The sequence below is a fragment of the Calypte anna genome, chromosome Z, assembly GCF_003957555.1.
Source record: "Calypte anna isolate BGI_N300 chromosome Z, bCalAnn1_v1.p, whole genome shotgun sequence".
Lineage (NCBI taxonomy): Eukaryota > Metazoa > Chordata > Aves > Apodiformes > Trochilidae > Calypte > Calypte anna.
This window is the reverse complement of record NC_044274.1, coordinates 64,658,598-64,728,039: the sequence shown is the minus strand read 5'-3', so window position 1 is coordinate 64,728,039 and position 69,442 is coordinate 64,658,598. Positions and strand designations below refer to the sequence as shown.

The 69,442-nt window shown below is 39.7% G+C and overlaps 1 protein-coding gene across 1 annotated transcript; it reads left to right on the top strand.

The window, feature by feature from the left end:
• Positions 1-9,033: 9,033 nt before the first annotated feature.
• Positions 9,034-43,897, top strand: SUSD1 (sushi domain containing 1). The gene is made up of 15 exons (XM_030467987.1): positions 9,034-9,273; positions 11,121-11,252; positions 12,725-12,880; positions 13,509-13,661; positions 14,981-15,157; positions 17,062-17,241; positions 23,472-23,566; positions 25,086-25,275; positions 26,130-26,224; positions 27,364-27,550; positions 32,588-32,681; positions 33,746-34,001; positions 37,575-37,614; positions 39,556-39,649; positions 42,699-43,897. The coding sequence occupies exons 1-15, from the start codon at positions 9,195-9,197 to the stop codon at positions 42,832-42,834; spliced, it is 2,064 nt and encodes a 687-aa protein (XP_030323847.1). The 5' UTR covers positions 9,034-9,194; the 3' UTR covers positions 42,835-43,897.
• Positions 43,898-69,442: the final 25,545 nt, after the last annotated feature.

Sequence of the window (69,442 nt, the reverse complement as noted above, 5' to 3'; positions counted from 1 at the left end):
AGCATAATGCTGCAGGCTTGCTGTTCTGTGGTGGAATGCAATTTCTGTTTCTGCCCTGCTGTGGTGGTACCCAGCACTCACCCAGAGAATGTGCTTGAAAACCCTGTTTTATCAGGGTTTCATAAGCATCACTGCCTGTGAAAATGAAAAAGAAGTATGTTTTTAAAAAAATTAACACAAAAAAGTCAGATGAGGCTCTCTCAAAAGCTAAAGAAATTAGGCTAAATTCTGTTCAATACTATAAATTCTGTTGATGATCTGATGTTATGGTTTGAGGGTGCCCAATCTAATGTTATGGTACTACTCATATGGTAGTATGAGTCCTGAACACTCTGAGAGGTCTGGGGGGCAGAATAGTGAGAGGTCAGTATTCACTCTCATTTCCTGCCATACCTGATAAAAGCCAGGAGAACAGGAAGTCATCCCCTTTCTTGTCCCATTCTTCCTTGCTGTTTTGCTGCTTTTGGAGGCCTTGGAGTGGCATTCTGGCTCTGTGTTCAGCTCACTACATGCTCTGCAGGATCTGAATCCATCAGGTGCTGTGAAGAGCCATGTACCCTTTTTCTGGTCTGTCACAAGGGATCCTGGGACCCCTATATCAGTGATCAAATCGTTCAGGTTTTGTATGAATTTATATAGTTGTTCCTCATCCCACATGTTATAATTCCTTCTTTGTTCCAGTAAGCCTCTTACAGTTTTACCTTCCAAACTTTAAGTCTCTCTTTATTCCCCATTTGGAGGGTGGAAGGGACTAACAGAGAACAATTCTGTCCTCTGGCTTTTGGTTCACCCTGACCACTAGAACTTAGACATCTGGGAAGAACTGTACTGGGAACATCTGTAACTCTATAAACTATTTTAGTCGCTGCAGTGTGGGTGGGTGCTTGGAAGGAGAATTTTAGATTCTTTTCTATTTGAAAACTGTTTTCGATCAACAACATTTGACGAAACTTTGAAATTGTTAGATTTAGTTCTAATCAAAGACCATGGCAATGTCACTCGCTGATTTTTCAGCATTTCTAACCTGTTCTTTCATTACCTCCCCTCTTATTTTCAGTTCTCTCCTGGGGTCATATTGGCCAAAAGCAGTGTGACATTTAACGGCAGCAGTACACTGTGTTCAGCAAAATATCATTCCTGCATATACTGTTTGACTTCTATGCTCAGCAGGTCTGGAAACATATCATGAATTGTGTGAATGAACTTTCCATTTCACAGAACCATTAAAGTAGTTTTGCTGTTTAAGAGCTCAGTAAGTTTCTGAAAAAGTTTTGCTACCTAGGTGCTCTCTTCTGTCACACCTCTTAACTGGAAGTTGTTTCTATGCCTTCCTTCATTTGTGAAGTTTGTTGTGTTGCATACCCCTTTCATGTGTGAATGGATAGCCTTCAGATTTTCTTTTGCAGAGGCTTTCAATATCCTGCAGAAGCATAAAAACTTAAACAAACTGCAGGGTCCTGCTCCTGGGTTGGAGCAACCCACGCTTACCAGTATAGGCTTCAGGATGAGGTTTTAGAAAGCAGCCCTGCAGAAGAGGACTTGGAGGTACTGATGGATGAAAAGCTGGACATGAGCCAACAGGATGTGTTTGCAGCCCAGAAGGCCAATTGTATCCTGGGCTGCATCAAAAGAAGCATGGCCAGCAGATCATGAGTGGTCACTTTGCTTTGGTAAGTCCCCACCTGGAGTATTGTATCCAGCTCTGGAACCCTCAATATAGGAAGGATATGGATCTGATGGAGCAAGTCCAGAGGAGGGCCATGAAAATGATCAGGGAGCTGGAATACCTTTCCTACAAAGACAGACTGAGAGAGCTGGGGCTGTTCAGCCTGGAGAAAAGAAGGCTTTGGGGAGATTTAATAGCAACCTTCCAGTTAATTAAGGCCTTTGAAAAATATTTTCACAGTCATTATTGCCACCCATCAGCAGAAAAATAGATAAGGAAAAAATTATTTCTGGCACAACTAGATGTTCACAACAACATCCTGTCTTGCCTGGGATATCTTGCTCACTTACTGTCCCATGTAATCTAACAGAAAAAATTGCTGATAACATTTCAGAACAAATGCATAGAAACATGGAGTGTGATTGACGTTCTGGATGCAAGCTGGGTAATCATGCTGACTAATCTTGATTTCTTTTGTCCCTTCTAAAGTCTAGCATCCAATCTAAAAAACTACACTGCTAAACTGAAATATATGTCTCCTCACTTACTCTCCCAGTACCTTCAGCCTGGAAGGAAGCATTAAATCATGTATCTGGATCTTAATGTTGTGTTAATGCACAATGTGGTCTTATTAAAATGGTTATAAATTGAGGCATTTAATTTATGTAGCTGTATAATGTCACTGATGAAAGAGTTGTACTTCAAATAGTCATTGAATAGAAAATTCTGTAATTGCAATTAGACAACAAGTTGATGTAGTCCAAGTGCAAGGAACTGTCTCAACATGGGGCCAGTGTCCCCTTCCGTGTCCCCTCCATGGGTCTCCATGTCACCTCTATGGAGCTATTTGCCTCCTCATGAGTCCTGCTGTTTCCCTTGTGGTGACCCCCTAATCAACCATGTCCCCCAGTCCTTCAGGGACCTATCTCACCTCCCGCTGCTTGTGGAGTTGATAGTACAGGAGGGGCAGCAGCTGAAGGTCACCTCTGACTCTGGCACTGGTTTTTATTCCATTGACATCAACCTGGGCAACATCTAGAACAGCTACATCCCTGACTACTTGAGGTGCAATACAAGGGAGACACTGGAACATGCACCAGAGGGACATGGGTGGTACAACACTCAGGAGGATGTGCGTGGTAGTGTGTTCCTCAGTGTAGGTCTAGATACTCAGCCAATATTGTCATAGGGATGTGAGATGATGATATTTGATCTGGTGCAACCACTAAGTTCCAGTCCATGTGGTGTAGGACCCAGAGGAGAGCATATGGAGGTGGTGGCAACCTCAACAAGAATCCAGATACTCATTTAACATTGGGGCAGGGATGCAAGGCAGCAACACTAGAGATGTTGTCACTCACATGGGGACAATCAGGTGTGATAGGAAATGACAAGGCCACCATCTTGTCCCCAGGTCCAGAGCTAGGTGATCCATATCAAGGCTAGTAATAATTTCTTACTAATGGTTATCCCAATATGCATTTGGTTTTTGTTGATCAAATAATGCAATTTGGTTTCTACATCCCTTCACTGGTGTTACTCTTCAGTTCACTGTGTGGTTTTTTTTCTCTACTTTTAAATAATGACATTTGCAGATTGAATGTTTTCAGATTACAAATTTCAATTTGCAGATTACAGGATTGAAATTAGGATGCCTTCTAGAGAAATATTTCCTTCTCTCATTTGTTGGTTAAGGCTGTTTACGCAGGTTTACAGAACTCAAAATTTGTAAATGTCATCAAAAATTGAGAGGTTTAGATCAATACTCAGGAAATTTGTATTCTAGCTGGTGAAGGTAGTTACCTGAAGTCCTCCTCTCTTCTCTTGGCTGTTTTGATGAGGAAGGAGTTGTGGTTCAGATGTTGGACAAAAAGCATTGCAGCAAAGTGGTTTCACATGGCTATGTTACTTGTGCTGATGCAATATATACAGACAACACATTTCCAGAAACAACTGCTACAGTTATGTGGCTATCTAGCAAGTCCAGAAGGCCTGTTGGGGTTGAACTCTCCCTTCTGGGAGCATTCAGTCACTGTTTTCACACAGTCCTTTTTAAATACTGTTACAGCACTTGGTCACATTATGTGTATGTATTTATATTACTATGCATACACATTGCCTTTTGTATATTTGTATATAAGACAGACCCAGGGAGAGTGTGATTTTTTGAGTTGTTAGTATCTTATTGCCAAGAGGAAAGCCTTTTGTCTTCTGTAAACTCACAAATACCAGTTTTCTGAAAAGCTTTTTTTTTAAATTTTATTTTTTAATTAAGAGAAGGAAACATTGCAGGCTCTGAATGGTCATTCATCTTCAGGATTCTGATTGGTGGGATATTTGCAGGGTAGTTGAATATTCTAGAACAGGTGACAGTGAGAATATCTTTCTGTCTGAACTCCAAGTGCTTAACCCTGGGCCTTTACTTCCATGGTGGAACAGGAAAAAAACCCCAAACAATGTGATGGTTTGGCTTTTTTTTTTTCTTTTTCAAGGCACAGATTTTTGCCACATGATCACAGAAACAGCAGTTCAGGAAGGGGTTGCCTGTAAAATACATATGAAGAAGAACCATGGGGCTCCAAAAAAGCAAGGAACACATCAAGAACCGAGAGGGGAGAGGTGAGATTTCCAGTGTGCTTTTGCACATGCAGTTTTGCATCATCACTCAGCTCTCTCAAGATGTTTGAGCTATATCAGCCAATACTAACATGTGGACAAGTACATCTGGATTTCTTCTACTTCATTTCTTCTAGCTAGTTTGAGAGAAAAGATCAGACTATGAGAACATATACTCTAATTCTGTACATTATGGTTTTCTGATAATACAGTCTGGCAAGTTGCCATGTTTCCCATCTAATGATTATAACACTTCTAGGCTGATCTTATTAATTATTATAATTAATTATTACAATTAATAATTGTTATAATTAATCACTACAATGATTAATTGTCATTAACTGCTACCTTAGGTATAAGCAACTGAGTTTCATGGACCTGCAACAGTAAGGCCAGGACCTCTGTGGATGAGCTTGGTAGAAAAGTTAGCATTAAGATTTTTGCCCAGTCCTTTCTCCTCTGATTTTAGCAGGTATTCTAGGATCAGAAAAGAAAATATGCCTCTTCATTCATTTGGAGCTTAGAAAAGAATAATACTAGTTTTCAAGGGTTTTTTTGTCATATATGAATGGGCTGCTGTTAGTCCCCCGTCCCCCCCCTCCCCCCCCTTTTACTATTCCTTTGTGACTCTCTGCCTCTCTCAGATATTGCAGTCAGCATTACCTTCAAATAAAAACACAGCTTGTAACAGCGTGGAACAGAGGTCATGACCAGTCAGCAGCCTTCCTGCATGGTATTTCAAGATGAGCAACATTAGGATGCTGCCCTGTAAGCTGATTGATGCTGTCCTTGTGGTTTAAAAACCGGGGCAGACTGTAGTGACATCAAAGCTTCTACCAGAGAAGTTTATATTGCATCATTCCATACCTGCTTTTATGGCATTAAGCCCCAGCACACCTATGTAGCAATATTATTCCAGTTTCACAAATACGTGGGGGGGAGAAGCACAGAAAGGCAGAAAGAGATTATCTTATCACAGACAACAGTGGGTTTGTGGCAATTTGCAGTTTGGGCTCCTGCTAAAACCCACAGAGAGCCACCCTTCTGCCCTGTAGAGCTGCTTTTCTGATTAGCAGCAACTGTCAGAACACTTTATCAGCTACCATCCTCTTGCTTCAAGATGCATATGGTGTTCTCCTACTTCTGTTTCATACAAGGCCTGTCCTCCAGGGAAATTGTATGGAGGATCCAATATTTAAGGTTTAAATCCAGGTATCTCTCATTCTAATTCCTTAGCAGAAATCCTTTTTTTTTTCATACTGACTTCATTTTTCAGGAGTTAGTGACTAGCATAGGAGTACAGAGAGCAACACTGCAAACAACTTGAGTTATAGTATTTCCTTTACAGCAAAATTAATTACAAGGCAATTTTTTTTCTGCACAATATTTACTGAAGCATTTTTATTAGAAAATTAAGAGGGTCAGACATTTTTCAGTTGTTCCTGCTTTGATGATTCCTGTTGTTTATTCTAGGTATTAAATGGGTAACCACATTAACCTGATTCTTCTTAAATAGTCAAGAGAGGCAAAATTTAGATAGAAGGACTCTTCCATGAAGTTGCATTTACTCTTTCCACTGCCAGCTAGAAAGAGCTGTTTGATAGCAAGCTGTCCAGGAATGCAATTATGTTATGAACAGCTGAACAATCTGTTAACATGGGTGAATTACGTTTACTCAGTGTGGCTGAAGATGGTTTCTGCATTCTTAAAAAAGTTTGCTGAGAGGACCATTACTATGAAATATGTTGTCTTTATATGACAGAACAACTAGTGTAATCTATACCAAACATCCTCATGAAAGGAATGTGATTTAGATGACATAGTGACATTCACTGTCTGAAAAGGAAATGACAAATAGAGATGGCTGAAGAGATGTTTAATCCTGGTTGCCTGGTTGCTCATTATGTCCCTCTAGACAGCTGCAAGGAAAACTGCACAGGAAACTTCAAGTGTCTCTTGGTGAATTAAGTTACTTGACCATCCTAACTATTTTCTTATAACAAAAAAAAAAAGAAGTGTAAGTCAGTACTGGTACAGATGCTCCCTGGGTAATGGGATTTAATGCGTTTAGGGACAAAGGAAACATTGTAATCACGAACTCCTTTAAGTCTGTCAGTGAAAAGGTTAAAACCTATCCAAGACAGAAAAGGTGTAGGCCCCTGAATTTCATTAGACATATTTTTGTATGATATAAGATAAACTTGCCTAAGCTGTAAAAATCAGTCTGTTAGGACATTGTTTTACTCTCCTAAGTCTTTGATTGTCTTTCTAAATTAATCAGCTCAGGACTTGGGCAAGTGACCTCAGAGCAAAAGTGATCTAAAACTCATTTCAATGGCTGATTCAAACCTGGCTCCAGATCATGATGGGTGTTGGGAATTTGCTGCGAGCTGAAAAGTGCAGCTTAACTAAAAGGTAAGTTGAACCTTAGATGACCATTTTCACATCACAGACAGTGAAATACTGGAAAATATTGCTTGGACATGCTGGGAATTCTACACCACTCTTACTATAAAGAGCATGACAAGTATGTCAGGAATCATCTATGTAGAGTTGATCCTGTGGTAGAGCAGAAAAACATAACACAGCCTCTCAGCTTCCTTTTGACAGTTTTTAAAACACTGCTTTGAACTCAGATACACAAACAACATATATGTAATTTAAAGTAACCTTTCTTTATAGTTTTATTATGCAGTACTGAAATATTTCTTAAACAGCAACTAACCAGCTCTTCTTTCTCCCCTTACAAAATAAGGAGGTTTGTTCCAGTCTTGGTCCTGTACTTACTTAGTCTCATTGAATCATGGAATTCAAAACTGGAAGGGACCTCAAAGATCATCTGATCCAATATTTCTTGACAAAAGCATGGTCTAAATGAGATGGCCCAGACAAATCTTTCTTATAGTGTCCAAAACTGGGGAATAGAGCACTTCCCTGGGGAGATTATTTCAATGGCTGATTGTTCTTCTGGAAAATCTTCCTCTTGTATCCAACTGGAATGTCTCCAGGAGTAACCTGTATCCATTCCCCCTCTTTTCCATGTGACCCTTGTAAAAAGGAAGTCTCTGTAATATCCAACTGGTATGCTTGCTTGTTACCTTTAAAGAATGTTTGTATAACAGCTTTAAATTTTTCTCTTTATATTTTTTCATGCTTGCTGCCAAAAATATTTTCTTGCTTGCTATGTGAGATTTTAATAAACAGTTGCTGCCACTGCTTCTTCTGAAATAGTAAAAATTGCAGTGATTAGTGTGCCTGTAACCTGGTGGGCTGCTAGGCCAAAGAAAAACTGTAAATTCAAAATAATTTTTAGTAATTTTAACGACTCATCACCACTGAGAATACATGCCTCTAATTTCATTAAGCTAGGACAGAAATGGGTTGTAGTCAGAAACTTGTGATGTCATTGGCTACTGCTTGAAGGATCAGGACACTTTGTGTCCTGTCCAGGAGGAAAAGGGTATCAGAAGCTGGTTAAAAATGTATGGATGTTTAAACAGGCAGAACAGTAATTAAAAGATACTGAAACAGACCAACTTGCAGAAATAAATCCCTAAATCTAATAGTTTTATGAAACTGAGTTTTATTTCTTAAGCAATCAGACACAAACTGTTTTGGTCTTTGCACACAACAGACACAGCAGTATCTTTTTGATCAAGTTATGTCACTTCAATGCAGTTAGGATGGAGGACTTCACTGTGTTAGCATTAAAGGACATTAATGTAAAGCCAACACTACACATGAATCACTTTCTTCAGAAAACTTTGATCACATGAAAGATGCCCAAATCAACCTTCATGTCAGACTTCCCCCATAATGTAATTTATGTGCTAACTGAGCAACTACATGTATAGGTAAATAGAGGTTTATACATCATTCTAAAATTCAGGCTGGCAAACCTGAGGGAAGGCCATGAACTTTGGGAGGATTACTACTCTTCCACAGCTGAAAAGCCTTCAGGCAGTGCTGCTGTTACTGTGAAAACCACTTTGGGATTCACCTGTATTGCGGCAAAGGCCAACAAGGGCTACTCTGTTTCTGGTGCTAAGGGCTGGAGATGCACAGCTACACATTGCAGAACTTAGGTGCCAGCTTCAGGCAAACTTGAGGATGGGTCCAGCAGAGCTGTTGAGCATTCTCCTCTTCTGTGCAGAGGGACACCAGCATTGCCTCTGTGGGCCCTGGGACCTGCCTGTGGCCAGCTGTTCTCAAAAGCAACAGCCGGGAGGTGCTGCCTGGCCCTAACACCACCGACCTAGACAGGGGTGACCCTCAGCCCAAGAACACCAACACAGCGATCCCTTCCCGTCCCAGCACCACCGACCCAGAGCTGCTGCTCAGTCCCATTTGCTAAGGGGGCAGAAGGACCCCGCTGCGGGCGAGCCGGGACCAGTACATCTGGCAGGTACCACTAGGTGTGACGCCTTTCCCAGGAACCATAAATAACTCTTCCTTCCACTTCTCTCCCCGGCCCCCACGCCCCGGGGTGAGGGACGGCTGCCACCGGCAGCAACAGCCCTTATCAGCTCTGCCACTTGCATGGCCGGGGCAGAGGCGGCGTCCAGGGTAAGGAAAGAGTCGTGCCAGGGAAAGGAGAAAAAAAGGAAAAGATCAGAAAAAAAAAAAAGAAAAAAAAAAAAAAAAAAAAAAAAAAAAAAAAAAAAAAGAGAAAAAAGAAAAAAGGAAGAAGGGTTTGCGGGCAAAGGAGGAAAGGGGCCTCGCTGAGGGGAAAGCCGGGCGGGGGGGGGGAGCCCCGAGGGCGCGGCGGCGGCGATAAGAGAAGGGCCGCCCATGGCTCAGGGGCCGCGGCCTTTTGCCCTCCCCTCGGGCTGCCCTCCCACCCTGCGGGGAGAATGCGCGGGCACCGGGGCCACGCAGCACCCAGGAGCGAGGAGACGGCGGTGGAGAGGACATGAGGCCGGGGGACGGTCGGGCCCTGGGGCCGCTCCTGCTGCTGCTGGTGCTGCTACACTGCGCGGAGCGGCGCCGAGGTAAGTGCGGAGCTTCCGCGGGCCCGCCGGACCCCCTGCGCGGGCCTGGGGCGGTGCCCGTCAGCTGAGGCGGGAAGGCGCGGAGGGGACGGAGGCCACGGGACGAGGGGAGCGGCAGCAGGAGGGTTGTGGGCTGGCCGCGGGCCCCTGACCCAGCCGGGCGTCGAGGGCGGCGGTGAGGGCGGCCTCGTGTGGCGTTGGGCGGGAGGGCCCGGGCGGGAGCTGCGGCGGAGGGAGCGTCGGGCCGGGCCGGACCGGACCGGGTACCGTGAGGTGACTGCAGTGCCGGGGGGAAAAGCGGTGTTACTGAGGAAAAATGGGTGAGAAAGCGTCACCCGCAGCGGGATGGGAGGGAAACAAACCGCTTTTTATCTCCCGGAGCAGCAATCTGAGGAGGACACTCCCGTGTCTTATCAGAAGATGACGATATCGCGAGAAAGTTCTTGATGGCGATGTTTTAAAACTAAATTTTAAAAATTTTTCAATTGAAACTTTAATTATTTTTTATTATTATTACTTTTTTGTGTGACCTGCGTTGGCTGCCATTGTACACTTAGAGTTTTCTTAGAGTCTTTGATACACTTATAGAGAGTGTATCAAAGCACTGAGAATTGGGAGCAGGGATTTCCCTCGGTGCTTCCCACGGGAAGCATCCCCTGGGCAACACGGGGATGCACTATCAGCAAAACTGAAGCCTTGTGTCTGTGGACAGGCAGTTTAATCACACTGGCAAATTTTGTGCACAAAAATAACCGGCCAGAGTGTGCAGCTGCTTTCTCCCTCCAAGTACAGTTATGTGTTTAGACACCATGTAAAGGCAAGAAATATTTTGTCAGAGCTGACATATGCACAGTAAAAGGTTTGTATTCTGCAAGCACCACACCATCCCTATCGATCTTTGCTGTTTTATAGAAATGAAAAAAAATAATCCATACTGTTCTGTCCAGCATCGTCAGACACCATCAGCTTGTGCATTATTTCTTTAAAAATATGAAAAGGATGCAAGCACAAATATGCTTTGTCTATGTTCAGATTGTCCATGCTGGAGTTTATTATTTGTGAAGCCAGTGCATGTGTGAAAGTAACAAAGAGCTTACAAAAAAAATGGAGAGAAATGCACAGTCCACTTAAAACATGAGGGAAGATACAACGGAATAAGTTTATATTTTATGCTAGTTTCATGTATCCTTGTAACCCTATCAAATTACAATAAAATAGGTTTTCTGTCACATGCTGCTAAACTACTTCTAATATAAATTAATTTCTAAAATTACTGTAAGTTTTTTTCCTCCTGGCAGCATTCTTAGTATTGTTTTTATGAATAGCATATATAACATATACATTCTGATGATATAAAATACAAATAAAAAACAAAATACAACCAAATGCCTATGTGTAAAGAATGGAAAAAATTTTAAAAATAGGTGATGAAACAAAAATCAAGATAAAAGGGAAAGAAAATTAATGTGGAGAAAAAAATAGGACTATTGGCTAAAGATTTTTATTACATGTAACTTAAGCCTTGCTAACTGCTATAAAGCTGTTTTGTTTACTGTCAAAGTTTCGTTGACAGAGAAAGCTGATCACTGTAGATGTTTTGTTTAATCCTCTCTTTATCTTTTTTATCTTTATCCTCTGAGTACTACAGCTGTGGTTTTGCTGCAAGTTTGAAAATGAGGTGGGAGCAGATGGGATTCCATGCTACGCTTTTAAATCTGGATTTTATCTCCACTTTAAATTCTGTGCCCATTGTCCATACCAGACCACCTTTATGGTTCTCTCTCTCTCTCTTTCTCTCTTTATTTATTTTTATTTTATTTTAAAATAATTTTTTTCTATTTTTAAAGCTATTGTGAACAGATCAGTTTCAGATGTCTGTGCAACTTGCCACATTCATGCTACATGTCATCAAATTGAAGGAAAAAGTGTCTGCATCTGTAATTATGGATTTGTAGGAAACGGAAGAACCCATTGTCAAGGTAGGATACCTGTTCATTCAATGGAGAGAAACTATATGCTCCAAAAATGTTCTTTCTCAAGTAATATTACTGAATTCTTAAAAACACAGTGAGAGCTTTTATCATTTCCTGGCAGTTTCCAAAACCCGGGCTGTGGATGAATTGATATTCCTTTTTTTTTTTTTTTTTTTTTTTTTTTTTTTTTTTCTTCTTCTTTTTTTTTTCTTTTTTTTTCTTTTTTTTCTTCTTCTTTTTTTTTCTTTTTTTTTCTTTTTTTTTTCTTTTTTTTTCTTTTTTCTTCTTTTTTTTTCTTTTTTTTTCTTTTTTTTTTCTTTTTTTTCCTTTTTTTCTTTTTTTTCTTTTTTTTCTTTTTTTTCTTTTTTTCTTTTTTTCTTTTTTCTTTTTTTTCTTTTTTTCTTTTTTTTCTTTTTCTTTTTTTTCTTTTTTTTCCTTTTTTTTTTCTTTTTTTTCTTTTTTTTCTTTTTTTTCTTTTTTTAGTGGTTAACAATGAGCTGTACTTGTACTTGATTTAAGTATTCTTTTCTACTTAGTTGCTTAACTGCTTTATTCAGTTTCTGCTATATAATGAAGGATTAAAATTAACTTTGTATTGGAAAATATAGGTTTTCATCAAACATTTACTTCTAAAAATAGAACTGGATTTGGTTCATTTAATATTTTGTATCCTAGATTCAGAAAAAAAAAATTAAATATGGTGGGCTTTACTTTCTTACTCTTTTCAACCTATGCATTACTGAACTGGAAACTAGAAAATAAAGCCAATTGGAATTTGTGCTCTTTTCCTGACTTTTCCAGTCATCTCAGTTTTCTGGTTAACTAAAAATTACTTTCATAAGTCATCTGTCTTAGTGTGCAATTGTCTGCTACATGAGAAGTATTGTTCAGCCTTGTTTTTATTATTGTCTCCTTTCAGTACTATCTCTACATGACAAATCAATTCTTGAAACAAAGAATGATGTCTTCAAATGCTATGACAGTATATGTAATAGTTTACTACTGCTTAAAGGGGAAGGTTCTCCACTTCTGATCCCTTCCACTCCCATTTTTTCCCCATCCCTTACAAGCACTGGCATCTGCTGGGCCCTTTACAGGGCTCAGTTATCTCATTGTGGTGGAGATGAGTTGTATATTTTGCCATGTTAACTCTCTGCCAGTTGAGTGAGTTGGGTAAGATCAGCACAAGTTCCATCAAGTTCTGCTGCCAGAATTCACTGCAAGAAGGAGTAGGAAGGGTAAGCAGAGCTCCTTGGTATCAACAGCCCTCAAATCAGCTCAGGCTGTGTCATGAAGCTTCATTCACAGTTCCATCCTGGGGCAGCAACCTCTGATGGTCTCAGCATTCCAGCTAATGAGCAATGTTTACGTCCCAAATAACTTGGAAAGCAGGCAGGGGAAATGTGGTCAAACAGGAATGAGTGAGGATGAAGGAAACTTTACTGAATCTTTCTGACGTGTTTTATATGTGCTGACAGATAAAGATGAATGCCAGATTGGAGCCAGCAAGATCTGTGGAAATTTCACACTGTGTCATAACACACATGGAAGTTTTTATTGTGTTTGCCTTGATGGATACCGAGCTTCCAACAACAACAAGACATTTATTCCCAATGATGGCACAAACTGTACAGGTACATATCAATTTAGAACTTTTATCAGTTTAGAACCTTTATAAATTGTAAATCTTTATCAGGGCAGCTTCTGCTGTGGATGCAAACAATTTGACATTTAGGTTCCAGCAGCTATGAATTAGATCACTTTTGTATTCTTTGCCATGTTACAAAACTCTGTTTCACATAGTCTTTGCAGAAAAAGAAGATAGCTTAACAAGACTAAGATGATACCTATCTTTCCCACAGAATCTCATGCTTGTGTTTAGTGTATACTATTACCTAACTCTTGTTACAGTATTGAACTGTTGTGACTGATGAAGGTATTTGCAGGTATGGGATTTTTCTGGGACCATTGGTAGCAGGAGGTAACAATAGAAACTATTTAGCAGGTAAAACAGAAACAATTTAAAAGATAGTTGGTGGCAAAAGTGAGAGTCTCCTCCTTCCAGATGCTTAAGTATCAGGCAATTATAAGCTTCTTTGTTTCACAGAAGACCCATTAGAAGCTACATAGAACTCCTCATGGAATTCTGGTTTTGTTGGGGTTTTTTGGTTGTTTTTTATTTTTTTTTTTAAGATTTGATCTTATGTTAATTAATTAAACATAAGCTACCATGAAGCGCATATGTTTTTCTCTGAATTTTAGATATAGATGAATGTGAGGAGTCTGGCCTGTGTGGTCACAATGCAAGATGTGTGAATACTGAAGGAAGCTACAAGTGTTACTGCAATGATGGTTATAAATTAGAGAATGGAGAGCGTTCTTTTCATGCAGATGGGAACATGGTTTCATGCAAAGGTGAGACTGCAGGGCAGGGCAATGGAGTCTGCTCTTTCCCGCCCCCCCCTCCCCCCTGCATGCTTTTCTTCTTCTCTCTTCTTGTTTTCAGCTTGCTACTGTGATGTCTGAATGGTAGAGTCAAAACCAAATATGATTTGTACAGGCTCTCCACACAGTGGTTCAGGTGTGCCAGGTCAGAGAAGCTTAGTAATGCCATTAATGTCATGTGTTTAGTTTCTGAATAGGAAGGAAGTGTGGTATAATGCACTTACATAGTCACACTACATGAAGAGGAAGAGAAAAGAGCTGGTAAGGGGAGGTCAGATGAGTGAAACAAGCCTAGGGGAGAGAAGTAATAAAACAATAGTTTAGCTATTTATACCATACTGTGCCACCTGCATAAATAAGCCTTTTTCTGTTTATCTTGCCATGGAAAAAACCAAACAAACAAACAAAAAAAAAAAACAAACCACCAAAAAACAAGCAAACAAACAAAACCCTCAATTTGGAAGCATTTCTCCTTTCCTCTGTCGTGTAGGTTTTCACAGATGCAAAGTGCTAGCAGCCTAACCTGTAGCCATCAGAATATGGAAAGGACCCAACTGTCCCAGGTTGAGGAAGGAACCGAGGAAGGAACTGCCTCAGTTCTGTCCAGCTTTCATTTCTGATTTAATGCAAGAACTCTCAGTAGAGGTCACCGCCTGTAGTTTGGCCGTCTTTTCCATCTGGAGTGCCCTGCTTCTTTTTGCCAGAATTGCTGATAACTCCTTCTTATCTTACCAGCTCCACCCTCCAGGTGCTGTGGCAGTGTGCCTGCACTGGCTGTGTTGGTGGTGGAGTCAGGCAGGGGAGCCTTCTCAAGCAGCTGTGCTGAAGGAGTGCAGGTTTTGTAGGCAGGCTGGCTCAGTGAGAGGAAGGAACTGTGGGGCAGAGCATTTCATTCTTTTCATTTCATTTCATTCCAGTGCTTCACCTTTCCCTTGCTCAGGCAAATAATTTCAGGCCTCAATGCACAACTTTTTCCTCTGATGTTGAAGGATCGTTCACAGACACTGCTGTGATGAGATGGGCACACAAAAAGCATCATCCTACTGTGCTATCTCCTCTCTGGTGTTGTGAGTGGTACCAGGTGTATGTCAGTAGTATAACTCAATACCTGGATCTTCTAGTTGTGGCCAGTGCAACTCTTCAATTCTCATCTTCTACCCTTTGCAGCCCCTCAGATTCATCAAATTGAGTGTATTTTAAGAAGTGACTGGTGCATTTCAGCTCATTTTAATGTGGTTGTGCATTGTGATTTTTGTACTGCAAGATCTTTTAAACAAATCTCTTTGCAGAAATTGGATGTGGTTCCCCTCCTGAAATGAGGCATGGCTACATTGTGGGGAACTACAGCTTGCTTCCAGGAAGTGCAGTTCATTATGAATGTGAAGAAGGATTTTACACCAACAACGGAAAGTTTTCATATTGCACTGCAAATGAAACTTGGGAACCTGCTGCTTTAAGCTGTAAAGGTGAAAAAAAGTCTTAGATTCTTCATTATGGGAGTTTAAGCATGGCAAAATGTTTGCTAAAGACAGAAGCTTGTTTCCTCAATCCAGAGGATAGTTATTCAAGATCTGTCTATTTGCAAAGCAGAGTAGAAAAGAACAGGTTTTAGAATTTTGCCACCTCTTCTTGTTAGTATTATGACATTTTTGAAAATTCTTGATACTGGTCCAAGTAAATACCTTCACATTTCTGAAGTGTGAAGCCTCCCATGAACATCTTTAAAACTTTCGATTGTTTGGGTGTTCTAATGGCCTATTCTTTTGAAGTATTGCTGCTTACAATTGCAGGATTTTTTTTCCTGTCAGACATTAGAAAGTCTGTATATTAGTAAAATGACACTTGAAGTGGTAGCTACAGGAAGCTATACTATGTATAACAATTCTACCATGCAAGTAGGAATAGAAAAGCCCTCCTGGTTCCTAGTTCTTACACATTTTGTTGTTTGGTTGGTTTGTATTGATATTTTCTCCTTTTCTTTGAGAGTGGTTAGAAATGTAATGTTTGCATGCATGTCTATGGAAAGTAAATCAGCTAGAATAAGGATGCTAAACTGTTGTGGCTGGTAAAAGTTAAATACTGAATATCTCTAGGAAAGCTGTGAGGAGGGAAAGACAAAACAATTTAATATAAAATTATATAAAACTAAAACAACTAATAGAATGTTTTTTCCCCAAATAAATAAAGGACAATGAATTAGAAAGCAAAGCGCCCAAAGTCCCAAAAGGTCCCTAAGGGAAGCTTGTGGAATGTAGTCCCTGTGAATTGTTGGATCATTTATTTTTATTACAGTTTTTCAGTGACTGCTTTTTCAAATTTGATTTTTCATACTTCCTCTTTGTACTGCAAGCTCTTTTCCTGACCTTCAGTTACAATTAACTCTTCTCTCTCTCTCTCTCTCTCTCTCTCTCTCTCTCTTTCTCTTTTTTTTAATATTAGTAAAGGCACCTTTTAGTTAGTATTCATATTCTGAGGGCTTCCCTGATAAGTCTTTATTGATACTTTTAGATTTTCTCCTGACCAGTTGTAATGTCTTCTGGTTCAGGAAAAACAGTAAGTTTCTTTCTAGTCCTTCTTATGATAATTTAGAAGTTTATTTTATACAGTCATGATGAAACTAGTCATTGAAGGTAGGCCAGACTTGGTAAGACAAGTCATCTTACACCAGGGTACTTAAAGTGGAATAGATCCTCTTTTTAATTTAAATATATGCAAGTAATGTGTCTTTGAAAAGTATATCTTCTCTTGAATATTAATTAAAGAAATGTCTTGAGATGAAAAGTTGTATAATTTAATGGGAAGATGGGATATATGTGAAAAAGTTTAGTTAAACTGTCGAGTGTTGTGTCATGGTAACACAAAAGCCGTAGCAGGAAGCTTTTGTGTTGTATGTTGTAACCTTTGCTATGTTTTTTTTATTTCTCTAGTCCTTGTAGAGTTTAAAAAATTTGCTTCCTAAATGCAGTTTCTCATCATCTGTGTCCCTCTGACTGTTGTTTATTGCAATGGTATAGAACCAGCTTGCTACCTGTAATCAGGTTTTTAAAAACACGACAATCTTGAAGATGAAAAAGAAACAAACACCAAATACCTTCTGTATACTAACAGCTAGGCTGAGGAAGGAGTTGCAGATTTAGCAAGCCATAAATGAGGGGAGGAGAGAGAGAAATAATTTGGAAGCAGCTCTGGAGTATCTGGAGCACTCACTCACAGTGATGATGTTGCAGAAGGGAACATGAGGAACTTTTGGATTACCACAGGAGAAGATGGCTAGTTGATAATGATGAAATAAATACTCATGAGAGTGCAGCTGGCATTACTTCTGCAGCTTGACTAATTACTTTGTCATCATCTTTTCTCCTCTCCCTAGGTGTGGACTGTGGGGTTCCCCCTTCTGTTTTAAATGCCCATCCAGCATCTATAAGTGGGACTACATATGGAAGTAAAGTAACTTACAATTGTGTCCATGGCTACTTTATTGCCAGTGGCAACCAGACTGCTGTCTGCAATGCCAAAGGACAGTGGGATGGCACTGATTTGGTGTGCAAAGGTAGGTCATACCTGCCTTCAGATTTGTTTGGCATAGGTACTGTTTCAGCCACAGTGATCAAATAGAGGCACCTTTGGGGCATTCAATTTATGCAGTGAAGTTCAGTCAGAAAGTAAAAGCCATTTATTAAACAGGACTTTTTATTTATTCTGTCTTGCTAATGAAGTTAAAATCAGTTGTTCAAAGGTAACATTCTACAGACAAAATTGCCACACCATGCACTGGATTTCCATGAGAGGAAAATTCAGCTGAAATTGTTCTTTTCTAGCTCAATACCCACTCTGTGGTTGCAGCCACTACTCAGAAATTCAACCAATTAGCAGTATCCCCTTAATATTCCCACATTCAGCCAGCTTCCAGTTGCAAACTATATTTGTTCAAATATACTATTGTTATTTTACATGATTCATCAATCCCTTTTGTTACTATGATTTGGAATAATAGATTCTTAAGTTCCTTGATAAGAAAAAACCAGACAGGTACATTTAAAACAAAAACCCAAACCCCCAACCTTAATAATTAATGTGATCATAGTGTAATTAAAGTCTTCAGTAAGTTTTTACAATGCTTTCCCTTCAGTAGGTGGCTAGTATCTTTTAATTTTGACCCAGCAGTGTCAAGTCTTTTTTTCATTGCCATCAAATGTTGATGTGTACTGATTATTCTAAAACTTCTTCCAGTGATTTATAATAGACTTACACATTCATACACATCAGGATATAAAAAGGAAGATAGTCATATTGGCAGACTGTCTATTGTAATATATATATTTAGAGACTGTACAGATCACGGTTCCATACACTTTGTTTTTTACTTCTTTATTTATCTTTTTTCTTAAGTAGAAATTTAGAATTATTTAAGATTATTTATGGAACAGTTTTATTGAACACAATTTTAAAAACAAGTGTTTTCTACATGTAAATTTTAATGAAGATAAAATTTTAATTCTTATATATGAAGTGGTGTATAATCCTTTATTGGTGTGTAAAGTCTGTTATGGATTTGAAATGGAATTTTAATGCTATACAATATTTTCCCATTGATTTAATGTTTGTACCTTATTCTTTTTAGTTCTTAATTTTATTATGAAGCCCCTGAAAATAACTAAGGCTCTGAAAACAACTAAGCAAATTAATTTAAAAGTGCTTTACTCAAGCTTTCTATTTATCTCTAAAGTGGCTTAAATAGTCCATCAATTTTTTCCCCAGAAGTGCTCTTTCTGATTGTCTGTTGCAGCTTCTCCTTTTTTCAAAGTTTGAATTAAAGCCACTGTCAAAGGAACATAATCTTCTTGATGTTGTTCTCCTGTGTCAGTCCTTGGACATGATTGTTATAAGAAAAAAGTGATTTGTATCTCTTTTATCTACCTGAGATTCTTGTTCCTAAGTCTGCACTTGCAATGTATATCCTAAGCCTTTACTTGTTCCATAAAAAATGCCAGGAGGTATTTTTGCCCCTATATTTTGCTCCTATATTTTGCACTTCCTATTATCTCATGGGCCCGACTTCTTGTAAAAGCCTGCTTTGATATGTTAAATGCAGACATCTGATAATTTCTTCAGTTGCCTAAAAAATGGAGGTGGAATCTGTATTATGAGAGGGGCTACTTCTTACATCAAAATGATGCAACACAGTGTGGCTTTTTGCAGGGCTATTTATTTGTTTGTTTGAATTAGTAATTACTCAGTTTGTGATGGCAAATAGAAGTCTTCAGTCTCAGGAACCTCTTTCAGCTGGGAAATAAATCATGTGCATTTCTATTCTCAGCCCTTCTAATCCCATCTAGTCTGACCCTTGACTGATTCATCTTTCCTTTGTAAGCTCACAATTGCATCTCTTAAATTTTTGTCAGGATGGTTCAATACATGAATAACTCAGCTCCTGACTGTCTCCTGGTAATATTTTTTGGACTAATGGGAGTGGTGAATCATTAGCTATCTGCTCTTTCCTATATGACTGTCTCTGCCCATCACTTTGGTCTTTTTTCATGGATTTTGATGTAAAGTTTCGGGCTGAAGATGAAAATGTGCTGAAATTTTGCGATCCTAGATAAACTGCAAGCAAGTATGTCACACAAACTGTGAAAAACCTTGTAAAAATGTATTATTCTGCCCCCAGAAGTATAACTCCTGAAGATATGTTGTTGTAAAATGAACTCCATATATATTTGTGAAAGTTGCTGTGTACCAGAGGAGTTTGCCTCTATTCTGTTGAACAGTGCCTTGGAAAAGCCTTAGCAGAAGTTACCTTTGAAATGTTGTTTGCTGCCATTTAATTTTTGTGACTGAACATGTATGGTGCATGTTAGTAGCAGATGGTACTTGTAGCATCAGTTGCAGTTTTCACAGAGTGGAGTAGGCAAAACATACAATAGAGCTACTATTTTGATTTTTTTTTTTTCTTTCCCCTAAATTGCATATACATAAGGGAATTAGTGGGAAGAGCTCTGTAAGTGAATTTCTACCTGTGGATGCTCTTTTAGCTACTTGCAGACGGTGGAATGTCATGTAGGAGTAAGTTCTGTTTTTCTGGTAAATGCTGATTTTTCGTGCAAGTTCAGAAACACTTCATTGATGTGTGTGAAGCTGAGATCGGGTATTCAGATGTTCTTTCAGATAAGGACTAATGGATTGTATATGTGAAAGAAGTTATGTTGTTGTAATGACTGGTTAGACATAGAGTTGTTTGTGTGATACTTTTTTTCCCCCTTGGCATCATCAAAAAATAATACTGAGTACCCAGACCTGAACTCACAGAGGCTGAAAAGTGAAGGATTAAGGTTGGTCCACACAGCACAGGGTTAAGGCAGAAGAGAATAGCACTACAGGCATTAGAGACTGATGTGGCACTCAGTGCCGTGGTCTGGTAAACACAGTGGCAGTAGATTAAGGGTTGGACTTGCTTATCTCAGAGGTCTTTTCCAACCTGGATGATTCTGTGATTCTGTGATTTATGCAGTACCTGTAACATTTCCCCCCCACACACACAGAGGCTCTCCTTCCTAGCAAAGCTTTCAAAAGTGGAGATGACTGGGACCTTCACTCCTTGTTTTATTTCTTAAAATTGGCATCTTTGGCTTTCTTAACACAACTGTTGTCCCGCTGACAATCATCTCAGCACTGTTGAATCACCTTTTTTCTCACTTTTTGCATTCCCCCATTTGTGTTCTTTTTACCAGAACCTGCCTTTCCTGGCAGCTAATAGCTGCTGCTATTTGCATCTCTCCCTACCCTCTTCCAGGTTTGCCTTTCAGTTTCTGACACTTCTAGGAACTTTTTTATAACCATTCTGCTCCCATCCCAAGGAATTTCCATGTCATTTCTAGGATCCTTTGCCTTGGGGTAAGAAGGAGATTGTGAGGGTAACCTGTAGGTCAGTGGAGCAGCAGCGGCATCCAGTGGACTTCTGGGTTAATCACAAGTTGAAATTTCTAGTGCTGAAGTTTGGGAACATGGAAGGGTGTTCACTTTGCTGTCTTATTTGTGAGTCTGAGTGAAAGGTGTTGATGAACACCAGACCCACTGCCTGCTGAGATGTCACACGGACGGCAGCCACAGAGAGTGCATTTCACACTGGGAGTTCACAAGCTCTGGAAGTCACTGGCACTGCTAGGTTTCACAGGAGTATTAATCTGTCAGGAAACCTGTTTCCCTCTACATGCAGGAGTAGCTTTTGCAGGGATACCTGGTGCTGTTATTGCGCGCCATGTGTGTGGTCCTGGGATTGATAACACTTCCTGTACATTAGGTTATCTGAACAAAGAGTGAGTGATCAGTAAGAATAAGGAAGGAAAAGCAGTCTCCCCATAAACCCAGGACTTTGTTGTGGTGTTTAGAGCTTTGCATCCTCTTTTATTCCAACTCATTTTAGAGTGGAAGCTTTAGAGAAAAAGTCTGCCAGCTGTTCTGTGGGTGGCTGCTGAGTAAATACTGTCCTTGTCCTTTTGCAAGTTCACAAAACATGACAGAAAAATAGATGTATATACAGAAAAAAATGCTACCAGTTCTGCCTTCTTCCTTTCAAGGAGGCCACTTGTCTTTCTTTGCCTGAATACCTGGCATGATAATTTTTGGGGGGTTTGCTGATTTATTTTCTTTTTTTTTTTTACTAAATATTTTATAAACTCACACATTAAAACGTTTTGCATTTTTGTTCACGTCTCATGTATATGCAAATATTTTCCCTCTGGCTATGCTCTGATTAATTTTTGCCATCCAGTCTTTTAATAGAAGTGTATCTGATTTTGCTACAAAAATCTTAATACTGTGGGGCTGACATGAATAAAAAACACAACAATAAAACACAACTGAACTTAAATACATTGATCAAACAATCATTTATAAGAAAGTTTGTTGTAGGGGACATGCAAATTAATTTCTTTTTCTACTTTTGTATAAGAGGACTTTGTCAATAGCGTTTCTATATTTAATGACAATTTGGGATGGAGAAGTTAAATTTAGTTGGGAAATAAACAGAACTGGTGAGTTGAGACATCTAAATGTTGAACATATTACAGTTTTAATAATCAAGGGAAAAGGAAAAGAAAGGAAAGTACTGCAAAATGCATAAACAGTTTTAAGTTCCAGATAATGCCTATGTGAGGAGTTTTAGAAGCTAATGACATATTAATTTATTTCTATGACAGCTTCATGTCCATGTGCTACAAGGGGTGGGAGTGAAGGGTCTGTGAAATAGTAATGAAGCTTACATATGGAGGGGTGCCTTGAGCAATGCTTGTTTTTACAGCAGGGCATTACACCAACTGCTGTGTCAACATTTCTGAAGTATCTACCAAAGTTATCCTATAAATTCCATTCTTTTTTTTCTGCAGCTAGTAAGGGTTTTTCGGCTGAGAATCTCTATGAGCTTGGATTTGTGTGATCAATAAGGGATAGGAATGACTATTTGAAGAGTTGAGAAGGTAAAAAGAGGAGCAAAGTTCATAGTCAGTCTGAGGTGTGACCAGAAGGACCTTTGTAAATATGTACAGAATGAGTGTGTAAATATTTGAATACAAGTATGTTGAGGGATGTATATCTTGTTGCTGCAGTGGTACTGTTTATATGCTTAGTTCTGTGTCCTTCATTCTTTTAATCTGTAGTTCATTCTGAAAAGTGTTTTACTGTGGCTGTGTTATTTAATTTTGTTCGTTATAAAACCAGCAAAACTGTCAGCACTGTTTTAAAAGTGACGCAGTCAAATGTATGAACCAAATCATATATTCAGCTACAAAAAAAGCTCTTTTCCAAGTACTTTAATGTGGGTTGTTGTATTCAGAAGAGTATTTTGTTGGCTTATTGGTAGCCTCTTTATCTTGAAGACAGCTCATTTAAATCTGCTCAACTTTGTATTTGTGGTTTAACGACACTTCTTATCCATCACATCAAATAATCTACAAAATCTTCAAGCTGATTTATGAGTGTCTCATTCTTTGGAATATAGACTGTTGCATGTCACAAGATCAAGATGCTAGCACTCAAAGTTTGAGGAGAATACAGAACTGGTGGCAGAAGTAGTGAAACTGGGGTGTTGTTTGTTGCTCTTCATTTTTGGTGGTGTAATTGCATCTTAAACTTGCTTAATGAAACACTTAGACAAAGAATAAAGGAATGCATATACATGATACACCTTTAGTGTATTACGACTAGGAGGAATATCCAAAGCAGAGCAAAATATCTTTTCTCTTTGGCTCTTTTGCATGGGTTGGGCAACCAGTAGGAAAGATAGTTATCTTTTATACAGTAAGTACTGGAAGTCCTTGTGTGAGAAAGAATTCTGTTGTATGTTTTTATACAGAGGCACATATCAGCCATCTGATGAAGTCAATGGGCTTGTTGCTTTGCTCTTCAGAAACTGTGATGTAGTTTTGAAGTCCTCTTCAGGACCTGTAAAGTCAGTAAAATTCAAATTGTTCTACATTAAAGTGCAAAGTATTTTGCTTTTATTAGTCATAGTAGTTTACATAATGCTGTCTCTGTGTTTTAGGACTTCAGTCATTAGCTCGGAATCTGATTTTTCATTTTGATTTTGTTTAAGCCTAACATATTGTAGTTTGGGGAGCTAAACCAGTTAAGGGGAAACTTACTGCCTAACTTTTACCTACCTCATTTTATTTTTCCTGTTTGAAAAAATGATCAAGGAAAGGAAGAAATAGACAATAGCCACAAACATTAGGATTTCCTTGAGAAATTATAACTATTTTCATTCTGTGCTCTTGTTTTTATTTGCAGAGGAAGAATTATTCAGTAATTTGTCTGTATTCAATGAAACATGTGTGAAGTGGCAAAGGAAAACTGGGAGACCAGGAATGCAGGAAATTTATACAGTAAGTGGGCTGTATTTGACAATGGGATTAACTTTGTCCAGGTTTATTCTGGTGAGTCAGCAGTGGATGCTTAGTATGTGAGTTTTGGTTTTATGGTAATTTGTGTCTCTTTTCCCAGTGAATTGCCTAGAAACCAGAAGGTGGCTGGGTTAGGAAAGAAAAAAATCCCTGTCCTAAAGTTTAGTGAAAGAACTCAAAAGCTTTTCATACACTTTTCTAGGAAATCGCCCAAATACCTGCTTGAAACCATAAGAAACATTTCAGCACAAGTTATGTTTTATTGAAATTTCAGCGTAGAGGTCACATTGGCATAGAAAACATTGCAAAACTTGGGCTTTGTCCCTATCTGGGATGCAAACATTTCAAGTAAACAGTTCATCCCTTGCAGGTAGTGTATGTAACTGGTTTTAGAAATGCCAAATATATTGAAATACTGTGTTTTGCTCAAAAAGCTTAACCGTATTATTTTTGAACATTCTAGAACTGTTTTTCATGGAAATAGAAACCACCTTGGTAACTACTTTTTTTTTTTTTTTTCCACCTATAGACAGAAGTATAAAAGTTAATATACAAATTCTCAGAAACAAATAGTTCAGTCAGTGTTATTGAAAGCCAAAACAACATTTTAAGTATTCCCATGTTTTGAGAATGACCGCATCCCAAGGAAAGTCTCTTATTTAGCACAGGGAAAAAAGAAAATGCCTTGGGTAGATGATTGTGGAAAATAATGTCAAGGTTGGGTAATCATTTTGGAAAACGACCTGTCTTTCTCCTCCTTTTTTTATAAACCAATCTATTTTCAGTTTGAGTGCTTTTATTGAGTACTGCTGAGATGGAAGCAACAAGTTCCCAATTATCCAAACAGTTCAAAACTGGTGTTTGTCATGTACCCAGAATTAACTTACAAGCTGTGATTCTATGGTGTAATGTGCTTTTGCCCAAACTGCACTATCTGCAAGACACTTCAGAATGTGATGAGGATGAGATGATATAATGAGCATCATGTAGTAGTGATAGGGTGCATGAAGTGAGGTTCAGAACAAAGCTAGATAAGTTTTGTCCATTCCTTCATGTCATACAAACAGCAGGTTTCTCTTTCACTGCACAGGCACCATTTTAGGGAAGCTTAGCTTTTGCTGCTGTTTATCATTCAGTCTCGCTATTGCTTCCCTAGGGCAAGAGGGCAAAATTAGAAAAACAAAAAGATGTAATTTTTATTTATACCTTACTATTTGTGTTGGAAGAGAAAGACACTATATAGTGTCACCATTACAGATTCCTCCTATTTGTTGTAGAAATGCATGAAAAATGTTTGTAATTTTAACAGCCAGCAGAAATTAACCTTATTTATTAAGCCATCTTATTGCACTAAAACAGTCACAGGACAGGATTCTTTTGATTGAGATGATAACTCTAAGTCAGACATAATTCTAGCTTTCCGGTACTTAGTTGAACTACTGTTCTGAATTTTTTAGAGCCACAATCAATTGCATAATCAAATTTGTTAATTCTTCAATAGTTTCACATACTGGGCCAAAGATGGGATGAGAAGGTGTTCTCAGAAGACGTGATATTTAACATCAGTACAAGTGAAGATAATCCCAAGGTGTGTTTAGATCTCAACTCTGGCAGTAATTATGTGGTGAATATTACTACCATCTCTTCCACAAACATCAGTGTCTCAGTAACTGTAGCAGTTCAAACAAAGGGTAGGTTTTGTTTTTTATTCTTTGTGCTTATGGAAGAACTCATTCTTTTGAATTTAGCGGACAGGATAAAAGTCTGTCTCCTAGACTGTATCATTCTTTATGCTGACTACACAAGTGCAACCACCATCAGCATCCTGTTTTTCTGCAAGACCTTTGAATCTAGGAGCAAACTGAGCAATGGCAATCAGAGTCCTTAAGAAAGATTTGGCAAACTTGCTTCTTCTTCAGGATGTCTTCTGCCTGATGCAGGATTGGTGCAGTAGCATTATTGGTTGCATTCTGGAATTTCAGTCCATTGTAAAGTGCTTGCTGTGATATAATTGTTACAGGTAATGTTTCTATGTTTAGTGGTGATGAGCTGTGTTGTGGCAGTTCTTCTGTAGAGAAGGCATCTTTTTGTAATGTTTTGGTCATGGAAGCTTTAAGCTTGCTTTCTGACATACTAATTTGAATGAGACTGACCATGAGAAATAATTGCCTTTGGAATCCACAAAAATGTCTTTCACATGCTTTTTCCTAAAGGCCATCAGCTGTGAGAAATTGTTCTATGATAAATTTATTTCCATCAGAAGTTCTGAACCACTGGATCCTTGTATCTTTTTTGTCCAGACCTCTTCAGGTCTTGATTTTCTAAATAATGTGCTTTGCTTTTTCAAAAAAACATTTGCTCTGGAAAATGTTCATGCTTTATTTACTGTGCTTGTCATTCAAAAAGAAACGAGCGTCTATCTCCTTCTCAGAAAGTTAATATAAAATTAATGTAAAAACCTTTTTAAAAAATTAACTACTTGTATTCAATTAAATTAAAAAGCTGACATTTTTATAATGAGTTGTTCCATTTTTTGTCTCTACAGTAAGGGAAGCTTTCAATAATATATTAATTTTTAATGATACTTGCTTAAAATGGCAGAGAAATGTCAGGAGAACTGATGTGGAAGACAGATACTCGGTAAGTGACAATCTGTATTTTGAATCTAGAAAAAAATTTATATCAGTCACTTCTATGAAGAGAAAAAAAAGTTATTTTTCAAACACTCACTTCTAGCAGTGTTACTTATTTTAGTAATGTCTCTCATAAAATCCCAGGGAGTAAGCTTGCACAGAACCTTCAAAAAAGACAGAAATCACCATGCTCTTTTGTCATCTGTTTCATGCTTATTTTTCCCCCTGTTTTCTGCCCTGTTTTACCTTCCTTATCAATATGTTCCATTTTGTCATGTTCAGGCCTTGGACAGCTCTGCTCCAGTTCAACAGAGTCAGTCCACTCTGCCCCATGTTATGCCTCTAATCTTACCTCATCCCAGCAGGGCATTTCTACTTGAACTGTCTTAGCTAGGAGTCTTGACCACCTGCTGTTACCTCAAATCTCTGTGCTAAGTGGTGCTCAGAGACCATCAAAAGGCATAGGATCTATTTAGAGGAAAATTAGCACATTATTACAATACAGCAAGGTTTTAGTTTTCATCAACACTGGAGTGATCAGGATAGGCTTTCAGTTAATAATTCCATTATTATTTGGCAAATCAATTACAAACCAAACACACACAGTATTCAACTGAAATGAAAAACCCATGGGTCTGTACAATTTGCCTGGAATTATAACTGTGTGTAGGCAGATCCTGGATGGTACTTTGCTTTTTGACGTAGGTTGAGATGACTTGAATTATTTTCACTTGGCCATCAGGGTCAAACCAGAGTGGTGTTCATGTGAGCTTACTTACATAACTCATCACTTTTTCACCATAACAATATACTAAAATGGAAGTGCACTATTATAGGAAGCTAACAGGAAATCAAGTCTTAGGGGAAGCTTTAGTGCTAATGAAAAGAGGCTAGACTAGCTGCTTCCTGCTAGAGCAGGAAAAGTGAAAGAACTCAGACAATGTACGAACTGATCAAGAGGGTCTGTAATTCCTGTGATATTTGGAAGCATTTGATTTTGAATGACTGTTAGTGCCAACATTTTTGTTACTTTGTATGCAGTGATATGTTTTTCTGCTATTTCTTCTAATTTAAAGCATGACATTTTTGAATGCAGGTGATATATTTAAACATTGCATTTTCCATACCACGTTTGTTTGGTTACAGTTTCACGTGCAAGGCCACCGTTGGTATCAGAAGGAGTTCTTCCATGAAATGACCTTCAACCTTACTACACGCAAGCAGGCTCCAGAAGTTTGTTTTGATTTGCAGCCAGGCACCAATTACTCTGTTAATATTTCCATGGTTGCTTTGAATTTTTCACTGCTTGTTTCACTGACAACAGAAATCACAGGTAGGTCCTGCCATTTATTTTATGTATTTGCAAAATGAACTATTGGGTGCACATTGAGTGAAACGGCGTTGTTGATCTCAGTGTTAAATGGTAGGTTGTAAAAGCGCTCTTTCCATGCTCAAAATTTTTCACCATTTATTTTCATAGATTTCATAGGATTGATTGTTCAGTAGCAGAAGAGGGAGAGAAATGGGTGTGCAGTATTTTAAAATGCCATCTTGGCATGGCATGGCGTGGGAAAGATAGTTTGGTAGACAAGATTAGATCTTAGACAAGATTGGTATCCAGGGGAACTGAGTTAAATTCCCTGCTCTATGAGAGGCTGTCACCTTTTCTGCATGAGTTCTCTGCACTGTGAAAAAGGAGGTCATAGCACATCTGCACTTCTTATGAGTTATCACTAACGTCATCAAGAATACAAAGGAGAGAGATGCATGCAAGTACCTCAGACAGATGCCTTATCTCTGATTGGTAGAGTACAAAACATAAAGGACAACTGAGCAAATAAGGTTCTGTAAGAGAGTCTCAGCCTCCCTATTTAGCAAGACATTTGTATGACACTAAAGTGCTTTGATAAAAAAACATCTCTCTATTTTTAGCTCATTTTTTGTTTAGAATGGTGTTGCATCATCTCTAAACTGTCAGATTTTCTGTACTGGCTTATTAATGTTACACTGTGAAGTGCAGTCTTTAGTGCAGGTATCACTCTTCCTGCTGGGGTCACAACTTGGAATGGATAAGAAACATGTAAGCTCTTGGAGAGTGTTCAAGTGACATGAAAACTGTACGAGAATGTGTAGCTCTGTTCAGCCACCAGGTGGAACCAGTTATCTTCTGACTGCTTATGAAGAACTGGGCTATCGTGGAGGTTTTGAAACTGATAGCATTACAATATCACAGTAAATCTATTATTTTTAAGCTTCATGAAAGGCAAAAAAATCGCTTGTTTCACAAATCTACTCTTTAGGATAGTGGCCTGGATTTTTAAAAAAATGAAATTATGATAATGATGTAATTCTTTCCAGACACTTTCTAACTGTCACTTAAAAGTAGCAGCCACGAGTTCACGAGTACATGTGGCTTATAAAAACTCATAAGCTGTCTCATGATTTTATTGAGTGAGGTAATTTCTGGGTACTTACACTGAGTAAAGGCTTAGTCCTCTACTCTCCCATCCAGTGATACTTCCCAAACTCCATAGGATTGCGTTGGGTCACTTGCTCAGCAGAGTTTTAGAGAACACTTTGCAGCAGGTGCTGTGTGAAGTGGTATTTGTGCCTTGGCAGCTGGCATGTTTTCCTCTCTGCTGAGATAGTGCTTAACAAATGTACGTGCGTAGTGCCAGAAGAGGTCTCTGTGTAAAAGTTAGGTCACTTCCGTTTTGAAAGAAGATCCTGATACACAGCTCATTTTGTACCTGGCAGTTGATTTTTACAATGAACAATAAAAGGTAGGTGGTCCTCTGTCATGAGGAATCTTCATGAAAACTTGCCAACCAAATACTCTTCTTTGTGTTGATTTTTGTGTAAGTGGAAGCCAAAAAAGCAAGAAAAGAAAAAAAAAAAAAAAAAAAAAGTTGGTCTCTTGCAGTTTGAAACTGAGTGAAAATTAAACAGAAAAACAAACAGCAAACATGTTGCAAAGTTAAACACATGTTGCCCCAAAATTATAATTTAAATAAGGTGTTAAATTTGTTGCTATTTCATCTTATATTTCATCTTCATCTTATGCAAGATGAAGAGGATACGGTTAAAATATTTCCAGTAGAGTCCTTTTGACTCTTTTGGGAACTCTTCCCTCTTCCCTTTTGGGAACTGCATTACCTCTACAAACAATTGAATTTATAGAAGAACTATTTACAGTTTTAGAGTCGGTGTATAGTTTGCTTCTTCAATTGTCCCATTATTTTTTAATCATGTTGGTTGTTAAATCAGATGGTATGTTTCCACGGTGGATGGAGTGATTTTTATTAATTGTTAGCTTAAGTCTGAAAACTGGTGTTTTGTTTTTTTTTGTTCTGGTGGCTGTTGAAATGGTACTGTATAAATTAGACTGGGCTGTAAGGACTGAGGCTAAAAAAAAGTATTTTACTGTTAATATGCTGTAGGTGGCCTCATAAGTCTCCTAAAGTATCTTCAACATGGCATCTTCAAAAAATTCAGTCAGTTTATTTTTTTTCCCAGCTCAGGAAAAATCAGATATTTATCTCCTTGACTTTCATACACAGACCTCCTGTATTTTCAATGTTTGGGAAGTCTCAACAGTGGAGTTTCAGCTGGTGTGAATAGACATGTCCCAGATGATCAGCTGAATGCTGCCTAATAGACTTCATTTCCTGACAAGAACAGTCTTTGTAAAGATTGTTGCCAAATACAATAATCTTGTAAATGTTATCTTGAGTCTTTTTTTTTTTTTCAAAAAGGAAGACTTGTAAATGCACACTAAGAAAACTTCTTGATATCCTCCATAGGTATATCTATATTTGTATTTATGTTTTCCTGAATGAGACTATATTATAACCATTTTATTTCTGAAGAAAAAAAGCAAGAACTTGGGACCTTAAAAGCCTGCCCTTCTCCCTGGCAAATAGTATCCTTTAAAAATAGTTCTGTGCTGAGCACAAACTTGGTTTTGCCCATCATCTTGTGGATGGTAAATATAGTCTAGCAAATGCTTCATGGGTCACTGAAATTCTGTTCCTTTCATACTTCCAGTAACACGCATCTTGCACATTCTTTTATGTCTTCTTAGCTTTTTTTAGACAAGCTCTCTGCACCTGTCTACTTCAGAGACAAAATCGAGTCAATTGTGAAAAATCATTAGGCACTAATTATACTGTAGCTATAAAAAGATGGTAGCAAGATTTTAGGCAAGAAGGGAGTTCATGTCTGTTTCCAAGGACAGAAAGGAGTGTCTTGTGGGTGTACTTTCTCATTCATGATTTCTGTTGGTGTTAAGATGCTTACACATGGCTTTGTTCCTTTGTTCCTTTTCCTTTTTGAGGACTTTGTTCCTTTTTCTTTTTGAAGATCATTTATTAAGGCATGCTCAGACAAGGCCTTGTTCTTAATTTCTTTACCTGTTTTCCCATACCAATTTAAAAACTGAGTTTTATAGACACTCTCAAGTGCTTGAAAACCAGAATAATAGAGGAAGAGCTAATGGTTTTGTTTTAACTTCTAATATCCTAAATAAGAGTAACTTCTTCAGTTGAGCCACATTTAAATATGATTGATATTTGAATCTCTCTGCAGGCTTTGCTTTGGGATAGATTTTTTTTTGACGGATGAGACAAAAACTGTGGTTTTGGGAAGTTCAGGAATGCCTATGTACTGGCACATCATGGATCCAGAGAAACAGTTCATTTCATATGTAGCTTCAGAGCATGAGCATTACAAAGAAGGGATTTTCTGATTTATGTAATGGGGAAAGAGGACTGATTAAAACCTGACAATGATTTTTCTTTTTTTTAATGTAGGGAAGAAATTAGATGCCAATCTTGTAAACACTTGCATACGTTTGTTCATGCATACACTTAGTATTTTTATGCAGGGAGTATTCCAGTGCGTGATATTTAAGTTCATATGAATCCACATCTCCATTATTCTTCTGACCTCTTAATAGCAAGAATTTTTTCAGAAATATTTGTGAAGTCATGATCATTCTGATCAGCTCTGTCACTCTGTTTACAAAGCACTTGGTAACCAGTGCTTTACATGCTGAACAAAATTCTTCAATGTTTTTAGTCTTTTTCATCTAACTCGGGATGGCAGTGTGAACTATAAGTTCTTCACTATTGCTTCACATACTTCTTTACAAATTTATAATGATATATCTGATTAGATCTTTATATTGTCCTCAGCTATTTAGAGTAATTAGCATTAAGTGAAATCAGTGAAATGAAAAATTTAAAAAGCCAATACAGGAATAGGCTTCAAGGGAAAGAAAGATAGATTGTGAGTTTTACAGCTATGACTTTATATATTAAAAGATCACACATACACCCAGCTAGTACTTTTATTTTTAAAATACAATTTTTAAAGATTTAAAATATCATTTTCTGTAGATGTGTTCTTGATTTAATCAGCTTCCTACCTTCTTTAAGTAGTGATTTTCTATAAGTTAAAATTTTCTTCTCATTACTTGTTAAAGCAATTATGCTGTAATATGTACAGTGAACTTACTTTTCAGCCAGTAACATGAACAGCAAAAAAACATTTTCTATTGTATCAGTATCTCTACATGACTTTTTAATTTTTGTTTTTTCAAGTTTTGCAGCAGAATTTTTTTTTTTTTAAATTCAGTGGGAAACATTTTGGGCATAAAGCACTCAACGATTAAAAAAACAGAAATCCCTTATTTGCAGGAAATTATAATCATTCAAATGGTGCTATTTCAGTAGTGGGTTGTTTCAGTTAGAGCTTCGCCTTACGAGAAATGTGGTGAGAGTTGTAATATTCATCATCATGTCACCAGTCTGTCAGTGTGCAGCTGTCATAATTGGCACTGAAATGAGAGCCACAAGTGTTTGGTAAGTTTTGGGCTTGATGGAAATTCTCCCTAAAACAAATTAGAGCTCTGTACCCATATTGACATGCAGTTTAAGGGAGTGGATGTCGCTAGCAGACTGTGAGCAGTAGCTAAGGCCTTCTTGAAAGTACTTTTTGACGCTGATAGATACTAATTTATTCTTACCATTTTATTTCTTTGAGTGGGCTGTGTGCCCAGTATTTCATCTTTTTCTTCTTAACCATTTCAGTTACTCTAATAAATATCACTACATCTTACAATAGATCTTTTCTGTCTCAATTCTCCATTATTTCTGGGCATCTCTGTTTCTCCCAGATAGCCAGTACAGTTCAATACAGGGTTTTGAGTTGGTCTTGACCAGACTATGTTGTCTGCAGACTTCAGCTGTCAGAGACTTGAGGCTCAGTTAACAGAGCAAGTTCTGGGGGAAAAAAACCAGCTAGGAACCCTCATGCCTGGAATATTTCTAAAACATCTATGCAGCACTGGTATTTGTTTACTTTTTAGATCCCCCTTCCCCAGATGTAGAATTCATTGCAGTACGAGGTTCTCCGCCGTTGCTCAGACTGCAGAAAGCAGAAGATCAAAATGGACCAATCAGGTTTGTTTCTGTTCACTCTTCACCCTTTCAAAAAACATTTTACAGACGTATGTTTCTTAGATATTGGAATTTTTTATGAGGCTTAGAGTATTTTTGTTAGCAGTGGGAGAAAGCTTAAGCTGTAACTCTCAGTTTTGCCTCCCTTAGTGGAATAATACTTGGCATCACACACTTCCTGCTTTTTAGAATAAAATTTTGTTTTGATAATTCTGATTTTTTGCTGTTGGTTTCGGTTTGGTTTTTTCCTTTCTCCACACTGGATTTTTATTGATGGTTCCAATTACAGCTTTACCCATGTGGGGTTTTTTTCCAGCAAACTCATAGCCAGCACTTTTTTTTTTTTTTCCCCTGGGAGCCAGAGGAAATGGTAAACAATGTCTTTACTTATGCAAATTTTGAAGTCCTGTTTTCATACTACAGTATTACTACCAAAATATATGTCTAGAGAAAAAATTATTTACACCTTAGTAAGGGCTGTTTGTGACAGAAGGTAAAGGTAACTGTAACTCAACATTGTGAAGAAGAGAATAAGTAAAATAATATGTAACCACTAGTTTTTTACTAGTGTAGCAGCCCTAGTAATGAGTCTTATGGTTGGTTATCATAGTCTAACTATTGTTCTGAGAGGTCTGAAGGCAGATTTATTTGTTACAAATGGTACCTGCCCTCAACCTCCTTAAACAGAAAAAAATCTTATTTCTGGACAATTACAGGTAATGTTCATAGGCCAATGAAGTATTGTTTCACAGGTGAACTTACGTTAAATGGGAGGGGCAAGAGTAGCTGCAGTAACTCATTTTGATGCTCTTCTGAACATGAATAAACATGTCAAGTTAATGTCTATATTGTGAGGAGAACTAGTTCTAAGCTGTGCATGCAGTTCTTTTGTTTCAAAACTTAAGGGAACACACACAGAGAATTATTTTATAAGAAGTGTTCATATTATACATTCATAATAAAAAGCAGTTAAGAATCTACAAATAGTAAAAACTGAATTAATTAGTGTCTAATGCTTGGTACATTGAAGTGAGGGCTAATGTTTACTTTTTTTTGTTTCACTCTAGTCTTTATCAAGTGATTGTTCTTCCTCTGGGTTTGCAAAACACTTTTATTTGTGACACCTTTGCTGCTGCAACTTTCTTTAGTAACACCACTGATGGTAAAGGATATGTGGCAGCTGAATTTCGGGCGAAAGATGTTGCTGATAACATGTCAATTGCTCTTGGAGACAGACAATACTACGGGAAGTTTTATAATGCTCCTTTAAAGCTGGGAGAAGAGTATTGTGTTTTTTTGAGAATAATAAGTGAGTGGAATAAGGTAATGGATGTTTTAAATGGATGTTTTAAATGGATGTTTAAAACCTTTCCTTTACACGCGTTGAATGAAATGTTGCTAGGGAAAAATAGAGCAAAATGTTAGCTTTGTGTTAATTTTTTAATGATGTTGCAAAGTCTTTTCAGTGGACATTTTGGATGAAATCTAAAGCTCTTTAAGTTAAATTCCTTACAGATATTTATGTCATTGTAATGTTGAAGCAGCTCTGGATACCAAAAGGAAAACAATGGGAAAAAGTAAAAATAAAAAAAAAGTAAAAAGAGACATCACTGCCCTCATTAGTTGATGGTATCTTTAGGGGGCTACAATTCAGTGAGAGTTTGTTATGAGGATCTGAAAATATTTCGTTAGCAGTGGAAAATTAAGCCATTTTAAGTTATTAATTGAATGTTTTAAAGCAAAATATTCCAGTTCTCCAAATTATGAGAAATACATCATGCTTATTACTGTCCATGGAGCAGTGGATGTTATTACAGCTCTCTTGGGAAAGACTTGTGGGAAACAGTATATAGCATTAATTTTTCATCATTTAAAATTAAATATGTATTTTAATTATAAACAAAAAGTTTTTAAGATACCTCAGCTGCTTAATGCTCAAGTGTCTTGCCTTCCATGGTGTCATTATGCCATAAGGTTTTCAGTTTTTATTATCTCAGAGGTCAGCAGCTTGTAATTTTTTCATAAGATAAAGTTTCAGCAGTAGAAAGGTTCCTCAGAGTCAAGTGTTAAAACAGAACTAAGTAACCCTTACTAAAGAAAAAAACATCTAACAGTGCCTCACTGTGCCAGCCAAAAAAGTAAAACAGACTTTTAGGATTCTGTGTGTACAGCACAAGGTAAGGTGGTGAGTAAATGCCGTCTGTGAGTCACTTGCAAATAATTCTCTACAATTTTGGAAGGCTACACACTAGTCTTAGTAAGTTGAAACAGTTTCTATGAAGAAATTATCTGCCTCAGTCTGCAGTCAGTAAAATAAAGCAAGTAGATGTAATAGCTGTTACTGGCAACAACTAATCTGTGCAGTATATGTTTTTTGTGGCATCTACTTTAATAATAGTGTAAGAAGTTGTTTCTGATCCTGATGGAAGTCTGATGTTTGACTTTTTTTTTTTTTTAAACAGATTTTTTGAGAGAATACGAGAATGACATTTGAAAGCACTCAGTTCCTAAATAGTTTATATGGACAAAAATGTTAATGAATCAAATATAAGTATTAGCCTCTTTAAATACATCCTTATACTCAGTATCCCTGGGTTTTATGCATTGGTTTCCTTAGCTCTTTTTCTTCCATGTTTTCTGGCACTGGGGAGTATTTCTATTGCTACTTGTGTCGAGGCACAAGAACCGTGCAGATTACTTATGCATGGCTGCCACCTGTTTGTTAAACTTCTTCCTAAGTTTCATTATTCTTTCTCTGTGCTAAGGGTGGGAAAATCACTTCAGAAACAATTGTGTGGACATAGTTAAGACAGCTAAACTGATCTATTTTGCTGAGACCATGGGTATCCATTCCTCACTCAGATTTGGTGGTCTGGGGAAGGTCTGTTGTGTTTCTTTTCATTCTGTTTGTTTTTAAAGGCAGAGGATTTAAAACATATTTCATTTGTGTAGGACATTCATATGTATTAAAAGATTGGCCAGGTGATATGAGGAGGTTGTTGGGGCTGTACAAGGAAAGCCATTAGGATCTTGGAGATAATGGAAATTACTTTTTCATATTGATGGGTTTGGCAATTGGAATATAGTGATGAAACAAGAATTAACTTGTCATTATTATGAAAATCTTACTTAAGTGGGACAAATTGTCCTTCTCCAGGAGGGAGTACTGCTAATTGAATAACTTTAACACGTCTGGAACCTGTTGTAATTTTCTGCGATTGTTTTATGGATTCCATACTCTGCATGGAGCCAAGGCTCATAGGAAGGGCAAGAACTGAAAAAAAGGTGTTTGGATTTTAAACTTAAATTTGAGTTTAATTTCTTTAGCAAAGCTTTTGTTCACTGGCTGATCAAACCGTGCATGTGATAGAAGAGCAGAACTGTGAAAGGTGGAGATGACGCAGGGTTTTCAGGAAAAAAGCTATGAGCCTTTTGGAAAATTAGAATCAAGATAACCCCTACTCTGGGAAAAGTCTGTTGAAATCAGCCTAATAAAAAGTCATTTGAGAAAAGTGCATATGCATGGCAAAGTTTTTTTCCTTCTTCCAGGATTTCTTTAGGTGTGCAGGTGTAGAAAGAATTTCTAACTCCAACTTAGGTACCTGTGAATATCCAGTTTAAACATACACACATCGAGATCCATGGAAAATCTAGTATTTGGAGGAGTAATTTAATTGATAATTTTCTGGAAAGGTACTAATTGGCCAGAGGAACGGATTTATAATTTGATTTAGTAGAAAATGCAGAAACCTGAACTTTGCAGCTGAGATTCCTGGGAGCTCTATAACTTGTCTGATAGGCAGGAGATGACTGATTTCCTAAAATGATAGTATGTCACAGAGATAGCTATTTCACAATGACAGCAGTCACACCAGTACCTCCAGATTCTGGAATTTGGTTGAGTTTTTAAATCCACCTCTTGTTCTTCATTCTCCTTCTTCTAAGGAGCTTCTCTTTGATAATGTTCTGTATTCTTAAATAACTAGAAAATTCCTTATTAAAAATTAGTTTAAGAGTCTGAGATTCCATGATTTAGCATGCAGACAAACAAAAATAAAACTAAGTATATAGATGTGGCTTTGTTCCTTTGTACAAATGCTTCAATATTTAGCCTTCTATTTCATAGAAACACATTGTTATCCAGAGAAACATGATGCGCATTTTGCCAAAACATGACAAGTATATGCGTGTGTATTCTGTGAAAGTCATTTAGCAGGAAAGTAAGTACAGAAAAACTACAAAAATAGACTTCACAATTATTATACAATAAGCAATAGAACTTGCCTATTGTAAACAACTTGTTCTATTCTGAACTACTTGTATTTTTCTGGGGGGAAGAAGGCACAAAAGCTTTCTATAAAAACCCATACTCCTGTTAAACAAGTCTGTAAAAGCTGACCCATGATAAACATTTATTCAAATACTGTGAACTACTGTATTCTATAAAAATTGATAGAAATTACCAAGTGAATTGTCATAACTGAAAGTACCTCTAGTATTTTAAAAACATGGCATTAAGTACCATATATTAACATATATTTACTACATAGATATAGAGTTAAAACAGAATATTCAGCCTGATCTTAGTATTTCATTAATTCTGAATTCTCATCCAAGCAGCTTCCAAGACCCCTTCATCTTATTTGAGTGCCTCGTTGTAGAAAGAAAGGAAGAATAATGATCTAAAAGATTATAGAGACAGCCTTTCATTAAAGCTCTCTCTGTAATCTTTTTAATCTTTTCAGACAAGCTAGAGGTTGCTACCAGGGGAATAATGAACTCCAATCCCAATAGTAATAGGATTCAGCACACTGTGCATGGCTGCTCTTGAAGAGGATGTCAGTGACAATAAACTTCTGTCATGACAAGCAGTGATTTTTATGTTTTCATTTTCAGGTGAGAACACAGTCCTGCGCTGTTTGGGCACAAATTAGGAGTAAGTAAATTTCTCCTTTCCAGAAGTTTCCCTGGCTTTGCTTGGCAACATAAACTAACAATTGTTGTGTCTGTTTCTTCATTCATGGTTGATTGACTTTGAGGGCTGGAAAGGCTAAAGGTGGAAAGTTTGCGTTGCACTTTTGATTCTTCCCTGATTTCCAGTATTGCTCTTTTCTATGCATCACATTGAAATCCATACAATTTTTGTACACAAGGAATTTGAAGGGCCAGATGATTTGAAGTAGAGAAGATGTGAAATTTCAGAAGCCTGTTTTAAGTTCTATATTGACTTAAAGATTATTAAAAAAACCCCCACCAAACAAAAATCCCACAGAGTTTCTAGCTTTTAAAAGCTACATTATTTGCTTTGTTATGTTCAAGTGGCCCTTGGAGAATTAAGTCCTTTTATGAAAAGAGAAGACATCATGGGAAAATGAACTATATAGCTAGGTTTTGTACTTGTAAGAACATTTTTTTCTGAAGGTATAATGGCATAACCAAGCAAATTTTTCAGCATGGTTTTATCTTTTTCTTTTTTACTATAAAATGTTTCCATGAATTTACCTCAGAGGAGTTTGGAATCCAATAGGGATTGTGTTTCCCTCCTTTCACCATGGCAGACTCTTCATCCATTTCATCTTTCAGCAAAAAGCAAATATTTGCCTCTCCTGACAAAGAAAGTAGAACCAGTAGGGTTCCCTTCAAACTCTAAACTCTGCCTTTGAATTGGAAGACTGAAAAATTTAAGTTAGGAAATGCAGTAGCACTGGGTAGTGATACACTGCTTTACAATGATAATAATCATGTGGTGCATGGAGTGCTTGAAGTGCATCCCCACTGTTCACAAACTCCATGTCTCGCTATTACTGATCTTCTGGTGACAGTCACGTGTTTATTTCTAGACTGTCTTTTGGTGTTCACTCTCATGACCTAGTTCCTTTACCACCTCAATTGGAGTATGGTTTAGGCAGTGTGTGGTTATGGAGACTCAGCTAAGTTCAAGGATTCTCTAGGTGTGAAGGCTCTGGTGCTAAAGCTGTATAAGCAAGAGTTGTAAAATAACTGTGGAAAGACAGACAAATTTCCTCCTCTGAATCTGTCGTTTTTCACCTTACAGAGCATTGTCAGACGCTGTCTTATGTATAGGGGGATTTCAGTTTGGGGATGAAGAGAATAGGCATTAGAAGACAGGAGTAGGATAGGTCAGGCTTTTGGCTTTCTGTTGTAAATCCGCTTGCTTTTATATTGTTGGATGTCAATCCAAATGGTGTAATTCTGCAGCTGGAGATGCTGAGAATATTTTTGGCTTACTGAATCCTTTGGGGAGTATTTCTTAGTTCAACTTGTGTAGAAGGCAAATCTCTAAATTAACTATAGACCAAAGGGGCCTGTTTCAAATGCCATCTAGACAAAGCTACATATTGTACAATAAATCATCATAAAAAGTGTGAAAGTTGTTGAAAGCACTCTTCCTTCTATCAATAATAAGAAAAACTAATTTTCAGGGTTTTTCAACAGTTATGCTATACAATGTGTAGAGAAGACAGTTCTGTAATTTTTATGGAGAGCTACCATGTACTGTAGAGAGGCATAACTAGCTTATGGCAACTGGTGCTATAGCAATACAAGGACAGGCATAACTTTTACCAAAACTGAAGATGCTTGTAGGTTGAACAGATTTCCTTTGTACAGTCTTTTTCTGAAATTCTTAATTTTTCCAGAATCATTGTGAGTTTACAGATGAAAAGTGCTGCACAGGTAGAAGCCTTACTTCACTATGCAGTGTTAGGGGTAAACTGGTTAGGTTCTCCTTATGGCCCTGTATAAATTTTGATGCTTCAGATAAATTGCTGAAGGTGTTCTGGGTGAATGCATGGCCAGTTTTGTGTTTGTACAATTAAATGAGCCAAAATTTGAATTGTCTGGTGTTTTCTTTCAGATTTATCACCTCCTCAGCAGTACATGACTGCTGTTGGATTTGGGTCAGTTGCTGCTGTCTGCCTTATACTGTTCCTGTCATTCTCGGCAGCACGGTATGTGTTTTACTAACTCCAGTTTTGTAGTACTCCTGCACAAGGCTTACCTTGTTTTCTTATCAGATATTTCTTTCTTGCCAGCTGGCCTGGTTCAGCCCTCTTGAGTTGTTAGAAACTGTTTTCAGGCGTTCCTTCAGATGCTGCCCATTGCTTGAACTGATGTCCTCTGTATCTTTGCAATCACCAGAGAAACTCTGAAAAGTATGGGGCTCATCTTAATACAGGAAGGATTCAGACAGTGAGTAGCATCAGGAATGTAGTCCAGAGGTGTTTTGATTTAATGGTGACTAAATAAGTAAAGTACACATGCTGTGCTACTTTAAAGTCATACCGACGGGTCTATTGATGTAGTTTTCTAATGTAAGGAGAAAATTTCTAGTGTTCCCAAATCACCTAAAAGCATAGTTTTTCAGTAGTGTTGATCTTTAGCTAAAGGCCACAATAAAAATATGTTAAAACTGTCACATGATCCTTTATGCAGGGGTAAAACAAATATGTGCCTTTAAGTAATTATTAGTGTCTATATATTTGTAAATTCACTTTACTAAAAGAGTATGTCTTTGAGGTTTCTTTATTATGTTTATATCTAAGAATAGTCTTCTTCTGTCAAGAATAGACATGTTTCTGGAAAGGCCAGAAGCCTCCAGCTTGGGGGATGTGAAGTATAGAGCACTGATTGGTTAAAGCTGCTTATTTAGGATTCAGAAATAGAAGGAGCTAGTCTTAGACAGGGCTGCAGAAAGTAGGATTATTTGGGGTATTTGTAGTTGTCTAATTTCAAATCGGTTCTTACAGTCTGAATACAGAAATAAACGTACCGTTATGTCTTAGGTAATTGAAGAAAGGCATTTCAGGATTCTGTTGGCAATAGGATGTAGTGGTAAACTTGAGCTTACAGTCTTGATTGGTTTGGGGATTTTGAAAAACATTGTCAGTGTCAGCTTTGACATCTGAGGCATAATGGGCTTATAAGTGTCTCGGTGTCTAAACGAGCACTTCTATCAGAGGGCTTATTGTGGGAGAAGGGGCATCTCTGGGCTGTCATGTGAAAGGCTCCTCAGTTACTTCAATTTTCCTGGCAAAAATGTGGGAGGGGTATAAGTACTTATAAAAACTATGTCAAATTATAGTGAGACAGGACCAGGTGCCCTGAGTTATTGATGAGTGGGTGTGGGTTCACCTGTGTCTGGCCTCCCTCCTGAGCATGTGCAGGAGCATGGGGCCAATAAGAGAGCAGCTGACACCCATGGAGAGAGCTCTCACTCTTCAGTGAGGATGGAGAAGCCCACAGCTCGAGGAGCCCCAGGAGCAGCCAAGAAGGGGTAGATCCCGAGGCCTCAGGAACAGCCCTAGGACATCGTCCAGGAATGGGCTAAACCCCGAGGCCTCAGGATCGGCCCTAGGAGCAAGAAGGGCTCCTTCCGCTACACCAAATCAATTAGAATCACAGTGATAGCAGACCTTTTGAAATAGGTTTAAAACAACAGACAGTACTGGAAGAATCATGTGTGGGTATGAACTAGCTGTGGGCAAGTAGAGTACATTAGGTCTTAAACTTACATTTCAGTCCTCTTTTTAAAAGGAGTGAGAGTAAAAAAACCTCCAGTGACATATTTAAGTAGCTGAGTACATTGAGTACATTTGACAGGGGTCATGCTGTAATGTGATTTAGTGTTGGAATCCAAGGCTTGCTAATTCAATAAGGATCTTATAGACCCTTGATCCCATGCACAGAGAAAGTTTGGAACCCATTTACCTGTTTTAGAGAACATCAGACAGAATCTTTGGCAGAAATTAAAGCTGCCCCATCACAGTAGGAGCCATAGACAGGAATACTCAGATGTCATTTGTGGTAGGACCTTTGACATAGTGCTCACAAGATGTAATGTTCAGAAATAACAAATACTTCTTTAGTTTTAAATAAGTTAGTAAGTCAAATAAATTTAATGCATTTTTGATTTAAAATATATAACTCAAAAAAAATTAAGTCAGTTTTCTGCCCTGTCCAGTTGTAAAGCCATGGTCCTGTTTTAGGCACTTCAAGAAAGGTGTGGATAATCAGGAGAAAGAAACTTAAGAGCTCAACAGGAGAGACATGAGATCTAGCTAATCCAGCTGCACATAGGGTGACCTACCAGTAGGATGCTTAGTCTGCCAGAGAAAAGACTGCCAGGAAGCATGATACACAAATATATAAATAGCCATTATAGAAAGACCCCCTTCTTCCTGTCCATAGTGTCCACAGTACGTCTGCCATCCATGAGCAGTATATCCATGTGCCTCTGAACAGGAGGAAAGAGGCATAGGAACAGATTGCTGCAAATGCTGTGAAGCCATGGCTTCTGTGTGGTCTATAAGAGCAGGTTAAACAAAGCATTTGTCAGGAATGGCACAGCTACAGCTGATCTTGCAATGGTGTCAGGTGAATGGTCTTCGAATATTTCTTGGGGTTCCTGTAAGCTTTCCTGTTCTGCAGCTTCTATCACAAAGAACTACTGTATTCAAGTGCTCACCAGCTTGCCACATGTCTGCTGCCTCAGGGATTATATTACTGCAGTGGAACAGATTGAGTTCCCACTAGCATGGTTCTGGCAGCAGTTTTAAGAGCTCCTCAGCGAGTGCAAGTCTGTCATTGTATTCACAAAGTGTGCAGTCTGACTGCTGAGGTCCCTAGATGTTAATGTTTAATTTTAAAAATGCATTAGCCCGTAGTTACTGTTACTGAGGTGATATGCCACAAATCCACCTTGCTTCATTCTTCCTGATTCTTTGCTTTGTATTATATGTGATGTCTATTCAGATGCATAAAGACAGTGGCAAAACGTCAGGTTTCTGAAGACCTGCATTGGGCATGAACATTCCTGATGCCAAGGCTAACATGGGTCAGGGAGTCAGATTTTATAGCAGCACTTTAGGTCTTAAAAAAACTTTAGAAACTCTGTCTATCCCATGGATATGAGTGATGCCAGTTCTCTGATAGTTCCATGCATAAGTCTTGAATGTTATTAAAATTTCTTTAACTGGAATTTTTTTCCTCTTTCTCCAGCTCTTATCTCCACAGCACTGTGCACTCTTCACCTGCTGCTTTAGCCTGCGAGGCTGTACATCTATCTGCTACAATGGATATGGCACAAGCAGGGATTACATCAGTCCCAGAGACTGAAAATGTTTCTCTTCTTTGATTTGCTGTCCTTGGAAGTCAATGTAGAGAAAAAGCACTCATCTTACAAAAGCCAGCATCTCTCGGGTACAGATGTATCTGCATGGCACACGTGAACTGCAGTGTGGGCAGTTGAAATGTGTATGCTACTGGAAGTGAGCTGTTTGTTGTCTCCCGTTGTTTTCAGATGGTGTGATATGTAAAGAACCTTACCTCACAAACAGGTTTCTGTCAGAGATACTAGCATGCATCCCATGTGTTGGCTACAGGCTTTCAGCTATTCCAGCCACACAAATGCCCAACAATGAGTGTCTCTATTGTACTTAATTACATTAATAAAAAATACTGTGGAGACAGTCTGAGGATCAACTGGCCCATTATGAGAGAAAATACAGATCAACTCTTAGATAAAGTGCCTATTGTATTTCCAAGCATGAAGGTAGAAGACTTTCATCAGTCACTTATGAGTAATTGTACTTCAGTAACAAGTACAGAGTTTTTAGCCATGAAATTGTCACATACAGTGTCAGCAACAGATGTGTTCCAGAGATACTGCAATCATTGCTCATAGTAATTAGCAATAATTGCAAATAATACACCAATCTATAAAACTGCAATTTGCCAAAAAGCTGAATAGCTTTAATGGCATCTGAAACTAATCTTAATAAGGAGCTACCTGTGTTAAGTGCAGTTTTGTTAATCTCTTTCTATAATTACAGTTGAGTAAAGCCCTTAAATCATTGTTTGGTTAACAAACTGGTGTGTGACATATGGTTAGAGTCACTTAATAAAGTACAATTAAATGATTTCCTATGACATAGTCCCAGTTAATATTTCTTCCTTCTGTAAGCAAGAATCAAGAGCCTTTGATTACTTCTACTCCTGTTTAAAAGTTGCTTTGAGATGTACTAGCAAAATCATTCTGTTAATTGGTGAAATAAAGAAGAGTTTTGGTTTTTACTCAGTTTTGTAATTTTGTCCAAATTATATTTCCTTTTTAGCACTTTGAATATGAATACCCATTTTTGGAATTCTAAATGTTTCTGATTCCTGCTGGCTTTATAATTTTAGATGTACTGTCTCTTTGTGTTGTGCAATTCCTTTTTTGGTGTTTAAAATGGGTATTTTGAAGTGTAACAGCAGACTATCGTTGGTAGTAAAGAGGAATTACAATCTAAGTTACATGAGAGAGCTTTTAACTGCTGCATCTTACTGGGGGTGGTTTTTTCAGGTCTGGGCAGGACTGTTTCTGCAGTCCATTATTTCCACTGCTTACTAAATCTGTCCTTCACCCTAGTAAGTTTTCAGCAATTAGTAGCTGAGTAAGAACACCTTTGTCTCCTTTAGTAATTAAAAGCTGGTAAGGTTTTATATGCTGGTTGAGAAATAAAAACTTAGCTGTTTCATGCTGGGCTGCTGTTAATTAAGACTAATACTGTTGAAGTACATTATGCAGGAGCAGGATCATAAAGTCCATCTTGGACTTGGAAAGTTGGAGGTCTTCCTGTAACCTTTAACAACTTGTCTTTTCATAATGTAAAGTTTTTAAAGCAAAGGTTTTTCCCTTACCAAGCATCCACACTTCTGATGGGACTTAGATAATGTATCAATTAATTCTTTGGACATCTCTGTACAACAGAGCAGTGCAGCATATTAATACCCAGGAGTGGTCCAAGGGAGAAGCAATGAAAGAAGAGTCACTGCCATCTTAAGTTTTCCAAAACAGCTTCAGCCCTATAAGCTTCCCTCTTCTCCTCTGCCTCCTTTGTCACTGTTGGCAGGCCTATCTCTGGCTGTGAGCCTCTCTTTGTCTGCTGTGTACTTATCTTTCTTCCATCTACATCTGTTTTAGATTAAAGTGGGAAGACATAGAGAAATAACTTAGTCATGCCTTCCTCAGATCATTGTGCACATTTTAGCAGTTTGTTTGTTACAGCCTTTCTTCCAGCAGTGTTGCTCTATGGCTCACAAGATTTCCAGTGATATATTTTAAAAATTTTTTTCAGGGAAAGTAAACAGGTTTAAACAGCAGGAAATTAAGAAGCAGGTAGAATACAAGAATAATCTTAAAAGTTCTGCTCAGAACAACTATTACAGGACAGAACAAAAAGAACAAAATGAAATTATAGTGGCTGTACTTACTTTTATCTTTTACAGAAGCAAGTTTGCACAGTGAAATCTTTCAGAGCTCTGCTAATGAAGGGCAGTTCTGAGATTACATTAGAAGGAGGTATGCCATTATACTAGAAAGGATTTCACTGCAAATATAATCTTTTAGACTTCGATGATGGCCAATTTCCAAAAATACCTTAAGAGAAGATTCACTCCACTACATGTCACTAATGGGTCCTTGAAATGTTTTGGTAAGATTTCTTTGTTCTGGGCTCACATTTAAGTGGTCTTAGTAACAATTCCTTTTCCTTGATCTTGCACTACCTTGCAGGGTCATTTCATATTCAGAAAAAGTGAGGCATAGTCAGGCATGAGCTGGCAGATCTGTGATCTCTAGCTCTTAGGGAAGTATTTCTGTTCCTAGTGACAGCATTGCTAGGAAGTTGTGAAAGTCTGTGAAAACCTAGCTAATGTATTGCTTAAAGGACAGAGCTGGTACCTTTGGATTACATTCTGAGGAGACTGAAATTAGCTGGTGATCTCAGTGCTGAGCTCTAGTGGAATGGGATGAGTGTCACTATTGCAAAAGCACCTCCATAACTACAGTTCCTGGCAGCAGAAGTAACTGTGGACAGCACAGAAACTTATTCCTTATTGCTGTAAAAGAGGGAAGGTCTGAGGAGGTAGAGTATGATGACAGTATTTGCATTATGGCTATTATGGAGTTATTTCCATTTTGTGGTTAACAAAAATGGTCACTTAACTCTCACAAAAAAGAGGGGTCTTGCTCTGAAATTGGTTCCACCCACCACCCCCTGAACACTGCTTTTGTTCCTGCAGTCTCGCAGCTGAATAAGGAAGATGATTTTCCTTTCATTAGTGTTTTCCCACCTTAAGGCTGTGTGATTGATGTATTTCAGTTGCAGTTCATGTGTTTCATGCCATGGTGTCCTCACTGGACCACCAGGTTATGAAAAACTGTGTATATTAGATACATCTAATATATATGTGTGTATGACTACTGGTCTGGCTAAACAGGGAGATATTGAAGGAAATTAGGTTAAAAAAGAGACCTTACAGGCTGGAAAAAAGGGATGGCTACTCAGGAAGAGTCTAGGAAAATAGTTAGGTCATGTAGAAAGACAACTAGAGAGATGAAGGATTTGAACTCAATCTTGCCACTTCTGTTAAGAATAACAAAAAGTCTTTCTACAGATACATCAACAGCAAAAGGAGGGGGAGGGAAAACCTCCATTCTTTGTTGGACATGGGGGAAACATAGTTACCAAGGATGAGGAAAAGGCTGAGGCATTTAATGCTTTCTTTACATCAGTTTTCAACAATAAGACAGGGTGTCCTGAGGGCAGCTGCTTCTGGGGCTTGTAGAGAGAAATAGGAAGCTGAGCAGCCTCCCTGTAATCCTGGGGGGAACAGTTTGTGACCTCTTGGATCCTCACAGGTCTATGGGACTGATGGGACCCACCCCAGGGTGATGAGGGAGCTGGGGGAGAGCTCACCAAGCCCCTCCTCATCATTTACCAACAGTCTTGGCTCACTGGGGAGGTCCCAGATGATTGGAAGTTGGGGAATGTCACAGCAATCCACAAAAAAGGACGAAAGGAGGATACAGGGAACTCCAGGCCTGTCAGCCTGACCTCAGTGCCTGGCAGGGTTCTGGAGCAGATCATCCTGGGGGCAATCACACAGGACCTACAGGATGGACAGGGGATCAGACCCAGCCAGCACAGGTTTAGGAAGGGCAGGTCCTGTCAGACCAACCTAATCTCCTTTTATGAACAGGGGACCCAGCTGGGGGATGAGGGAAAGGCTGTGAATGGAGTCTCCCTGGACTTCAAAAGCCTTTGACACCATCTCCCATAGCATTCTCCTGGAAAAGCTGTCAGCCCACAGCTTGGACAGGAGCACCCTGTGCTGGGTTAGGAACTGCTGGGAACCACCAAAGAGTGATGCTGAACCATGCTGATCCAATTGGCGGCTGTGGTGTCCCCCAGGGATCAGTGCTGGGTCCAGTTCTGTTTAATATCTTCAGAGAAGATTTAGACGAGGGGATTGAGTCCACCGTTAGCAAATTCACAGATGACACTAAGTTGGGCGGAGTGTGGATCAGCTGGAAGGCAGGAGGGCTCTGCAGAGGACCCTGGACAGACTGGAGAGTTGGGCTGATTCCAATGGGATGAGGTTTAACACGGCCAAGTGCTGGGTCCTGCACTTTGGCCACAATAGCCCCATGGGGAGGTCCAGACTGGGCACACAGAGTGGCTGAGAGCAGCCAGGCAGAAAGGGATCTGGGAGTCTGGATTGACAGGAAGCTGAACATGAGCCAGCAGTGTGTCCAGGTAGCCAAGAAGGCCAATGGCATCCTGGCCTGGATCAGGAACAGTGTGGCCAGCAGGTCCAGGGAAGGGATTCTGCCCCTGTACTCAGCACTGGTGAGGCCACACCTTGAGTACTATGTCCAGGTCTTGGCCCCTCAGTTCAGGAAGGAGACTGAGGTGCTGGAGCAGATCCAGAGAAGAGCAAGGAGGCTGTGAAGGGATCCAGCACAAGTCCTGTGAGGAAGGGCTGAGGGAGCTGGGGGTGTTCAGTCTGGAGAAGAGGAGGCTCAGGGGAAACCTCATCACTCTCTACAACTCCCTGAAAGGAGGTTGGAGCCAGGGGAGAGCAAATATCAGTAAGGCAAGACGGCATGGGCTTAAGCTCTGCCTGGGAATGTTTAGGTTAGATATTAGGAAGAAATTCTTTACAGAGAGGGTGATCAGACATTGGTATGGGCTGCCCAGGGAGGTGGTGAATTCTCCATCCTTGGAGGTTTTTAGGAAGAGACTGATGTGACACTCAGTGCCATGTTCTGGTAACTACAGTGGCAGTGGATTAAGAGTTGGACTTGATGATCTCAGAGCTCCTTTCCAACCTGGCTAATTCTGTGATTCTATTTAACTTGTTCTGTTTCTTCCATTTCACTTAAGTTAATTAAGGTCACAGCAACCCAATGCAACAAAACAGACTTGGGGAACAGTGGCTGGCAAGCTGCCTGGAGGAGAAGGCCATGGGGGTGTTGATCAGCAGCCAGATGAGTATGAGTCAGCAATGTGCCCAGGTGGCCAAGAAGTCCAGCAGCATCCTGGCTTGTATCAGAAGTAGTGTGACCACCAGGATTAGGGAAGTAATTAACCCCCTGTACTCAGCAATGGTGAGGTCATACCTTACATACTGTGTCTCATTGATACAAGAAGGATGTTGAGGTGCTGGAGAGTGTCCAGAGAAGGGCAGCATACACTGGAACAGGCTGCCCAGGGAGGGGGTTGAATCACCCTGGAGGTTTTTAAAAGATGTATAGATGTGATGCTGAGGAACGTGGTTTAGCACAGGACTCAGTTACGTTAAGGGATAGAGTTGATGACCTTAAAGGTCTTTTCCAACCAAAATGACTCTGATTCTATGAAGCAACTGAAGATAGGGTCAGAATTCAACAGCAAGTTTCTGGCCCCAGGAGCACTAAAAATAGGAACAGACAGGGGAACAACAGAGAAAGGATTATAGAAATAAAGGCAGTTAGAAGGTAGGTAAATATAGAAAGAAAAAGAAGCTAATTTGCAAATTTTCCTTAGCAGCTTTTAACCCATAATGTTGTATCTTGATAATGATGACTGATCACATAGAAGTCTCCCCTACATACATCCTGAGGGAAGTGAAAAGACAGAAAAATTGATTGAAGTAGTCTGGTGTAGTTGTTTCAAGCTAATGGGCACAATCATCTGTGCCAGTACATTGGATAAAGCCTAATATAACAAGAACATAGCTGTGGTATAATCTAGTTCTGAGCCTTGCCTTTCAGCTGTGTACAATGACCTTCTTGGTTTAGCTCTTGGTTAATGAAGATGTGAAGAAGGTCCATTTTGTTTTGCATTCCTGTGAATTCTGGGCCACTCTAGGAGTTTATTTCCATGTGTACAATTGGTCAGTCCTTTCCTGGAGCCTGGTGTATTCATTCAGACACACACACAGACCAAAAAAACCCAAAACAGCGCCAAGTGAATGTGGGATGCCAGATGAGTAGCAATTGTAATTATCTGCTGAAATTTACAGTAAACCAGTCTCTTATTGGCAAATGAATAAAATTATTATTATGTGATAATGCAGCATGTTTCAAAACAGTGACTTCAGTGTCTTGTGATTAAATGAAGTATGGCTTCTTCCAGTTCTGTTAAATAGTACCTTACTCTCATTTTTCTTCATGTCTTTAACCTACCAGATGTTTGGTTTTACTACAGTAAAACAGGCTAAAAATGTGGCATACATCCAGATGGTCTGAGGAACTCATTTTTCATGAAATTCCCTTAAAATGTCATGAAATCTCTGATTTTTTATTAAATTCCCTTGAAATTATGGAATTATCCTTGATGCCACCCTATGCCACTTATGATTATTTCTAAATTTAGTGTAGTAATATATTACATTGGTTTAGAATCTGCTCTTCTGTTTTAACTCAAAGCAGAGAGAGAAGACCAGGGAAATATTGTGCATTTTTGTGAGGAGACTGAAAGCAGTAGCTGTAAGAATATTTCCTAGTATGGCTGCAGCAGTATCCAAAGATTCATCAGCAGTACTTCAATTTATCCACTGTTTGTCTGTACAGGAGGTCACTGTGAAGCAAATTAGATGGCAGTTTCCAGCTGCACACAGCCTTGAGGAATGCCTTTCTTGTTAAAAAATGAAATTTCATCCTAATTTTTTTCCTTCTTTAAAGACATTTCTGTTCATCAGTCTAACAGCATTTCAGATTATAGGACTGTCTGAGTTAGATTAGGATCCTGTTGATCAGCTCTGCTTTCTACTGGCATTCTTGGGAGTTTTTTTCACACACACCCCCATCCTGAAAATTACCACAGCAGGAGTGATTTGTGCTTTTCAAACAGACCAGACTTTTTGAACACATTTACATGTATTAGCTTTGGTTGTTTTGCAGTGGAAAGCCTTGCTGTCTTTGACAAGGTGTAACAAGTATTTCTCATCTAATAATAGGACTTAATACAATCACTAGTTCTTGCTTTGACCAAGCTCACCCTCAAAAACAAAAGACAGAGTTCATGCACTAAAAAGGGATTGCATTTAGAGTGACAAGGAAAGGCTTAAATGGTACTGATTTTGTAATCACATGAGGGATGAACCTAGAGTGCTTGGTAGAATATCAGGAAGCAAGATAACTGCCTTAAATGAGAAATGAGCCAATTTAATCCCATTTAGCTGTCACTCTTCTTTACATTTATCCATAAACACATCTCAGCAGATGATAGGAAATCAATATGATAGTGAAATAATTTTGTTTCCAGATGTTTTATCTGATACCTGGAATTTCCCTTCACAGATATTTTTCTCTTAAGTTTTCATTGGGTGTTGAGTAATTGCTTCCTGTGTTTAGTCATGTCCTAAAGTGCTCTTTCTGCATGGGTAAAGACTCTGTAGTCTGAACACACTTCTCCATAGAAGTAATGACCTGCTGAAAATTTAAATGCTTTGCTACAGTGGATGGAAATTGTGGCACCTAAAAGAGACATTATTTCACAACACTGGCTCTTGCTGTCTGGATATCAGGTGCTCTTTTTTTTTATAGCTTTTTTAAGATCTCCAGTGCTGGGCTACTTACCCTAGACTTCACTTCTCTATTCCTTTCTGTTTTTAAGGTAGGCTTTACTGTGAGTAGCATGTCAGCCAAGACTTAGAATCATATATGTCAAGTTTGAAGGGACCATAAGGACCCTTCAAGTCCAGAACTCTCTGCTCCTCACCAGAGTGCCTAAAATTAAACCATACTACTAAGACTGTTGTCCATATACTGCTTGAACTTTGGCAGGCTTGGTGCCACAACCACTTCCCTGAGCAGCCTGTTCTAATGTCCAATGTGAACTTCACTGACTCGCCTTCTTTCTGTGTCATCATGTCCCAAAGGAGGGACAGAAAAGAGAGGAGATCACTACCTCCCCCTCCACTGCCCTCATTTGTATGCTTGGGATCAGTTTGTCCATGCTCATTGGTGTTAATTGAACTTTCCTTCTGCATCACTTACTGTAGCTGTTTCACAGTTCTACTGTTTTCTAAAGAAATGAGCCTATTACAAACTCCATTCCCCCATAATAATGTCTTTGCTCATGGGCATAGTCAAGAGTAAAAGGAATCACAAAATCATCAAGTTGTGAATTTGGTGACAGTAGGAAGTTGAGAGGGATTAGAATCCAGCCTCTCTTCTTCTCAGACAGCAGACCACCCATTGCACAATTAAACAATGTTATAAATGCTCTGTCCATGCTGCAGGAAACATGCAGCACAGAATAATCCATTGCACAATTAATTATCTCTGTCTATTGCATGCAAACAGTAATGAAAATATTTTGCTGTTTTCTCACAGGAGATTACTCTCCTGTGTCTGCCAATATCTATGATCATTTAACAGCAATGCTCAAATTCTGTTAGAATTCAACTCAATCACAAGATACAAACTCAAGGAAAACCAGGTTCAGTTGAACCTAATGGTTACAGATCTGCATGTGACCTAAACTCTTTCAGCATGCCTGCAGGATATTCTCTGCAGACAGATTTAATGATTACAGAGCAATGGTTATTTTCAGTGCTCATTTGCAGCCTGTTACACTTAAAAGCTATTACGAGCATCAGAAAATCAGTGCAGCTTAAAGTGGCTGTCTTGGAGAGCCATAGAAATGTTTTTCACTGGAAAGAGTAGTGATATTCTCTGAGATCATCTCTCTGAATTGAAGAGAAAAGAAAAAAAAAACAATGCCAGTGATTTTACTTTCCTTAAGCAGGATCTTGTACTATAGCTGGTGGTACAGAATGATGTCATGTAAGCAGAAGGACATAAGGAAGACTCAGGCTTCCTCAAAGAATGTTTTCCCAGTGTTCTGGGAAAGATGGATGTCACACAAACAATATCCAGGGAATGTACAGTGCATGGAAAGTTTATAGTCCAAATCACTGTGTTTATATGGATGGAGGAAGCAGATAGATTTATGTGAGCATGCAGTAATGAACAGAGGAATGTAGCGGGTTTTCAAGGTGAAGCAAAGTAATTTTTTGATTCACTCATTTAACAAAAACCTGTGAGTTGCAGACCTTTACAGTGGACTTCTAAAGGTGGCCACTAAAACAACTATTTTCACACAACATTCATACACTTACACATTCATTTTCTTTCCAGCAACTGTGCACAATCTGCGTGTACCTTCATTTCTATGGCTGTATTTGAGGCTGCTTTTTACAGGTTCATGTGTGTGTTACTGCTGTGTCTTGCAGCTTATATTCCACTGTCAACAGGCTTTAGTGTTTTTTAATGAGAAATGGGTAATACGGGCAGAAGTTTCCACTTCAGCCTTAGTCCAGCTCACAGCTGTAGAAACCTGGCTACTGCCCTCTGGTAAATCACAGGCTACAGGTAGAAGTCTTGAAACTGCAGAAGCAGCATGCTTCTTTCCAGCCATCCCCGAGTACAGATAACTAATCAGTCCTTGTTTTTCTAACTAAGCAAGCAGCTCTCGAAATGGATACATTTATCTCAGTGCCTGTGACATCCTTGAGCAGGCAGACTGTTCTTTGACTTCCACTTTGTTACCTTTTTATCTTGTATTTATTTTCTCCTACATTATAAGCTACATTTATTTCCCTTTGTCTTTTTCCCAATGGAGTCAACATCCTGTGGGAGCATGTGATTGCATTTTTTTTTCCTCTTGGTAGGGAAGGGGGAGTGATGACACTTCTCTGTTGCAAAAGGAAAAAAGTAATCAGTTAAACTTCCAGCAAACATGTTGTATTTAGAAGGTCTTCCAGCATGAGGTAGAGATGGGGTTTTCAAATGTGGTTACCATGACATTGTTTGTCTCTTTTGCACTGTTTCTCTCACATTTCAAATCAAGTCTGCAAAGATGGATACCCTTTAAATTTAGAACTTTCTATCCAGTAGCAGTGTTGCCTCAAACCTGGTTTGTTTATGGGGTGTGCAAGCCAATAACACACAGAGTCAAGATATTAGCAGTTTACTAGCACTTCTGAGCAGTAGAGGGTTGCTAGGGGTATTCCTGCAAAGGTGGCACGGGTAACATTGGAATAATAATGTATTTGTAAATTAACATATTAATCATATCCATTGTTCACTAGGTTTTTACTGGTGCTTACAATCACTTACCTTGAAGCTGATTGGTGTAGGGTGGGAGTCTTCAAGTGCAGATGTGTATCTTAACTTCTGGAGGTGTGGTTCTCATATTGCAATTGGTCAGCTTAACCTAAAGGAGACAGTTTTAGCTGATTCATGCAGTAAGGCCAAACTTCTTGGGCAATGAGCCCACTGAAGTTTCTAGTGCCTGGTTTTTGTCTGTGTTTCTTCTAACCCATTGTCTTGTCAAGAGGTGATTTATGACAATTACATCTTTTTGTTTCTTAAGCTAGTTAAAAATTATATCCATAAACCTATCAACTTCAGCAGGAAAAACAGAAAAAGAAGAGAAGTGCCTGTTATCTTAATATAATTTCAATCCTTATCTTTCAAACTGACACAAAAAATACTTTGCTGATCCTTCACAATAACTGATTGATCTAAGAAAAAATCCTAGCAAGAGTTCCTCTTTAAAAGGTACAGGCAAGAGGCAAACTGTTCCAGACTGCTTGGGATCACCACTCCAACAAGAATCACCTCTTTTCCTGCCAGTATTCTGCAAAGAAATTGATTCCTCTGCTGCCAGTCATTGGCTCTGCCCTTGTCAAGGTTTCCTGCAGATTCTTAGTATGCTGGCTATCAAATTTAAGAACTTTTTTTCCAGAATCACAGGTTCCACTGCTTGTCTAATCTTTGCCTTTTTCATTGGCACTCTTGACAGACTGTCTATGTTTGAAGACCAGTACTCGTGGCTGTTAATCTTTTAAATGTCAGAAACGTTTTTCAGATACTTTTGTGATAATCTTCGCCAGTAGATCTTTAATCAAGGGATCAGCAAATGAAATGTGGAGTGAATGACAGAAGCACACTGTTCACTCCAGTTTCAGGCTGCCAAAGGCTGCCTTGCAAGCAGCGACTTCCATGTGTATCAGTAGGAAAGCATTACCACACATACAATTAGAAATCCAACTAAATAAAGAGAAAGTGGCCTGGCACCCATTAGAGGAGTTCTTTTCTGTAATTGCTGAGCTTTTAAAGCTTACGTCAAGACTGAATATTTCTGTCTAAATAAGTCTCCTTCTGAGAAAAGATTGAAGGTCTGCTGGTACTTTGAAGCTGCAGTTGCTAAAAGTGCTGCAACTAGCTCAGGGAAAGTCTGTCTCCTCACTTATTTAATTCTCTTTTCAAACATCTTTAGCCTTCCTCCCTTGATTCCCTTGGAAAAACAAACAAACAAACAAACAAACAAGAAAAAAACCCCAAAACCCAAAAAACCCCTAAACAAACAAAAAACCCTCAAAACCCCAACTTGATTGAGAAGGAAAAGAACAAGGTAGACAAGATTTTAAGATGTTGCTGTCATAAATCATGGTTTACGCTAAGGCAGTGCAACCAGGTTTTGCTTGGAAAACAAGTCTGTGGCATGTACCTTTAGCAAAAGGAGAGACCTAGTGATTTGGACATGGAACTGGGAGAGATGTCTGTGGCCTGGGTTTCCATGTTTGCTTATGCTGCTCTGTGTGAGTGACGCACTGGTACCCCTTTGAATCATTTATGGATTCATCCAGTTGATAAAAAACACATCTTATCAAAGGTTTTTAAACATTAATGTGGAGCTTTGTTTAAAAACATCATCAAATTGCCTGCTTTTGCTTTTTTTTTTTTTTAAAGAAGGATAGTATGGAGAAACTTCATTTTGAGGCACTTGCTGCCTTCATTTCTTCATTTGTTTTTAGACTGCTGCTTTTCTTTTGTTCTTGGGAAAAATCATGTCAGCACCTAATGCTCTTTTGTCCCTTTGTACAACAAAAAAACTTTTTAAATTTTTCCTATGCTAGTTATCTGGGGTTAGTGACCTTAGAGTGTGTCTCACTGGGATGAAGAACCCTGTAGCTGGTTCTGAATGTAGGTAATCATCTTACTCACACTCCTGTCAGTCACTGTTTTAGACTGTGCTACCCCTTTCTCTTCTGGTAAGCATCTTCTATGGCTTAGAAGGTGGTTCTGACACACCTGCCTGTTTGCAATCAAGACCTCATTTTTAAGACCATGATAACAGATTGGTTTCACATTACTTTGGTGAATTATGTGATTGCTAATACAGGGGTATTTCACAGCAATTTTTAGCCACTTTTGTGCTCATGATTAGATTGATACATTTTGAGAGTAGGTGGAAAATTACTATAAACCATACTGCAGGAATTCATTCGTTATTTATGTTTTTTTAACCATTTGGGGAAAATGATCTGTGCAAATGTTATGATGAAAGGTGATAAAAACGATGATGGAAAAAAACATCAAAATATTGTGTTCTCTGTAGCTGTGTGCCTGGCTGGTTCTAGGAAAGAGGAGGAGGTCATGCAACAGACCTATTACACCTGTTCTCACACAGAGAGACAGGTGCCCTGTCTGCATTCTGTAAATGTGGTGTACACAGCAGACAGTGTCACCTATGAAGTGGCCCTCAGCCATGATGTGGTCTTTGAAGTTTCTGCTGCTTTAAATCGGGCACCAGCTAAACCCATAGTTCCCTGGTTTCCACAACTCCAGAAGGGTTGTGGGATGCCAAACAGGACGATACTTGCAGGAGGAGTTCCGCAGTTACCCACTCTCTGATGCTCTTTGCCAAGCACTGTGGTGCAGGCTAACAGATGTAGAGACTAGAAATACCAGAAGCATCTGCTGGCAGAGAATACTGCTGTGGTTTGAATACTGTGGACGCCGTGTGACAAATGTCTAAAACATCTTTGGTCCCAAGGAGGAGTAATAAATGCAGCCATGTTTAGTGAAGCTCTGTAAGAAACACCTCATGGACAGCTGCAAAACCATGCACAGTGATGGCTGACAGTCATCTCTTTAGGTCCACAACAACATCACTGTTCAAAAATAAACACATTATCTAGGGGAAAGGACAATTATTACTGAAAGAAACGTGGAGAGAGGCCAGGAAAAAGAAGCAAGAGCATGAGTAGGGAGGGGAATGACTTGCACAAGAGAGAAAGCAAAAGAAAGCAGACAGAATCTGGGGATGAGCTGAATGCACCACTTGCACTTTTTGTGCTGTTTTTCATAATATCTGTCTTTGTTGTGATCCATCCTAGCTGGCTGTATTTAGTCATCAATTTGAGGGGGGAGCAGGACAGGTTCTTAGCAACACAGCAGCATGTGTGTAGCAATTGCACTGATGTCTGGGTGTGCTGGGGTGTGGTAAGAGAAATTGTATTTCCCCAGCAAAGTATTTGCCTACAGAGAAAAAATGGTGCAATGGAAGGAGTGGGGACAGCTGACATAGCCTTTGTATTAGAGTTCAGATCATACACTGGCATTTTTTTTGTTTTTGCAGAAATATGGAAAGCTTGCCCCTGACTAAAATTTTGCAAAGCTCAGGAGGGAGCAGGCACCGGTAGACACCTTTCTAGTCACCATCCATCAAAAGTGAGATCTTCTTTGTCCCATTGAGAGCAGGAGTCTGAACTTGAATAACTCCCTTGCAGAGGGCCATGAATGCTGCAATCCTGGGCACGTTCACAGTAACTATAGAAACTGCATCCCCATCACTCAGCAAATCACATGCCAGTGCTTTCCATGCCAAGCTCTCTGCAGTCCTTGTGAGGACAGAAGGCTTTCTGCTGTTTTGGGGATTTTTGTTTTGTTTTTGTGTATTTTTTAAGAGGTGTGTTGGTACCATTTTTACACCCAAGCACACAGACAGTGTTTGTGCTCTAGCAATCTGCAGGTATAACACCTACACACCAGCTGGGTGATGGAGTCTCTGCTACCTATCATGGGAAGACCAGCTGCAGTCTCTGGCACTCATGGGAACTCTTGTTGCATTCTCACGTGGAACTTCACCATCCTTCATGTTGTGGCTGGCACTGTAGCTGACTCCACATTCAGAACTCACATGCTTTAGTAAAAAAAGAGTTTTAAAATACTGTAAGTGAAATAAAGTACCTCCTCTTTTTTGTTATTTGGTTTGTTGGTCTGGTTTTTGGTAGGTTTTATTTTATTTTGTTTTGTTGGGTTTTTTTGTTTGTTTGTTTGAGAGATGCCAGTGAACTGAAAGAAGTTTCTGCTTTGGCACTAATGACCTGTAGCAGCCTTGCTCCTGCAATTCACTCAAGCTGTGACATAAATGAGGAATGTAGATTATTAGAATCTGATACAGGTGGGTTTCAGAGACTCATGTTATTTTTTTCCCAGCTTTTAAATGGTTGTTGGTACTTACATGCACAGGGGCTTCTAATGACTTCAGAATTTTGTCATGCACAATGGTAATTTTGTAACAAAATTACTCCTTTTCCTACAGAGGAACACAGGTTTCCAGGAAGGTTGCTAAAATAATTAAATAAACAGACATTTTGTCAGGTACAAACCCAGCTTTTTTCAGTGTTCCCCATTTAAAGTGAACAGCTGGAGAGAGGAAAGTGTCACTTGAGAAATTCTCAATACCCCTTCCTTCTTTGTGCTCACCTGAGCTTTTATCACATTGAAAGCCCTCAGCCTGAGCTGCTCTGCTGGGCTTTTTATCCAAGAGATGTTCTGTAAGGTGTTTAGGTACTAGCTCTTCTTTTGGAGGGCAGCAAATGCCCATAGACATTTACTCTTACAAATTAGGTTTCCCAAGGATGGAGATGTCCGGAGCTGTTCTGGATGAGCAAGAGATGCAAAGGCAATAGCTGCTCTTGCTTTCTGTATGCTATGGAGGAGATAAAGGTGACTCTGATGATAAGCATCACAGTGGCTTCAATAGACTTCTGCTGGAGACCCACAGGGCTGTGGAGAAATCCCCCCCTAGCCCACCTTTAGTAAGGGTGAATATGACAGTAATTTAAGAAGCACTTCTGAGCTGCAGCAACACTCCAGCAGTGCTCTCCTTAGGAAGTGGAGCTGGTGAAAAGCTGGACTAAGCCAACCAAGAGTTCAGATTTCACCAGCATCAAACTGTCAGAGGCAGGGAAGTGCATGAGGAATGTTTGTTTAATGGATGTTTGTGCTGCCAGGTGAGTAATCCTTTATAGCTACAGGCATGGAGAGAATAGGTGTTTGCCAGTCTCTGTGAGTTGCACACATAAATAAACATTTGTATTCATATTGGCACTGCATTTCCTTGCCTCTGGTAGGTTTCCCTGTTACATAAACAGAGTTTTGACTGCATGAAATTACTTTCAACCCCTGAAGTCATCTGAATTGCAGCAAAAGAAGGGGCAGTTTGGCTTTCAAATGTCTCCATTGATGTTTTTACCAGCACATCACATCACACCACCACTCTCCCAGGACAGAGAGGTGTGCTGCCAAAAGCCTGCTGGGTGCATGCCCACACTGCTGCCAAGGTGCTGAGAGAGCTCCAGGTTCCCGTGTGCCTACAGGTCATTGCCCAATAGGCAGATCTGATGTCCTTTGGGACAGGTCTCTCAGAGAGGTGGGAGACACTTCGTGTTTTGTTCTGCCACTCAGAATGGGATGATGCTCAAATGACAGAAAATTTTTCATAGGGGTGATTTTTTAAAAAAAATTAATTTCTTAATTTTTGCCCTTCCAGTGTTCCTTTAATTAATATACATACAGAGAAGGGATGAATGTCAGACACACTCACAGACCTATGTCCCATGCCAGCTTTGCATGTAAGGCACTAATATGGCTTCCTTTGCCATGCACTGGATCATGCAGCACCTGTAGTATGTTCTTCATTGCCACACCTCTATATGATGCCAAACTCCACTTAACTCTCTCCTTCTGGAGAGAGGATGGCTGAGTGAATACAGGGAGCTGAGCTGCTGAGCTTCTTTTAGACATTGTCTTAGAAGTAACCTCTAAAAAAAGGTGAGCTAAAGAGGACAGTTATTTTTAAAGCACATAGTAGAAAGAGATACTTGTGAGTCCTGTGCCAGCAGAACAGTCACTATAGAGCTGTTCCAAAAATCTTCAGTTTTCACCTTCTTAGGGTGGGTGCTGTAGCATCACTGTCTTCATTTTCCCCCTGTGCAATATGGATGATTATGATTCTTCTTCCACTGAGACCTTGCCAAGGTTAAGGTATTCCCCTATATGTAGTTTTTTGAGAGAACAAATACCAGCTTGGGAACATTAATGTCAATTCTATTGTGTCAGTGCTGCAGGTCTGGCAACAATACAAGCAGGCTGATGAGCCCACTGGCTGTGATGGATGAATTCTAAAATAGGAAGCAGGCTTGAAGCAGGGGATGTGGTGAAAAACATTTTCAAAAACAGCACTTCAGGCTCTCTGGATTAGGATACACAGGCTCATCACATAGGCATGTGTTTTGCCATTTAGAAATAGGAGAGATGATTGAATTTTATGCATCCAGCCAAGGGAACAATTGTTAGGAAAAGCCCATTAGTAAGCCGCAAGCTATGTTGTGCAGTTATTAAGACCCATGAAGCCTTTCTTCAAAGACCCCTTGCATGGGCCCCATGGCCAGAAATTGTACTTTTCCCTTGAGATGCACTGCCACAGTGAAAGCTGACATCCAACAAATATGTCCCAGCAGACTCACAGCAGAATCTTTCATTTTCTTAATGGGGTAAGAACACCTGAGAAGAGTTGTGAAGCCTAATAGAGCCTGGTCACCCCCATCAGCCCTGCTGCAAAGTAGATCTGCTGGAGGAGAGTCAATTCTTCCACATAACCCTCATAGAATCTCTCACAGTGGAGAAGACCCTTGGGATTATCAACTCCAACCATCATCCCTGCTCTACAAAATTCTCCCCTAAGCCATATCCCCCAGCACCACATCTAAATGACCCTTAAACACATCCAGGGATGGTGACCCAACCACCTCTCTGGGCAGTCTATTCCAGTGTCTGACCTCTTGTGTCTTTTACCTGGGCTGCCTGTCTCATCCAGGTGCTCCCCCTGAATTGTCAGGGATGCAGAACCACTTTATGGTTTGTTTTGGCAGAAATAGTTTTCCAACAAACATGCATATGTGTTTCAAGCTCTTTTGAAGCTGTATAGAGACAATTTACTATTCTTACAGCGCCTGTAATTTTATCCCACATCACCAAATTTTCCACAAACTTAAAAATCTATCTTTGATGCTTCTATTCTGCCTTCCTTTTTCTTTTCTTTCTCTCTCTCTTTCTTTTCCTATTTCTCTTTTAAATTGTTATGATAAATCTGATTTAGTTTTTTTCAGGAAATATCACTGGGTGAACATACCTGACAGATCAGCAGACAGACATAGTGCAGAGTACTGAGAATGGGTGAAAAAGGGTTTTAGCTAAAGCCATCAGGAGGGAAGGGAGCTTTGTCTTCTTCAAACTCCAGTTAGTCTTCCTGGAGCATCCACATGAAGGGCACACTAGTCATATTTTTATCAGCTCATCTAGTATCACACAGGAGTTGCTAATGCCTTATTAGTAATCTGAAATCACAATCCACTATGAGTTTGGTTTGTTTTAGCTTTTTTGTTTAATTTTTTTTTTTTTTTTTTTTTGATAATTAACCCACACTGACTTGAGTTGGGCAGCAGAACTGGTCATGTCTGGAAATCCCACTCATGTGATTCCCTCTGCTGACTGCTGCCTTTGTTCCCCTGATCTGTGGCTGAATGTCACACCACCCCGTTCATGACAGGGAAGGTATGAATTCAGTGAGTAAAAATGGGAAAGGAACTCATGCCCAGCACTCTGCCACCAGTCAGGCACAGTTCTGCTTGCAAGGATGCCCTTTCCCTCCCACCAGTTTGGCTGCTGTGCTGTCTGTGAAAACTCTGAACTCTGCTTTACAAAAAGCCTTTTCTCTTAGGGAAAATACTCCCCAGGCCAGGGTGTCTTTGAAGTAAAGATGTCCTTGGGATATCCCTAGTGATGGGATGGAAGATGAAAGCAGGGAAATGTGGTTTAAGTCATCTTGCCTGGGACCTCACTGTCTTTAATACACTGTCAAGTGACCTGCCACCAATTTCAAAGTGTAAACCTCAGCCAGGCAACAGCCAGCTTGTGCACCTTCACATATTCTCCATGTCAGAGCAAGGGCCTTAACTGGCATTAATTCAAGCTCCAGACTACATCTGCATATGAAAGGAGAGCTAAGAAAGGCAACTGTATAAGGAAGAGGTCTGGTAACAGTTTTGTGGGCTCCTTCCCCTGTGGTGACCCAGAGGCTGCAGTGGAGCTGGCAAGAAGGGGAGAGTCCTGTGTAGTGTAACTGGTAAGACAAACTGCAGTGTCTCTCTAGCCCAGATTGTGGGGACTGAGGCAACTTTTGAAACAGAAAAACAAACCACAGCAAAAGCATCCTGCAGGAGCCTGAGTTTCACACATCTGTTTTCCATGTGAACACCCTTCAGTAATTCCATTTTCACTCTCTGCCCTTGAGAGACACAAATCAGCCCTTCAGGACTTTCCTCAGAAATCCTTTCACAGTGATGTAGTGTGGTATTTGTCAAAGGTCCTGTTTCACTCAGCCATGCAAAGCCAAATGATTTGCTCATGGGTCTCGCAAGGCAAAGCAGAACAGAGAGTAGAAGTCCCAGGGAAATCCCAGGGCAGTGTCAGTGCCTAGCAAATTCTGTTCTTCAGCCTGGTTGAGACAAAAAGAGAACGGACTGCAAGGTTCAAGTAAATGATTTATTTGAATTTTGCTTTCAGGTTTAACTGCAAGGCTCAAGCATACATTTTATTTGGACAACACTGACAGATTTACTACGCCACTACTACAGATTTTCATGGATGCACTGGAAGAATGCACTATTACAACCTACAGCATTGCAATAAAACATGCTATTACTACCCATACAGTGTGCTAAATATTATACATGTGTTATTTAATCACCCACGGTTACAAACTTGGAGCATGCAAGTTCAGCTACCCCTCCAAGTAAGGACTCTCACTCCCTGAGAAGTGACCTTGGCTGGCATCCCGATCAAAGGGCACAGGGTCTGCACCCGGGCCAGCTGTATATTTAAAGAAGTGACTGCCAAATCCCAGCTCAAATCTTAGATTTTTTTTCTGTTGATTTATGTGACTGTGGGGCAAGACTATGACTGAGTGGATTATACCATCTGGAGTGTTTATCTTTGGTGATGTAATGCAGCTTCCCCTTATCTTTCTTTATTAATCCATGAGTGAGTTTTACTTCTGCATGCTCTACTTTTTACTTCTCTTTTGCTGATTTAGTGATCATCTGAGTACACAAGGTTGATAGCTGAAGCTGGAACTACAACACTTCAGCTTCTCTTCAGTTTACTTTATCGGAGAACTGGACAGTGGTTTGGAATGAGGCTCGGGGCATATTTTTTATTGAGGGATTTCAAGGCTAAGCTCAGGTTTTGCGTCTTTGAATGATACAGCACCACCCTCTTTGGTATGTGGCTTATGCACAGCTCAGGGCTGAGCTATCTACACAGCTCCCATAGGTCCTCTCTGCAGAGACAAGGCCTCGAAGTGATCCAAGATTGTGTTGCTTCTACAACTCCCCATGAGTCACCTATGTGTGCTAGATATCACTGAAACTTTTTTATGAACAATGAGCTGACAATTCATGCACTGGTGTAACTCCTAAGTCACCAGGATTCATTAATCAGCACATCTGCAGGCAGAGTACAATTGAAAAGAGCGTTTATTTAACTATGAGAGGGAAAAACAATCTAAATTATAACAAGAGCAGCTACACCTGGTCTTGTTTCCAGTTCAAGTTCAATCCCTGTGCCTGTAACACATGAATATTTGATTTATATCTGCAAAACTCTGGATGTTCATGTATCCAGGATATGGAAATGCCTTCTGACCACCTGAGGCTGGGGTTCGCCATGGGCAGGCAGAGCCAGCAGAGATTTTTGGCTTGGCAGAGGAGTGAGCAGGAGCTGTGGCCACCCTGTTGGGCAGACTTGTCTCAGGGAAAGGGCCTGCACAGGGTACATGGTGCCTGCCTTGGTGTACACTGGTGAGAATATGTCATTTGGGCTCTATTGACACAGAAGGTCATAGGGTAATGCACATGGAGTACTAGAAGGTTAGGAACAGGCTAAAACAGCTCAGAGATGGAGCCAGTGAGCATCTCTCAGGAGCAAGGCTCTAAATGTGTATGTTCTGTGAGCTTTCTACAACACAGATCTCTATGTACTTAGCTACGTTCTTGGTGTCTGCTAGCAAGCACCAAGATAACAAGTTTTCCTGTGAAAGGAAGAGCTGATGGCATTGAACAGGGAGAATATATGAGTTTATAGGAAAAAAAAAATTAAAGAGAAGATAAAGGAACTGCTGGACTGTTCTTATCACAATAACTACATGAAGGCGTTGGAACTTTCTTAGCAGTTTCTGTACAAATAGTATGACATGCTGAGACTTCCCAGGCTCTGGGAGCTGGCAGCAGGCAGTCACTGCTATGGCTTTGCAGCAGCCAGGCTCTGGATTAAGCTGGTCCCAGGGAGGTCACCCATGGTTGCTGAAGGGGAAACTGAGAACAAGAGCATCGAGGGAAGAGACCCCAGGACACACATGGACTTTCTCTCAGCAATTCTTTGATGAGAGAGTTGTGACAAGGTTTTGAATGGTGAGTACAGCCAGGAGGCAGCAAGGTAGGATGTGGTGTCAGGGACAGGATGGCAGCTGATGGCATGCCTCATCTGAGCCTAGTCCTGCCCTGAGGCTGAGGATCCATGTTGCAAGCCTTAGAGGTGTGTGCCTGGCACAGGAAGGAGGAAAAATCAGAGAGGGTTTAGCTGCCACAGTACCACTCCTGGAGGTTCATTCATTCAAATAGCTCTCTCTGTTTTGGCAGCATTGCTTAGGCTGCCAGACCTCTCACTTAAAAGCACCTGCATCTGCACCTAGCTTCCTTTTCTGTGGGCCTTTTCTAGCTTGCATTATGCTGGTGTGCTGCCCCTGGGATGCAGCAGCAGTCAGAGCCATGCTGTGAGGCTTCCAAAGACTGAGCCCAGGGACTGACCCAAGAAGGAGGGGGCGTGCAGCAAGCCTGGGAAAAACAGAGTGCGACCAAAGCCAGAACACACTGATGAGAAGCACTTACAGATGATTAGGCAGGGATAAGTCTTGCTCATGTTTCTGACATTCAGCCGAAAACAGAGAAAGAAAGGATAATCAGGAGTTTCCAACCCAGCAGGCAGAAACTCAAGGTCTGCAGAAGAGAGGCATGGGGAGATCAGTCCTAGGACAGGACTGGAGAACAGACACATGGCTAGTTTGACATCTTTTTTCTGTTCATTCTACACCTGATTTTGTTGCTAGGTTAATGTGAGCCAGCTTGATCCATATCTCCTGGCTCATCTCTACCTGAAGATTTCTATGGCTTGTTATCTGTTGCCAATTCCTCTGGTTCTTCCTGTGGCACCTTTCCCTTGTGATCTCAAGGGAAAATAAAAAACAACTAACATACAAAATGCAAGTTATGGAACACCTGGTTTTCATTCCTTCTGTTCTGCAGGTCCATTGAGAGGTGTTCAGGCTCTGCAAGCAGAATAGGAGGTGGTGCTTGTTTGATCAGGGTGGCTGGGTTGGGAGCATGCTTGGTGTTTCCTTAAGTGTCAACCTGGTGGGACAGCATCCCAGCCTCAGGTAAAGAGGTCTGTGCTGGGACCCTGCAAACAGACACCACTGCTCCTGCCTCACTTCCTAAGCTGATGCTGGGACCTGGCCTGGGTGGGCAAGGGTGTGCAGCACCGTGCTGCATCACTGCTGCCTTCCCCTCTGGTCTTAGCAGAGCACAGGAACACTTTGCAGCACGTGGAACTGGATAGAGGGGACATAGAGCAGCTCTCCATATGCACCAAAGTAAAGACACGGGTGCAGTACCTGACCATGGGAAAGGAGGAAAATTTGGTCAAGGAAAACTAAGCAAGGTGATTTTTCAGTCTTCAGGCATGAGGAAATAAACACTTCTTTATTCTCTCTTTTATGTTTCACTTCTATGGAACACCCACACAGAGCAAACAGAATGTAAATGAATTTAATTCCCTGTAATGTCAGGTGATGGAAGAGTTCACTGGCTGCAGCTTTCATGCTGACAGAGAGTGACTCACCAGAATGGGCATTTTTACACAGCAAGAGCAGCAAGACCTGGATGTTCTGTCACAGTGACCCTGGGGCATGGAACAAGGGGCACACCTGGGAGAAAGCTGCAGAAGGGAAAAACACCACTGTGTGCTGCTCCACAATGGAGTGGGCAGGACATGAAGGCACACAGGCTGGTAAGATCTAGTGACATGGGAGGCACAACAACTGCCCTGCTGGTTTGCTCCTTCCCTGCTGAGGATTCTCCTCTGTGCTGGAAGCCACTAAATTTCAAATCTTCCTGAGGCAATATTACTTTTTAGATGAAAGCAGAGTGTGTTTCCCTGCTACTTCACAAAAGAGGAGCTTTAATAAGCCTTGCTGTATGAAACAGGTAACATTAAAAACAGTGCAAGACAGGACTATCAGCACCTTAACAGATGAGAAGGTGTAACTGTAAGCAATTTAGTTTTAACAAACTATCAGGATATAGGTCATCAGCTTGATGACACCAAGGTGAATGGTGCTGTTGACAGACCTGAGGGACAGAAGACCATCTAGACAGACTGGAACAAGTTAGAGAAGTGGGCCTGTGTGAACATCATGAGATTCAACAAAGCCAAGTGCAAGGTCCTGCACATGTGTCAGGGCAGCCCTTAGTACCAATACAGTCTGGGGATGGATGGACTGAGCAGGACTCAGGGGTGCTGGTTGGTGAGAAGCTCAACATGAGTCAACAATGAACACTTGCAGCCCAGAAAGTCAACTATGTCCTGGGCTGCATCAAGAGAAGTGTGGCCAGCAGGTCAAGGGAGGGGATTCTCCCCCTCTGCTCCACTCTCATGAGATCCCACCTGGAGTACTGTGCCCAGTTCTGGAGCCCTCATCACAGGAAGGATATGGAGCTCTTGGACCAAGTCCAGAGGATGACCATGAAGATGATCTGAGGGCTGGAGCACTTCTCCTATGAGGACTTAGAAAGTTGGTGTTGTTCAGCCTGGAGAAGAGAGAACTCTGGGGACACCTCATGGTGGCCTTCCAGGACTTCAAGGGGGTTCATAAGAATAAAGTGGACAGACTTTTAATACAACCTGTAATAATACAACAAGGTGTAATGGTCTTAAACTAACAGAGTGTAGATTCAGAATAGATATAATAAAGTTTTTTTATTATGTGGGTGGTGAGACACTGGAACAGGTTTCCCAGAGAGATGGTTGAAGCATTCTCCCTGGAACTATTCAAGGCCTAACAACCTGGTCTACTTGAAAATGTCCCTGCCCATGTCAGGGGGGTTGGACAAGATGACCTTTAAAGGTCTCTTCTAACCCAAACCATTACATGGTTCTCTGATTCTGTGACAACTGAGAAAACCTTAGAAAACAGAATTAAGGCATGAGACAGGCCTTTTTACAGACAGGTGATGTAAACACTTAGAAAATATGAAATATGTCTCTCAATTTTCAAATATTTTTTCTAGTCTTTTAAAAATACATGAAACATATTTTCAATTAACAGATTTTTACCCTAAACTTAAGTAGCTTCTGTTTTGTATCATGTCTGGCAGGCAACTAAAGATAAGACTGCTGATCAGAAGATAATTTGGTACCCTGTCAAGACAATGATAATGAATTTAGCAAGGTAACAAGGACTGAAGGATTACAACAATTTAAAGATAAGTTCTCAGGATGGGAAATCTTTGCCAGTGTATGCCAGTGATTTATGAAAAGACAGAACCCTTTTTGCTGTATAAAATCTCAAAGAGAAAAGGATAAGACACTGACTCTCCTCCCTCCCCCCCTTCTTCTCTCGCCACTTCCGCTTCAGCTGTGAGACAGGACCAGGAGGATAAAAAGCAGAGAACAGAAGCCAAGCAGGAACGGGGGGTCCTACACAACCCCCCCCCCCCCCAGCCAGAGACCAGGGCTGGTGGATGGTGATAAAAATTAATTCTTTTCTTTTCTTTTCTTTTCTTTTCTTTTCTTTTCTTTTCTTTTCTTTTCTTTTCTTTTCTTTTCTTTTCTTTTCTTTTCTTTCTTTCTTTTCTTTTCTTCTCTTTTTTTCTTCTCTTCTCTTCTCTTCTCTTCTCTTCTCTTCTCTTCTCTTCTCTCTCTTCTCTTCTCTTCTCTTTTCTTCTTCTCTTCTCTTCTCTTCTCTTCTCTTTCTTCTCTTCTCTTCTTTCTCTTCTCTTCTCTTCTCTTCTCTTCTCTTCCTCTTCTCTTCTCTTCTCTTCTCTTCCTCTTCTCTCCTCTTCTCTTCTCTTCTCTTCTCTTCTCTTCTCTTCTCTTCTCTCTTCTCTTCTCTTCTCTTCTCTTCTCTTCTCTTCTCTTCTTCTTCTCTTCTCTTCTCTTCTCTTTCTTCTTCTCTTCTCTTCTCTTCTCTTCTCTTCTTTCTCTTCTCTTCTCTTCTCTTCTCTTCCTCTTCTCTTTCTTCCTCTTCTCTTCTCTTCTCTTCTCTTCTCTTCTCTTCTCTTCTCTCTTCTCTTCTCTTCTCTTCTCTTCTCCTCTTCTCTTCTCTTCTCTTCTCTTCTCTTCTCTTCTCTTCTCTTCTCTTTCTCTTCTCTTCTCTTCTCTTCTCTTCTCTTCTCTTCTCTTCTCCTCTTCTCTTAACAACTTTCTCCTCAAAGTGACTAATTTATGTAAAATCTCTCCTCTTGTGAACTTGTTTTTTCTTTTAAAGGTGGTGTTATTTTCTGCTTTCCCTGAAATAAGTCTTTGTAATTTGCTTAAATCATAAAGCTGGCTATTTTTGTGAATTTGTGTGACATCTATGAGTAATGGCTGATTTTTCATTGCAATCAAAATATAAAAAAGTAGCTCAGAACCTAGCAGCAGGGCTCAAGGTTCCCTGATGAACCAGAGCTGATCACAGTATCTCCTACAGCAGGTAGGATAAGAATTGGTGCTCTGTGTGAGTAGTAACTCTTGCCAAGACACACGGCTCTATTTTACATTAGATTTAAAGAAAGAAGTCTGTCCTTGTTGCTGTGTAGAGTGTGTGGTGTTTGGGGTAATTATTATTATTTTGGGGGATTTCATTTTAGATAAATTAAATCAGTATACAGAGTATTCATTAACTACTGATAGCTGTTTTGTAAAATGTATGCAAGGCATAATCCAAGAAGAGTCTGGAGCAGAACACATGACAGTGCTTCCTTCCAAAAGATCTCCACTGTAGAAAAAGAAAGTTCAAGAAATTATAGAAATAAATTATAAAAAAGAGATAAAACATCCTAGAGCTTTTAAGTGTTTTGTAAGAAATCACGATGTTGAGCAGGAAGACAAGGTAATGTTTGCAGGAAAATTATCACAGTCCAAAGGTTCTGTCAATATGAGTGTTTCTAAATTTGATAGAGGAGTAAACAGAAGGTCAGCTTGGAGAGTCTTATGGATTTTTTAGTTCTATCTTGTGAAAAAATGCTGAAAAGAAAGAAACTCACGAACTTTTGAAACATGGTTTAGAAATTATCCTTTTGTGTGCTCTAGGAATCTCTTAGACTTCCTCTTCTCTGCCGTGTGGAGTTCCCAGCAGACATCCAGCAAGTTAAAGTCACCCACAAGAACAAGGGATGGAGATTTTGAGACATCTGCAAACTGCTTGTAGAATAATTCATCACTCTTCATCATCCTGGTTGGGTGGTCTATAACAGACTCCCATGAGGATGTCAAGCTTATTGGCCTTCCCCCAGATTTTGACCCACAGGCACTCAACCTTATCATTACTGACTTCAAGTTCTACAGAGTCAAGAGACTCTCAAACATTTAGAGCCACCCCTCCCCCTCTCCTACCCTGTCTCCTATCCTGCCATTCATGGCAGCACTCCAGTCACAAGAATCATCCCACCACGTTTCTGTGATGGTGACTACATCACAGTTTCCCTGCTGCACAGTGGCTTCCAGCTCCTCTTGTTTGTTTCCCATACTGTGTGCATTGGTGTACTTCTGCTGGGCTGTTGATTTCACTCTTAACTCAGGCTTTCCCTCCTTGGGCTCATCTCTGGAGTGCTTGGTTCCAATCCCCTTCCCCTTCAAACCTAGTTAAAGCCCTCCTGATCAGCCCCACCAACTTACAGGCTACAGTTCCTTTGCCCCAGCTAGATAGATGAAGTCATCTGATTTGAGGACCATAAGGACCATGGAATTTGCCCCATGGTCAAAGACCCCACTAGAACACAGTACTCTAGTTTATATTAAACTCAGCAAAGATGGTAAACTAAGAGTGTACAGATCTGGGAGGGTGATTGTGGTTTATCTAGAGCCAGTGTGGCCACGCTTTCTGTTTGTATGAGTTGAAAAACTGCTTCATGACTGCAGCCCTATGATGAAAACCTTTACCTTGAAGCAGTGTTAATTCAACTAGAAGAAG

Coding starts and splice junctions, on each gene's coding strand:
- SUSD1 (XM_030467987.1), top strand. CDS start 9,195: ATGAGGCCGGGGGACGGTCGGGCCCTGGGGCCGCTCCTGCTGCTGCTG. Junction 11,253..12,724: donor CGGAAGAACCCATTGTCAAG/GTAGGATACCTG, acceptor ATGTGCTGACAG/ATAAAGATGAATGCCAGATT. Junction 39,650..42,698: donor CTGTCATTCTCGGCAGCACG/GTATGTGTTTTA, acceptor CTCTTTCTCCAG/CTCTTATCTCCACAGCACTG.